This window comes from Pelodiscus sinensis, chromosome 1, assembly GCF_052426305.1.
Source record: "Pelodiscus sinensis isolate ZL-2025 chromosome 1, ASM5242630v1, whole genome shotgun sequence".
Classification (NCBI taxonomy): domain Eukaryota; kingdom Metazoa; phylum Chordata; order Testudines; family Trionychidae; genus Pelodiscus; species Pelodiscus sinensis.
Window position 1 is genome coordinate 228,633,004 of NC_143052.1, and position 72,089 is coordinate 228,705,092.

General features: G+C 44.2%; 1 protein-coding gene across 1 annotated transcript; it reads left to right on the forward strand.

Moving 5' to 3' along the window:
- Positions 1-5,873: 5,873 nt before the first annotated feature.
- Positions 5,874-40,694, forward strand: CRLF2 (cytokine receptor like factor 2). Its single transcript, XM_014579880.4, has 8 exons — positions 5,874-6,042; positions 14,373-14,484; positions 16,634-16,809; positions 18,163-18,302; positions 27,879-28,041; positions 32,526-32,640; positions 37,114-37,198; positions 39,108-40,694. The coding sequence occupies exons 1-8, from the start codon at positions 5,967-5,969 to the stop codon at positions 39,363-39,365; spliced, it is 1,125 nt and encodes a 374-aa protein (XP_014435366.3). The 5' UTR covers positions 5,874-5,966; the 3' UTR covers positions 39,366-40,694.
- The last annotated feature ends 31,395 nt before the right edge of the window (positions 40,695-72,089 follow it).

Sequence of the window (72,089 nt, forward strand, 5' to 3'; positions counted from 1 at the left end):
CCAGGTGTGAGAGGCATGCATGGAATGCAAGTACTTTCCCCTCACTCCCTTAGTGTCCAGGGAACAAGATGAAAAGCTAGCCGTGTCCCAGAGATAATGGCTGCTGCCCCTCCACCCTCCTGAAATTCCACTCTTTCTGTCTACCACAGAGTTCCTGTGTTATGTTGGGCAACAGGTTTGCCAAACCTCCAGGACTGTCCTGGAGTCTTTAGAAACTAAAGAGTAATTTACTATATATATAAGAAACTTTATGTGTCCATCTGTGAGTCTATTTGTTCAAGAACTCCTCTAAATGGTAAGAGCTAGGACCACCAAATTTGGTATGCAGCTTCCTCTTATCATAACCTAAACCAAGGTCAGGGCTTGGTTGTTACAGGAAATTGGGAGCTGGTGGTGTTGGTGGTGCAGGACTCAGGACAGGGACCTGAGAATGTGGGGGTGGCAGGGCAGAAGGCTGAAGGTGTGGGGGATGTAAGAGTGTTGGGGGTTGAGAAGGGGCTTAGGGTCAAGGGGCCCCATCCAGCAGGGCTCCCCCCCCCCCCCAACTGGGGCCTTTTCTGTCTTTCTGCAGCCTCCCAAGCCACCCGGGGACTTCCCCCTCCCCTCCACCACGCATCTGCCCTGCTGCCAAGGGCCTTTGTCTCCCTCCAGTCCTCCTGGCAGCCAGGGACCTTCTGTTTCTCCCCAGTACGATATCTCCCATTGGCGTAGTTTAACCACTTACACAAGAGATGGTAGTTATGTGAATGTGAGAAGCTCTCTCCCTTTGACACCAGAGGTTATTGGTATAATGGCATTGCTCAGGGGTGTGGACGTTTCACCCTCCCTCCCCCAGAGTGACATAGTTATACTGATATATATTTGTAGGGTAGACCTGGCCTTAGGTGCATTCATGGACTTTCAGCTGTTGATTGCTATGGATCATACTTGTCGACAAGGAGGCAAACTGAGTCAGAATTCTAGAGGTGGTGAGAAACACTTGACTACGAATGAAAGATCAAGACAGAAAGTTCTGTAATGTCATTCAGATTATAATGATATGATGCAAATGGCTGAGAGGCAACAGGAAACAAATGCATATGCTGTAATCACATGCAGAATCTACAACAGATTAAAGTGATGCTTAGCAGCAAGCTAAAAATCAAATAGATAAAATTATTGCACATACATCAAACACTAAAAATCCTTTGTTCAAGAATAAACCTTGTATAAAGAAAATCTGCTGGGATTTCTGAAGAGCATAAAATACAGAAAGGTACATAAGACCATAAGACTGGCCTTACTGCTTCAGACCTGTGGTCTGTCTAATTCAATATCTTGTCTTCAGACAATGGTCAATGCAAGATGTTTCAGAGTGAATGAACAAAAGAGGATAATGACAGAGAGCTCCATTCCCTGTCATACAGTCCCAGTCTCTGGCTGTCAGAGGCTTAGGGACATCCAGTACATGGGGTCGGCTAAAAGCCATTGATGGCCCTATCTTCCATGAACTTACCTAATTCTTTTTGAAACCTGTTATACCTGTTTTGCCTTTACAACAACTCCTGGCAATGAGTTCCACAGGTTGCTACTGGGTTATCCGTAGCCCTTGTGCTGTGTGAAGGGGTCAATAACACTTTTTTATTTACTTTCTCCACACTGTTTTTGATTTTATAGACATCTACCAGATCCCATCCCCTTTGCTGTCTTTCCCATGCTGAATAGTTGTTCATTCTCTGCCTATGTGCCTAATAATTTTTGTTGCCCCTCCCTGTACCTTTTCCAAGTCTAATATGTTTTTTTGAATGGTAAGCACTGTTTAAATAATAAGTGCTCAAAGCATGGTAATTTTGCAGATAACAAATCCTGCAACTATCATACTAGCAATAGTATCACAGCTCAGGCAATGCATCTCCAATACTTTGCCCCAAGGCATATCTGTTTCATGTCTGCCATCCACCACACACTGAAAATTTAGAGTGTTTGTATGCTATGTATCTACTCCCTACACAATCACATATTACCAGTATCCATGTCAACCAAGATAGGGTGACCAGAGATGCATGTGGTCATTGATTACACCAGTGGTAGGGCTCCAATGCAGGACTTAAGGGGTCAAATTCTATGGCTTGTGCTACTCAGGAGAACACACTAGCTGGTCATAAAGGTCCTTTCTAAACTTAAGAACCTGTGAAGGTGCACTAACTCATATTGTTATTTCCTCATTTTACCCTGCTTTATCTGCCTAACACTGACCAAACTCCTTAGTTACTCTCTATTGTAATGCACAGGTCTCATTCATTCACCAATGCAGGGGTGGGCAAAATACCGATCTATCCCATTTAACATTTCTGTCAAGTCCATGAACAGTGGGGTGCTCAGGCAAGCTGCCTGACTTCCATGGCTGCACATCACAGCTCCGCACTACTCCTGGAAACAGCAGACTGCTATGGAGATGTCTCTGTGCACCCCTTAGGGAAATGGGGCAGTGGGTCTCCGTGTACTGTGCTCATGCCTCCAACAGCATTCTCACAGCTCCCATTGGCCAGAAACTGGCCACTATGCCACAGACCAGGAACTGCGTGTGGTAAACACCTCTCATCCACAGCTCCCTCCTAGACCCCACATCCCCTCCATTAATATAGTAAAAACATATGGCCCATGGCAATTTACCAAATTCCATGGAATGCCCCTCCATGTTCATTATTGCCCACCCCTGCATCACTGATATAGCACACTTGTTTTTGCCTCCACCCACTGCATCTCACCCATGCTTGGATGGGCACAGTTTTTACATATCCCTCAATAAAATAAGAGTACAGAGCTACCACTGGTAGGGGCATTTTCCATAACAAAGTGGTGGGGAATACTGGACATTGGTGAGACACAGACCATATATCTGCACCAGGCACTTTACACTTTCCTAAGTGATAATTGGAAGCTCCAGTTTCAAACAAATTCTGTCTAGTAACCACGCAGCACAGCTCCATCATACTCATCCATGAACCCACCCCTGCAATCAGCCTCGTGCCAACTCTGTCCACAAATCTATTCAAGCGATTTCATCACTGAACCCAACCACATCAACCACCACATCAGGTGATCATTTAACTGCACATCCACCAATGTGATCTATGCCATCAAATGCCAGTAATGCCCCTCTGCCATGTATATTGGCCAAACTGGACAGTCTCTATGAGAAAGAATTAATGGATATAAATCAGATAGAAAAAAAGGCAACACACAGAAACATGTTGGGGAGCATTTTAACCTGCTCGGGCACTCATTAATGGATCTCAAAGTCATTGTGTTGTGTCAGGCCAATTCCACAAACAAATACACAGGGAAACCTGGAAACTTAACCTCCTTTACAGGTTTGGGACCCATCACAAAAGTATGAACAAAGACATTATCTGGCTAGCACACTACCTTCCACTTGCTAATGTCTTAAACCAAACAATGGATACTTAAGAACAATTTGCACCTTCTCCATCAGCTTCTTCTATCATGAACACTCTAGGGGTATGTCTACACTACCACCTAGTTCGAACTAGGGTGACTAATGTAGGCATCCAAAGTTGCAAATGAAGCCTGTGATTTAAATATCCCGGGTTTCATTTGCATCTTGCCAGGCACCGCCATTTTTAAAGCCCCGGTAGTTTGGACTCCGTGCCCGCGGCTACACGCGGCATGAACTAGGTAGTTCGGATTAGGCTCTCTATTCCGAACTACCGGTACACCTCGTTCCACGAGGAGTAACGGTAGTTCGGAATAGAGAGCCTAATCCGAACTACCCATTCTGTGCCGCGTGTAGCCGCGGGCACGGAGTCCGAACTACCGGGCTTTAAAAATGGCGGCGCCTGGCAAGATGCAAATGAAGCCCGGGATCTTTAAATCCCAGGCTTCATTTGCAACTTTGGATGCCTACATTAACCACCCTAGTTCGAACTAGGGTGGTAGTGTAGACATACCCTAGTTGACTATTTCTTTCCCCCTTCTTCCTTCTCCCCCTCATCCCCTATTTATTTTGGAACTGGCCCTTTATTAACTCCATTCAGTGCTTTTTTTGTTAAAAAAAAAGAAGGTGTGGGTACTCTTTAAAACCCAGCCACCTGTCAGCTAGTTTCATTACAGAGGTGCCGGTACACTCCATTCTTTCCAGATAAGCTCTGACTGGAGGTGCCATACCATCACAAAAAAGCACTGAAATCTGAAGAAGTGGGTTGTGCCCACAAAAGCTCATGATACCATCTACATGTCTTGTTAGTCTTTAAGGTGCTGCTAGACTACTTGTTGAAATTAAATCTTACTCTTTGGGTTATTCTTTAGCAGCTGTCACCAAGCAGCTTATGGCCTCGTTCAGTTCAGCTTCCTTCAGCACCCATGGCTATAAATAATGACCTTGCTCTGGTTATTTGCTTCCTTTGGGCCTGAAGGAGGCTGTGCCTGATCCAAATTAGTCTAGACTAATCCATCCCAACATAGGGATAGGCATTTGGCATGTTAGGCTGGAGAGGAAGGTCCAAACTAATTTGTCTGTGTCATACAGTAGGGGACAAAGGGGGCAAAGACGAGGATGGTGAGTGTGAGGTAATCATTTATATCTCCCCAAACAAAAACTGCCCTAAACCTAATCTACTCCTTGATTTGCAGGTGGCTACACTATCACTGTAGGACAGCTCTCAGGGTTTGCAGCTTATATCTTACTTTGTGAATTGAAAATCATTTATCTGTGAAAAATATTAATTACAGGTAATTACCAACTTATCTGAAATGGTGATTAACTCTTTCCCTGCTTGCTCCTGCACTATCTCTGTGGAGTCACTTTGACACAGCCAGATTGTCAGCCAGGCATGTTCAATGAGATGCCTTCCTGTGGCTTTGTCTGAGAACCCACTGAAATCAGTGGGAGTGTCTCTGTTGACTTTAAAGAGCTTTGGATACAACACCCAATGTCTTAACATACTGGCTGGTTTCAGAAGTACACGGAAGTCCCTGAAGTCATTTCCTAAAGCTTGGTATGCAGCAAAGTAGCTGTGACTTAAAATATACCCTTTCCAGAGTATTTCTTTAGTAATTATGGGCTAGTGAGGGCAGTGCTAAAGAATGTTTTCCTTGTGTCTTCCTCTCCCCTTCTATGCCCTCCTCCCGCCCCCCAGGCTTGGCATATCAGCAGCACCAGCCCTCTTTCCTGCTTCTGCAGTCCAACAGAGATTTAGCCTGTAGAAAAAAAAATCAAGAAAAATATCATCTTATGGACCTTAATGTACAGCAACTGGGGAGCAATGAGCTACAGAGAGGACAACATAGTGCATTCTGCTGGGCAGCTTTTCTTCCCCTCTGGTCTCCTTTGCTTACTCATAGAGCCTGTTCTCCTTCTGCCTGTGGAACTGGTTTGTGTCATCGTGATGAACTGGGTGCTAGAGCACAGGCAGGCCTAAACATACCCTTCCCCCGAAGCAGACGAGATGTGCACAGGCTTGATTAATCCTTATATTAGTCATTACTGTTATTCAATTACTATTATTACTAGAGTATGTTTTATTGAGAACAACTGGATAATTTAAGAAATATATTCCTAATAGCCCTCTCTCTCTCTCCACACACACACATATATATGTATGTACAAATGCATACATGTAACTTGAAAGGGCTGTGTGTGAAAAGTGATAGAAAGGGAAATTGTTGGCATGTCAAAATCTAACAAGTTTGCATCTCCAAATTTTTTCTTCTTCTTAACAGTGATATCACATCATATAAGTAACACAGGCAGACGTATGAAGCGTCGCTGACCTGTAGCAATATATTTCATTCATTTATTCATATCTACATGAAAATTAATGTTCTGTTTCCTGTTGTCATTTCCTCTAGTTCCTTCCAGCCTCTGATATAAAGTGGTGAACTCCAGGAGTTCAGATTACTCATGAAGAAATGCTGTCAGGGCTTTCCATGGTAATCTGATCATAGACTAATGAATATTTGCAAGTATGTGGCTAGTCCTTCAAGCCTATGCAGCAATCTTTATCTTGGGCAACCTGATGGCTTCTCAATCACTTGCACAAAGTAAGTTGAACTCTCCAGATATTAATTTTAGAATCTGATGTGCAGATTTTCATTGTTCATGTGCAGGCGGGGGGAGGAGGGGTGGGGTGGAGGGAGGGGCTAGGGAGCAACTCTGCTTCGGGGCCTGGCAATTCAAAAGGACCTAGGCTCTTTAAATAGCCACCAAAGCAAAATTTGGCTTACTCCAGCAGCGCTAAGAGCTGGGGATAGGTGTGCCACTGTCCAGGTGACACTGAGGACTGGCTGCCCTCAACCATGCCCCTTCTAACTGATGCTCCTCCCCTTCTGGGATGGCAGAGCCAGATCCTCCACCTTACTTAGGGGCCTGGCAAGGCTGTCAGTGCCTTTGTTCACATGGATGCTTTATTTGCTTCATGTTTTATCAGGCATAATATGGACTGCTTCATCACTGGTGTAATATCACAGAGACTTCAGTGTCATTATACCAGGCATAAATTTGAGCCCTTGTTACTTTACAAATGTATAAGGATATAACAGAAATGTTTACAATGGTTTCTTCCAGTTGACAATCAGCCAAAGGATAAAGGGAGGCACTCTCAGAACTCTGAGGAGTAGTACATACTGCCAAAATTATGAAATATGCTAGCAGGAATCATACACAAAAATAGAGCTGCAATATTCTGGCCAGACATTTATATTAAGAACCGGAGATTTAAGTAAGAGTTAAACAATTAATATTCTCTCATATTGATTGGGTATGGGTAAAATGATGCAGCCATCGTGGTGCACTGGGTGCTAGAGCTCAGGCAGGCCTAAAAATACCCATCCCCAAAGCAGACAAGAATTGCATAGGCCTGATTAAGCCTTATATTAGTAATTACTATTATTCAATTACTATTATTACTAGAGTATGTTTTATTGAGAACAGGATAATTTAAGAAATATATTCCTAATATATTCCTAATAATAGTCCTTGTGGATACTGAAAAGTTAATAATATATTTCCCAGAGGAAAAAAAATCTCATCCATTGTTAATTCACAGTAACAGATCGGATATTTGGTATCCTAGACATTAGAATATCTGTCTGAGACTTTTTATTGAACAGGGTCATTATTACTCATACTAAGATATCAACTCATGGACTCAAAAATCCATCAAAAACCCTCCCACAGTGCACATGGGGGTAATTTAATCTTCATTGTTGTTTAACACTAAGGGTACGTCTAGACTACCGCGTTTTGTCGACGGAAGTTTTGTTGACAGATACTGTCGACAAAACTTCCGTCGACAATATGCGTCCAGACACATGGAGTTCTGTCGACAAAGCAAGCCGCTTTGTCGACAGAACTCCGTAGTCTGGACGCAACGTTACAGGCAATAACACCTTCTGTCGACAGAACTCTGTCGACAGAAGGTGTTTTGCCTCGTAAAATGAGGTATACCAGCGTCGACAAAACCGCGGAGTTCTGTCGACGTTATGTCGACAGAAGTCCGCGGTAGTGTAGACGCTGGTATTGTTTTGTCGACAAAAGTCCACTTTTGTCGACAAAACTAGGTAGTCTAGACACACCCTAAGTTACGGTATATGATTTCTGAATTTAATGAGAAAAAATCATTCTTTAAGGCTGTGTCTAGACTGCATCCCTTTTCCGTAAAAGGGATGCAAATTAGACACATCGCAATTGAAAATGAAGCAGGGATTTAAACCCCCCTCACTTCATTTGCATAAACATGGCTGCCGCTTTTTTCTGGCTTTTTTCTAGACGGGGATCTTTCGGAAAATAAAGCCTTTTCCGAAAGATCCCTTATTCCTTTTTTTAAGAAGAATAAGGGATCTTTCGGAAAAGGCTTTATTTTCTGAAAGTTCCCCATCTAGACTGGCGCTTTTTTCCGGCAAAGCCCCGAGCTGGAAAAAAGCGGCAGCCATGTTTATGCAAATGAAGCAGGGGGGATTTAAATCCCCGCTTCATTTGCAATTGCGATGTGTCTAATTTGCATCCCTTTTACGGAAAAGGGATGCAGTCTAGACACAGCCTAAGAGTATCCCAAAGTTTATCATTTTCTATAAATCTGTTCTATATTATAGTGTATATATGGAACACATCACTTATGGCAACTCAGTGACACAAGGACTGATGCTCCATTGGTAATTACTTGGTATAGTTATTTAGAAAGTGGATGGAACACTCTACTACTTACATATGTTAAATCCAGTTTGTACAAGCATAACAGAATCAGCCTAGTAGTGTCTAGCTACTGCAGTGCCTGTTATCCAACCCATGGTATGCCACTTCTGCCAATATTGAAGCCCAGTAAATGTAGCCAAGAATACATCTCCCCCAGGTATATGCACTCTATTTTTCTCCCTCCTTCTCACTCATACTTTTAAGACAGGGATTTGTTTATCTTTTGTTCAGGCATGGGTGCTCATTTCATGTTTTTCAGTGCTTACCCTTAGTGGCACTATTTCCTATATGTGGTTCGATTGACTTAGATGAGATTGCTATCATGGATAAGCAATACTCCAGCGCACGTAGCAGCTGCAGGATCAGTTGCAGCTTGGGTTCAATACAGTGAGCTAGGAGCTACAAAATGTGGAAGTACTATGTGTGGTTGCTTATGAGCTTTAATCAGTGTTGGGAAATGAGACGTAGCGTTTTTTGTTCTGTTTTGTTGATTTGTTGAGGTTGCAAGGATTCCAGAACATTTGTGTTCCACTATGTTATTTTTGTAGACAGGTGGTTTTTGGTTGTTTCATTATATTTTGTCTTATTATGGTGTTCCTTTTGGTTCAACACTTAAGAGAAATAATTTGTGGTTCCCAATGTTACTACTTACATGTTTGTTCAGGGTTCTGCTTGTATAAATTATTCAAGGTGGTGGACTCAACTAGCAGTCATGTTTTCTGCTTATTTTTTCTATCAGACAACATACTGCATGGAGAGAACATATATTTCATGTGTTTATGCTTCTACTCTCTTCAGTGCATTCAGTGCTCAACTGTGCCAATTAGGTCGTCTTTGAGGGCCATGTGGGGGCATGCCATCAATTCTATTAGCATTCCAGCAAGAATTTTCCCTCCAAGAACAAAAGTAGAGCTCTTCCCAGAGCTGGAACGGTCCAACCAGCACACAAGATTGAATTCTTGGCGAAGTTCATTGGCTGACATGTGAGGGCCTGGATCCAGAACATCTCTTCAGGACAGGGATTGTCTCTTGGCTGCATGGTTGTGCAGAGTCTAGCATAACGAGGCCTTGACTTCCAGCCATGATAAAACAATAAGTAATGACAAGAGTAATTAATTAATAACCCTGCTTCTTCCCTATCACTTTGGAATGTCATGTGACCTCCTTGCCCTTATACGACTGTGGGGCAGTGGGCAAGATAGGGTCTACCATTAATATGAAACAAGGCACCAAATTGGCTGAGTGTGTGGAAAGTTCAATGATTGAGATCATCTCAGTTGTCCTCTTTGGAATCATAAAGCCTATGAAACAGGAGGGAAATAACCCCTGTTTTATTGGTCTAACCTGTTCCCTCCTCCCAAGTTAAACTTCTCTGACTTGATTCCCGTAAAAGCCACTTTCCACTGGCAGAAGATGGTTCTCCTTCCAAAAATGTAGTTCCTGCCCATAGAGGAGAATAAGCAGCCTTCAGAAAAAGGGGCAGGAAATATGGGGCATAAAAGGGGATTGTTAACATTCACATAAGCTGTGAAAAAGAATCTGAATGGATGCTGATCTCACTTGATGTTTAAAAAATATTACATAATACAATACATTTTTCATTCTTTATATTATTATTATCTGTAAAGATGCACACACAGCACTCTCCCAGTGCCTAAGTAGAGAACATGGATCCAGATCCTCAAAAATATTTTATTCTTATTAATTTCAGTGGAAGTCTGGGCATCTGGTCCATGGCCCCTTGTCTGGAACACTTAGGCTATGTCTAGACTACATCCCTTTTTCGTAAAAGGGATGTAAATTAGACGTTTCGCAATTGCTAATGAAGCGGGGATTTAAATCTCCCCCGCTTCATTAGCATAAAAATGTCTGCCATTTTTTTCGGCACGGAGCTTTGCCGGAAAAAAGTGCCAGTCTAGACACTGATCTTGCGGAAAATAAAGCCTTTTCTGAAAGATCCCTTATCCCTTATTTCATATTCTATATTCTATGAAATAAGGGATAAGGGATCTTTCGGAAAAGGCTTTATTTTCCGCAAGATCAGCGTCTAGACTGGCACTTTTTTCCAGCAAAGCTCCGTGCCGAAAAAAAGCGGCAGCCATTTTTATGCTAATGAAGCGGGGGAGATTTAAATCCCCGCTTCATTAGCAATTGCGAAACGTCTAATTTACATCCCTTTTACGAAAAAGTGTCTGTGAGTTAATGACATAGGGGTGATAATAGGGGAAGTTTCTGTGAGGAAGTTCACAGAAGTTTCTGTGAGGGAAGTTCACAGAAACTTCCCCTATTATCACCTCTATGTCATTACTTCACAGACACTAACCTTCCCCCCTCACCCACACTCTGTTCTAAAATTTGATTTGTCAATTTCACATGCATTCATTTTTTTTTGATTGTATCACTTTTGTATAAATGGTTGTGACAATTTTCTTCTACATATTGATCTGAGGAAGTGGGTCTGGCCCACGAAAGCTCATCACCTAATAAACCATCTTGTTAGTCTTTAAAGTGCTACATAGTTCTGTCTTTTGTTTCAGCTAGACCAGACTAACACGATTGCAGCTCTATCACTATTCTGTATTTGATGAGGACTGTGAACTAACTTTCTCTATATTTCAGAGATGTGTGAGAATCTGTGCATCTTCCGTCTGTCCGTGAGGATGTGTGTTCAAAAAATCCTCCTAAATAATAACAGCTAGGACTACTAAATTGGTCTGCAGCCTCCTCTTATCCTAACTAAAAGTAAGGTCAGGGATTGGTTGTGCCAGGAAAATGGGATGTGCCTGGAGTTTGATTGTTTTCCAAAACATAGAAAGGCTGTTTGGAGGGATGCATTACTGCACCATGAGTGTGGGGGACAGCTATAATGCAGGGTAACCACTGAGGGCAGCTGCACCACAAAGGGAGTGGCCGACTGAGAATGGGGCTTGCCATCTTGCTGGTCACTGGCCCAGGTAAGTGGCTTCTCTGCCCCCAAACCCTCCCTCTTGGCCCTCAGCCCCAGCGCCAGACAAGGTGGGGAAGGCCTGTCAGCCCCACCTCCACAACCTCTGCCCCGGAACACGATCAGGGCTGGAGAGTGCAGCCCCATCCCTCCTCCAGGAGCCACATCCTGCCCCCAGCACTGATAAGTCATGTAGCATAGCTGTGCCTGGCCAGCTTGCATGTCTCCCCTCCCTTTCCCCCATGTTGGGCTAGCATGGCCCCGATTCCAGCTCCAGGGCTGGGCCTGAGGAATGCTGCCGGGGCCAGCCTGTGCAGAGCCCACCCCGTTCCTGGTTTAGGCCCAGGGAGCACCAGTGGTAAGCCAGTGCATCCCCCATCCTGTCCCAGGCTGGACACGGGCAACGCCGGGTAATCTTCTGGTATGAAAAAAGCAAACTAAAAAAAATGCAGAGCCTGAAATTCATTTGCCCAACAGTACAGCATACTGTAATAATCAAATTATTTACAAATGCATTTACAATTATATAAATCCTGTACAATTGAATACAGTATTCTAAAACCTTCAAAAGGTTATGTCATCACTTACTGTTATGAAGCTCTTAGAAACTAGAGTATATCAGATGATTCCTACTGTTACCAGATCATTTATTACAACCTCCCACTTTCAATTATTCACTATATATTGGTAACACATTTACAAGGCATCAATAACCATGTTTTCTAGATGGCAAATGCAGGTGTTAAAATCCCAACATTCTACTCCATAATATGCAGCTGGCCTATAGCTAGGTGCAGAGTAAAGCCCTAATTCTGCTAAGATTCCTGCACATGGTTAGCTTTACAATGCCCATAGTCCCACTGAAGGCAAGTGGACTAAATGCAAAGCTAAACAAGCATATGTGACATTCTTTAAGGTCAAACAAAAAGCATATAAAGCCAAAACTTAAGGTCTTTATCCAGGGATAGATTGAGTCTTTAAGGGATACTATGGAACTGTCCTCCTACAGGAGAAAAACCAGGAGCCATTCTTTGTGTTTATGCAACTTACTCCCTATGTTGTAACCAATCACATCTTCTTTTCAGGGCAGATGAGAACCCATGGCCTCAATTCCTCACAGTCCATTCCCATTCCCTCTGAGAGGCCAGAAAGAAGCAGTTAAAGGGTATGTCTACACTACAAAGTTAATTTGAACTAACAGCCGTTAGTTTGAATTAACTTTAATAGTGGCTATACATGCAAACTGCTAGTTCAAATTAAATTCGAACTAGAGGAGCGCTTAATTCGAACTAGGTAAACCTCATTCTATGAGGACTAATGCCTAGTTCGAATTAAGTAGTTCGAATTAAGGGCTGTGTAGCCACTTAATTCGAATTAGTTGGAGGCTAGCCCTTCCCAGCTTGCCTTGGTGGCCACTCTGGGCCAAACCAGGGAAACTCTTCTGCCCCTCTCCCGGCCCTGGAGCCCTTCAAAGGGCATGGTCTGGCTACAGTGCTTGTGCCCGTTGCAAGCCTGCCAGCACCCAGCCAACAGACCCTGCACCTGGCACAGCACGAGCCAGCCACCTGCTGCCACCCAGCCCTCCGCCTCTTCCTAGGACCAGGCTGGCAGCTCCCAAAAGCCTGCCTGGGGCCGCAAGAGGCGGGCGCCCGCCTGGTCTAGTGAGGAGATCGTGGACCTCATCGAGGTTTGGGGGGAGGCCTCCAATGTCCACTATCTTTGCACTAGGCACAGGAATGCAGCCACCTACAGCCGCATGGCTGCCAGCCTGGCCACCAAAGGCCACATGCGAACCCAGGAGCAGGTGTGCATGAAAATCAAGTTGGTCCAGTGAGACTCCCGATCCTGAGCCCTGAGCTTAGAACATAAGAATATAAGAATGGCCATACCGGGTCAGACCAAAGGTCCATCTAGCCCAGTAGCCTGTCTGCCGACAGCGGCCAACACTAGGTACCCTGGAGGGGATGGACTGAAGACAATAACCAAGCCATTTGTCTCGTGCCATCCATCTCCAGCCTTCCACCAACTGAGGCCAGGGACACCATTTCTACCCCCTGGCTAATAGCACTCCATGGACCCAACCTCCATGACTTTACCTCACTTCTCTTTAAACTCTGTTGTAGTTCTAGCCTTCACAGCCTCCTGCAGCAAGGAGTTCCACAGGTTGACTATTTGCTTTGTGAAGAAGAACTTTCTGTTGTTAGTTTGAAGCCTGCTACCCATTCATTTCATTTGGTGTCCTCTAGTCCTTCTATTATGGGAACTAATGAAGAACTTTTCTTTATGAAACCTCTCCACACCACTCATGCTTTTATAGACCTCTATCATATCCCCCCTCAATCTCCTCTTTTCTAAGCTGAAAAGTCCCAGTCTCTTTAGCCTCTCTTCATATGGGACCTTTTCCAAACCCCTGATCATTTTAGTTGCCCTCCCCTCTCCCACCCTCTCTTTTCCCCTCTCCCACCTCCTTTTCCCAGTCTCCCCGAGTTTTGTTCAATAAAGAGAGTTTCTATTTTTGACCTCACGTGTCCTTTATTTTGTACATCAGGAAGGGGGGCTAGGGAGGGGTAAGTGGAAGGAGGTGAGGGAGGAATGGGGCACGAGCCCCCGATTGGGAGGACTGGGGTGGCTCTGCGGGCTCCTCGGGGTGGAAGCTCTCTTACAGGGCCTCCTGGATCCTGACAGCCCCCCGATCAAGCCTCCCGGATAGCAGCCTGTGGCAAGTGCAGCTGGGTTGATGGCCGAGTGCTGTGATCTGCTGAGTGTGGGCACTCAGGGGACTCCAAGCCAGGACTGCTTTGCTGTCCCTCATCGAGTTAGACAAGCAGGCGGGGAACCCTGAGAACTGTCTGTCCGGGGTAGGGGTCGGGTCCCTTTAAGCACAGCTCTCGGCTAGCCTGAGGCAGCAGCTCCACACTTTAAGTCCTAACCCTGATGCCCTGCCGGCACTGCTTCCGGCCAGCCTTAACCTCGGTTCAGGGTCCACTCAATGTGGACATGCTATTTCAAATTAGCAAATCTCAATGACATTTTATTATTTTCCACCCATATTTTTAACCTCTCTGGATCTTTTAGTCTAATTTACCTGCCTGACGAGGCTTCACATTGCCTCTTTTTTTTCTATCATCTGTGGACATGGAGTAATTCAGTTATAATTCCTGTTTCTTAACAAATGTATGGCCATGTTTTTGGATTGCTCAGGTTGAAATCGTTTTGTTTGTCATTTCAATGAGACAGGTTTGAAAGGAACCGTCAACATCACAATAGTCAATTTCAATGGTGAACTGATGCAGATCACATGGGCAGCTAAAGACTATTACCCTGACAGGAATGTGACTTTTTTTTACAGGTAAGCACTGGGAATGGCTATCTTGTTCCTCTTCGGTAGCAGCTTTGCCTAGTGATTCTGAGACTATGTCTATACTCCAGTTAAATACCCATGGTTGGCCCATGTCAGCTAACTCGGACAAATGGGGAGGGCCCTACCAGGCAATAAGCCCTTCCCCATGAAATCTGATGTCTCCAAGGAGTGCCCCAGGCAAAGAGAGGTCCTATCTCTAACTGGCCAAGGGAGGGACAGATGTTGTCTCTCTCCTATACTCTGCTCTGGTGCTGAGAACGGCGGGGACCAGACCAGAGCTACCTCCGGGTGCCTCCCTCCTTTGCAGGATGCTTTCTGAGACTGAGCATTCCTGAGGTTCCTGCCTGAGGTTCCTGCAGCTGTAGGAGGCAGTTGGATCCCTGTGCTGCTTGGAGCTCCCTGAGTGTGGCAAAGGTTCACATGACCTTTCTTTCAATGAAACAAGTTAATAATTGCATCTGGAAGGGGGCACACCTTGCACAGTGACCCTTCCCCATGCAGCTGCAGAGTGATGGGAGCCAGACACAAGTGTGGGGCAGGGCATGCAGAGCGTTCTGCAGCCAGGAGAGGTACCCAAGAGCAGCTGGGCAGAGGAAGAGTAAGTACTGTCCCGCCCAATCCGGCCAGGAATAGTATCTAGGAAGCCCTGGCTTGGGTGCTTTCAGCAGCATGGGAGTCCTACTCTGAAGGCAGCACAGAAACGAGGGTGATAGTCCCATGACCCCTCCACAAGAGGTTTACAGCCCCCACAATCTCCTTTTGGGTCTGGACTCATGGTTGCAACACCATGAAATTTCAGGTTTAAATAACTGCAAATGTGGACATTACTAATTTTCAAACCCTATGGTTATGGAATTGGCCATGGTAGGGGTGTACTCGTGGGGATCTGGCAGGCTGTCTTCACCACAGCTTAACAGCCCCCCGATATAAGCTCTCTGAGCCCGAGTGAGCTGACATGGGCCACCTATGGTGTTTTAATTGCAACCTAGATGTCCCATCAGATATCTCACCTAGTCCAAGTTGTGTGTGAGTTGTTCCTGCAATTGAAAGAGCAGATTATATTTGATTCATATCAGCATGCAGTCTTGTTTATCTTTACTCCTCCCTGCACTATCTTTTCCAAAGAAATCAGCAGATCTGCTGACTACTTAGCTTCTTACTCACAGTTTTCTCATTCTCCTGATTCCAGTCTATGTGCCATTTTTCACACACACTCACCGCTTTCACTGCTGTTTAATTAAGAGCTGTGCAGCAAGCAGTTGATGGTGCAAATGGAAATGTAACATTTATAATTCTGTTGGCTCAATGATAAGTTAGCCCGTATGAGGGTTACTCATTTTAGAGGGTATATGAGACCGCATTTTCCCTAGTATTGTGTAGAAATAGGATACCTTATCAAGTAATGAGTGTTTGACATAGCAAACCCTTCCCTTCTTAGAAAAGACAACATTAAAGAAACTGAACAATCTCAAATTGTAATGAACAGATAACTGGGAAGGCAATGGGAGTCAGGTATTGAAATCCTCTTCTCCACTTTGAAAATTCCATCGATAAATTCTCCATGAAAATATAATTTGAGAAGAAGTATTTTAATAATCTAAAGCAGGGCTACTCAACATGCGGTCCGCAAGTGGAATCCTTTAAACATGGCCTCCACGGGGAACACTCTCCACAACAGCGAGGCATCTCCTAGAGCATTGAAAGATGCAAGAGGACAGGCTGGTTGGAACAGATGGGTATAGAGTATCAGCATTTCTAGCCCCCAAGGAGGAGGTGCCAAGAGAGCCGGGGCATTGTGGGAAGTGCTGGCTGCTTAGCCTTGCGGGCAGAGCCTGAGAGGTGCTGACTGGCTCATACTGGCTATGTTTGGGTCCAGCACCATGGCTTAATGCTTAAACTTTGTATTCATGCCCATCAGTGTGAAAGAAGCTCTTTGCATATATTTGCATATATATTTGCAGGTATATGCAACCACACTTAAGTTGCAGCTCTCGGCATGTTCTGTGAGTCTCATTGTGGCCCCCACGGCTTCCAAAGTTGAGTAGCTCTGATCTAAACTCACAAAAAGCAACTAACTTATTTCAACAGATAGCATAATAACTGTGTTAACTAATTTTATTTTTCTTTTTACTTATAGTTTTGACACACATTCTCAAAACAGAGTTTGGAAGCTATGTGCCAACTATATACTTGATCAAGGCTACAATTCTGGCTGTTTCTTCAAGACGGAGGGAAAGACTCTTACCATGTCTATTAAGGATAAGAGTGGAAGTAAAGAGCTTTTCAACCGATCATTAAAAACTGATTTCTACAGTAAGTGATTGAGCAATGACATTACCAAATTCCTTGGTAATGGCAGTGCCTTCAATGATGTTCTTTTGTAATTAGTCTGAGACAAAGGGTACATCTACACTGTGCGGCTATTTCAGGTTACCTCCAGTATCCTACATCTTAACAAGCCTCCTGTTATTTCAAAATATTTTTCGAAATAATGTGCGCGCTATTTCAGCATCCCTGTAATTCTTATCCAATGAGAGTTAAGGGATGTCTCAAAATAGTGCATTATTTCAAAATTTGGTGCCGTGTAGACAAGCCAAATTACAAAATAAGCTATTTTGAAATAGAGTCAAAATAAGATACACAATTTGTGTAATGCAAATTGTGTATCATATTTTGAGTTTAGGGTGCTGTGTAGATGCACCGAAAGAGAGAGAACAGTTGCAAAGTATAAAATATTATCAAGGAAGATGATGAATTAGTCCAATGGACAAATATTATCAATAAAATAAAATATTGTTCTTTCTTTGGGTATAATAAGGCTGCTTCTTCAACACTTACGTCAGTGGTCACATTGTTTTCACTGGAGCTACTCACTTCAATAAATGCCCCAAAATTCAAATCCAGTTTTGGATTTTGAATACTCAAAAATGTAGGTATGTTTGGATTTTGAAATATTCGATGTAGGTGTCTACGCAGGACATGTAAACATACATGTAGTAACAACTAGTAGCCATGTTTCCATTTTCATAGTAGAGGGGTAAATACATTATACTAGCAGATTTACCTGGCATTGCTCTGGTTTGTAACTGAAGAATTTTTTTTTTTAAATAAATGAAAAATATACACGTTATTTCAATGATTGTATGTTTCAAAAAATGAAGGAAAATGAAGGCTGGAGTGAGTGTTCAGGGGTGAGGAAGGGCGGGAGATGGGTGGTTTAGGTCAAAGGGTTGGGAGGTGTGGGGGATCGGGGGAGGGGGAGGGGAGGCTGAAGTCAAGGCAGGTGGGAGGTGCAGGACTCAGGGTAGGGGATTCAGGAGAGGAGGCTGGGAGGTAGGGGAAGCACTGCTCCAGCAGTGACTTCTTCCAAGGGGTTGTGCTCTCCTGCCAGCCTCCCCCCCCAGTTGCCCTCCCTCATGTGCTGTAGGCTGTGGAGGGGGGACTAGGCTCTAGAGGCTGCCGCCCCCTACAGCACCTCCCCATGACCTGCAGGCTGTCTGGGGGGGAGGGCAACACTTCAAGGGCCGCACCCTCCTGCATGCCTCTCTCCCCCACCCCACACACTGCCTGCAGGGTATCTCGGGGGGATCCAGGCTGCTTGTTGAAGTGTGTTGTGATGGTTCATTCTAAGAGAACATTGTATATTTTATGTCTATTTTTCCTTAGTAAAACCTAACCCACCTGAAAATGTAACTTTCCACTGGCAAGGAGATACACTTACTGTTGGATGTAGTAAACCAAAGACAAAAACAAAGTGCCTGAAGCTTGAACTTCAGTATAAAAGCGAATATGACAAAGAATGGCAGGTGGGTAGAATTTGCAATTCTCACTTAACAGAGGAAAGAGATGGGAATGACCACTCCCTAGAACAGAAGGTGGGGTTTTCTTGGAGGTCCATCCTATCCCATTAACATACACTTGTTAGACTGGGAACAGAATAAGGACTAGTTTTCATAAAAAAAAAAGATGCATTTTTTTTCCTTTGGGATAACTAACACACATGCTATCCTGAGGTAAATACATGCTGAAACCCAGGCACTTTAACTGAAAGTGAGATTAAGTTGTCAAGCTAAATAGTTTTATACCACCTCCAGGGATTGGCCTTGACGAGTTTACCTCATGGTAAACTATGGGCCTGGTCTTCACGTGTTAGTTACCACTAGTAAAAACATATCTTTTTTAGTGGTGAAGGCTAGCCCTAGAGTTCTAGCTATCTCATATGTACTGAATGTCAGCATTCCAGTGAATGGGCCTGGTTAAGGAGTTACTCTTCATTGCATAGGCACATGACAAGAAGATGGTAGGGGAAAGGTAATACATGAAGAATATAAGCAGGGAGGAGAGTCATAAATGGGAAATGAAGATGAAAAAATTGGAGGAAAAGACAACAGAGAGCAGCTGATGGGGAAGACACAATATTCCAGGCATTTTATTTATCTAGAACGGAAATACCATCTTTCCATTTTATATCATGGAATTAATTCTTTCTGGGTTCATAACTAACTGGTGTATACTTTAGAGGGATAGCAGAGTTATTCTGTAACAGGAAAAACTTAAAAAACAATGAATAGTTTTGCAGTATCTTAAAGGCTAACAAAACATGTAGATGGTATCATGAGTTTTCGTGGGCACAACTCATTCATCTGAAGAAGTGGGTTGTGCCCACAAAAGCTCATGTTACCATCTACATGTTTTGGTAGTCTCGAAGATACTGCAAGACTATTTGTTTTTTGGTATATACTTTGTGAACCAAAGTTAATTCTGTTTGTTTCACAAATAATTTTTGTAGCATGAATGTGACATAGATAGCTGCAGCGGCACAAGAGCCAGCAAACAGAGCTATAAACAGGGGAGTTTGAGTTTGTAAAGGGAGTTTGGATTGTAGGGTTTGTTTTTGCTGTGGAGGGGGTGTTTTGGTTTGTTTTTGTGTTCACCAGACTAATAGGATTTTGGTGAGAAAGTAGATAAAACACAGAGGCAGTAGTGGCCGTGGCCCAAGTAGTAGAGAACACGAGGAGGATGATTGGATGTGGTAGCTGCGGTATGTACATGATTCTGGAGGGGGTACCTGAAAGGAGTTTTGTTTGTATGAAGTGCCGCCTGATAGAGCTGATGGAAGAAAAGATCTGAGGATTGGAGATGCAGGTGGAAACTCTGGTCAAGTTTAGAAGGGGGTTTGAGCAGATGATGGAGCAAAGGCATGATGTGGCTGAAGGGGAAAGTTTAGATATGCAGATGGAAGCAGGATCAAGGAGGGCCTCAGAGGGGGGACTGCTGGGCGAAGAAAATGGACAGTGGAAGCATGTGACTAAGAGAACCAGGCAGAGGAAAAGATGGGTCAGTGAAGGAAAAATAGAGCTCAAGAACAGGTATGTGGAGCTGGAGAATGAAGAAGGGGTACAGCAGGTAGATAATGAAGATGGAAGGGTAAGGAAGAAGAGAAGAGTGGCTAGTCCCATAGATAAAAGGGAAGAGTTTATGGAGACAACACCAATAATGAGCATTAGGAGGATACAGGATGGGTTAAAGAGGATTACAAGGGAAAACAGGAATGGCAAGGACTTGCAGCCAGAGGAAGCAAGAGATAGACCAGAGAATTGCATTGTCACTAGGAAAAGGCAGGTCTACGTGATTGGGTACGTGATTGAGAAGAATAGATAGGCCTGTAACCTGAGCTGATCCAGAGAATAGAAGGGTGTGCTGTCTGCCGGGTGCTAAGATACGGGATGTGGAACTGAGGTCGAAGAGGATTATTAAGGGAGCAGGAAGGAATCCATTGATCATCCTTCAGGTAGGAACAAATGATACGGCTAGATTCTCGCTGGAATGAATTAAGGGAGACTATGATAGGCTGGGGAGGATGCTCAAGGAAATTGAGGCTCAGGTGATCTTTAGTGGGATTCTGCCTGTTCCTAGAGAAGGGCAACTAAGATGTGACAGGATTATGATGATCAATAGATGGCTTAGGCAGTGGTGCTATAAGGAGGGCTTTGGGATGTATGGTCACTGGGAGGCATTTATGGACAGAGGACTGTTCTCTAGGGATGGACTTCACCTAAGTAGGGAGGGAAATAGACTTCTAGGATGGAGGCTGGCTCAACTGATGAAGAGAGCTTTAAACTAGGAATTTGGGGGAGACAGTTGGGAGATGTCCAGGTAATCTCTACGCTGGATTTTAACACTGAGAGGGAGGAAAATGAAGTAAGAAAGGATATAGCTGGGGGTAGGAGAATGTACATGAGGAAGGGTAGGGTGGATACTAGTCTATATTGGAGGGTGGATACTAGTCTATATTGGAGGTACAATATCCATGCCAAATTTGGTAAAGAATGTGAGTGTGGCCAAACAGCAAAAATTAAGATGTTTGTACACCAATGCGAGGAGCCTAGGTAACAAAATGGAGGAACTACAGCTATTGATCCAGGAAGTGAAACCAGATATTATAGGAATAACAGAAACATGGTGGAATACTAGGCATGACTGGAGTACAGGTATTGAAGGATATGTGCTGTTTAGGAAAGACAGAAATAAGGGTAAAGGTGGTGGAGTCTCATTGTATATCAAAGATGAGGTAGATTGTAAAGAAATAAAAAGTGATGGAATGGAGAAGACAGAGTCTGTTTGGGCAAAAATCACATTGGGAAAGAAAACTATCAGATCCTCCTCTGGGATAGTGCTTGGGGTGTGTTACAGACCACCATGATCCAATTTGGAAATGGATAGAGAGCTCTTTAATGTTTTTAATGAAGTAAATACTCATGGAAACTGCGTAATCATGGGAGATTTCAACTTTCCAGATATAGACTGGAGAACAAGTGCTAGTAATAATATTAGGGCTCAGATTTTCCTAGATGTGATAGCTGATGAATTCCTTCATCAAGTAGTTGCTGAACCAACAAGGGGGGATGCTATTTTAGATTTGGTTTTGGTGAGTAGCGAAGATCTCATAGATGAAATGGTTGTAGGAGACAACCTTGGCTCGAGTGATCATGAGCTAATTCAGTTTAAATTAAATGGAAGGATAAACAAAAATAAATCTGAGACTTGGGTTTTTGATTTCAAAAGAGCTAACTTTAGTAAATTAAGGAAATTAGTTAGGGAAGTTGATTGGACTAAAGAAATTATGGATCTTAAAGTGGAGGAGGCCTGGAATTATTTTAAGTTAAAGTTGCAGAAGCTGTCAGAAGCCTGTATCCCTAGAAAAGGGAAAAAAATTATAGGCAGGTGTGTTAGACCAAGCTGGATGAGCAAGCATCTCAGAGAGGTGATTAAGAAAAAGCAGAAAGCATATAAGGAATGGAAAATGGGAGGGATTAGTAAAGAAAGCTACCTTATTGAGGTTAGAGCATGTAGGGATAAAGTGAGAGAGGCTAAAAGTCAGGTAGAGTTGGACCTTGCAAAGGGAATTAAAACCAATAGTAAAAGGTTTTATAGCCATATAAATAGGAAAAAAACAAAAAAAGAAGTAGGACCACTAATTACTAAGGATGGAGTGGAGGTTATGGATAATCTAGGAATGGCCCAATATTTGAACAAATACTTTGCTTCAGTCTTTAATGAGGCTAATGAAGAGCTTAGGGATAATGATAACATAACAAATGGGACTAAGGATATGGAGGTAGATATTACCATATCCAAGGTAAAAGCCAAACTTGAACAGCTTAATGGGAGTAAATTGGGGGGCCCAGATAATCTTCATCCAAGAATATTAAAGGAACTGGCACATGAAATTGCAAGTCCATTAGCAAAATTTTTTAATACATCTCTAAACTCAGGGGTTGTACTATTTGACTGGAGAATTGCTAATATATTTCCTATTTTTAAGAAAGGGAAAAAAAGTGACCCAGGTAATTATAGGCCTGTTAGTTTGACATCTGTAGTATGCAAGATCTTGGAAAAATTTTTGAAGGAGAAATTAGTTGGAGACATTGCGGATAATGGTAATTGGGACAAATTACAACATGGTTTTACAAAAGGTAGATCGTGCCAAACCAACCTGATCTCCTTTTTTGAGAAAGTAACAGATTTTTTAGATAAAGGAAATGCAGTGGATCTAATCTACCTCAACTTTAGTAAGGCATTTGATAAAGTTCCACATGGAGAATTATTGGTTAAATTGGAAAAGATAGGGATTAATATGAAAGTTGAGAAGTGGATAAGCAACTGGTTAAAGGGGAGACTACAGCGGGTCATATTGAAAGGTGAATTGTCAGATTGGAGGAAGGTTACTAGTGGAGTTCCTCAGGGATCAGTTTTGGGACCAATTTTATTTAATCTTTTTATCGCTGACCTTGGCACCAAAAGTGGAAGTGTCCTGATAAAATTTGCGGATAACACAAAGTTCGGAGGTATTGCCAATTCAGAAAAGGATCGGGATATCATACAGGAAGATCTGGATGACCTTGTAAATTGGAGTGATAGCAATAGGATGAAATTTAATAGTGAGAAGTGTAAGGTTATGCATTTAGGGATTAATAACAAGAATTTTAGTTATAATCTGGGGACACATCAGTTGGAAGTAATGGAGGAGGAGAAGAACCTCAGAGTCCTGGTTGATTATAGAATGACTGTAAGCCGCCATTGTGACATGGCCGTGAAAAAGGCTAATACGGTCTTGGGATGTATTAGGCGAGATATTTCTAGTAGGGATAAGGAGGTGTTAGTGCCATTATACAAGGCATTTGTGAGACCCCATTTGGAATACTGTGTGCAGTTCTGGTCTCCCATGTTTAAGAAGGATAAATTCAAACTGGAACAGGTACAAAGAAGGGCCACTAGGATGATCCGAGGAATGGAAAACCTGTCTTATGAAAGGAGACTTGGGGAGCTTGGCTTGTTTACCTTAACCAAAAGAAGGCTGAGGGGGGATATGATTGCACTCTTTAAATATATTAGGGTACGTCTACAGTACAGCGCTAATTCGAACTAACTTAGTTCGAATTAGTTAATTCGAACTAAGCTAATTCGAACTAGCGCATCTAGAACTAAAAACTAGTTCAAATTAACGTTTTGCTAATTCGAACTAGCGCGTCCACACTGATTGGACGCAGGGGGGCATTTAAGGGCAGCTGAAACCGGTTCTGGCAGGGCATCAGGTCAGTAGTTGCTTTGTGTGGCTGCTGTCTGAGGCTATCTGAGGCTCGAGTTTAAAGGGACCCCCCTGGACAGCCGGTTCTCAGCTTTTCCTGCTTGCTTGCCAACCTCGCCGAGGGACAGCAAAGCGTTGGTCTCTGTGCCCGTCTGTGTCGGTGCTTCTCTTCGGGGGGGCCGCCGCAGGTGGCAACATGGAGCCACCGCTCGCCCTGCACCTTCTGGTGCACGTTCTGGACTTGCTGCTGCCAGCAATGGCTCGAGGCTGCCTGGCACCACCTGGTGAACGTCAGCCCCCTGCCTCTCCGCCTGGCCGCCCTGGGGGCCGTGGAGGAGCCGTGGCGGCGCCCCGGCACCGGCGTGCCCTGCCGCGTCTGGCGTCTGGACACCAGCACCGACTGGTGGGACCGCATCGTCCTGGAGCGCTGGGAGGACCGACAGTGGACCCAGAACTTCAGGATGAGGAGGGACACCTTCCTGGAGCTCTGCGAGTGGCTCGCCCCTGCCCTGCGCAGAAGGGACACTCGCATGAGACTCGCCATCCCCTCTGGAAGCTCTCCACGCCGGACAGCTACCGATCCGTCAGGAACCAGTTCGGCGTGGGGAGATCCACTGTTGGAGCAGTGCTCATGCAGGTATGGCACTCGTCGGCCACCGAGCCGGCGGGGAGAGGGGCTGCGAGGAGGGGATGGGCCACCCCAGGGACAAAGGGGGGGCGGGAGGAGGCGAAAGCGCCCCGCACCGGAGGGGTCGGGCTGTCCAGGCCGTACTACACGCTGCCAGGGGGGTTGCTTCCGGGAGTGGGGTGCGGAGCACTGCCAGGGCACGAACGCTCCCAGCCACCCGGGCGCCCCACTGATTGGCGCTTTGCTGTGTCTCTCTCCGCAGGTGGTCAAGGCCATCAACCGGGTGCTGCTCCGCAGGGTGGTCCGCCTCGCCGACCCGGACGCCGTCATCTGGGGATTCGGCGCCCTCGGCTTCCCCAACTGCGGGGGGGCCATCGACGGGACGCACATCCCCATCCGTGTCCTGGAACACCAGGCGTCCCGGTACGTCAACCGCAAGGGGTACTTCTCCGTGATCCTGCAGGCCGTGTGTGACCACCGGGGACAGTTCACAGACATTAATGTGGGCTGGTCCGGCAAAGCACACGACGCCCGGGTGTACCGCAACTCCTCCATGTGCCAGCGGCTGCAGGACAGGACCTTCTTCCCCGACCGCCACATCAGGGTCGGGGACGTGGACATGCCCGTGTGCCTGGTGGGGGATGCCGCCTACCCACTGCAGCCCTGGCTCATGAAGCCCTACACGGGGCACCTCAATCCCTCCCGCCATGCCTTCAATGCCAGGCTGACCAGGGCCCGCATCGTGGTGGAGGGGGCCTTTGGACGACTGAAAGCCCGCTTTCGATGCCTCCTCACCTGTCTGGACCTGGCCGAGCACAACATCCCTCCCGTGGTGGCAGCATGTTGTGTGCTCCACAATTTGTGTGAGCGGAAGGGGGAGGCTTTCCTGCCAGCCTGGATGGCTGAGGCTGACCGCATGGCTGGACACTACGGTCAGCCCCGCACCGCCGCCATCTGGGAAGCCCAGCGGGGGGCCATCCGGATCCGGGAAGCCCTGCGGGAGAGCTTCCTGGTGGAGGAGGAGGACTGACCTCTCCCTGCATGCCCCACTGGGGCCTTCTTCCACCCTACCCCCCTTCCCCTTTCCCCTCCCTACCTACTGTAAAATAAAGACACCTGTTTTTGAAACAAAAATGTCTGTTTATTTCACAGAACTGTGTGGTGGAAGGGAGGAATGAGGGTGGGAGAGAGGAGGGGGAAACCTGGGACGAGGGAGCTGGAAGGGGAGGGAAGGGAGGAAGGGAAAGGAAAGCTCAGGGGTGCGAGTCCGGCTGCCTCTCCCGTCTCGCCACACTGCAGGTCCGGGGGCGTCGGTGGGAAATGGTTGTGGAGGGGGGGGCAGGAGGGACAGAGGGTGTGGAGGAAGCAGGAGCGGAAGCAGGAGCGGGAGCAGGAGGGGGAGCAGGGGGAGCAGGGGGAGGAGGAAATGGGAAGCAGTCGAGCAGGCTCTGGAGGTGGCCTCGCAGGGCACGGCCCTGCTCCTCCAGGGCCTCCAGACTCCTCCGGTGCAGCCTCAGGTCCTCCTGGACCCAGTGGTCCTGGGTGCGGAGCTGGTGGTCCATGAACCGGAGGTGCCACCGCTGATACTCCTCCTCGTTCCTGGCTCTCCTGCTTGCCCGGGCGCGGGCGGCTGCTGCAGGCGGTGTGCTGCGCCCTGCAGGCCCAGGTGCTGCAGCTGTGGTGCAACAAGACCAGCGGTCAATTACCCCAGATGCCCAGGTGTGTGAAACCCAGCTCCCCTCTGCAAGGCCAGGGCCCCTGCAGGATCCCCAGCTGCTGCTCCGTGGTGGGCAAGGCCCAGGCGCACGGTCCCGGGGCTCCCTCTCGCCCCAGCCCCCCGTACACATAAGGGGAACACGATGGTACTCACAGGTGGATGCCTCCCCGGCCTCAGATGACGCAGGCGAGCGGCTCTGTGGGGTGCCTCGGGGGTCCCGGGTCCCGGGCAGGCTGGCAGCAGTCTCCTGGCTCTCAGAGCCCTCCTCCTCCTCCTTCTCCAGGAGCGAGCCCTCTGCCCCGGGGTCAATCACGTCCCGGGGTGCAGGGATGGTATGAGCCCCCAGGAGGCAGTCCAGGGCGTGGAAGTGGAGGCAGGCCTCTGGGTCGGCCCCTGGCTGGCAGGCCCGGGAGTAGGACTGCCGCAGGTCTTTGACCTTGCAGCGGACCTGCTCCCGGCTGCGCTGATGGCCCCTGGCGGCCAGGCTGGCAGCCATGCGGCCGTAGACGGCCGCGTTCCTGTGGCTAGTGCGGAGATCGTGGACATTGGAGGCTTCCCCCCTAACCTCGATGAGGTCCACGATCTCCGCACTTGACCAAGCGGGCGCCTGCCTTTTGCGCTCCCGGGCAGGCTCCTGGGAGCCGCCAGGCTGGTCCTGGGGAGCAGTGGAGGGCTGGGAGCCCTCGGGTGGCTGGCTCATCCTGTGGCAGGTGCAGGGTCTGCTGGCACGGGTGCTTGCAGCCTTGCAACTGGCACAAACTGTGTAGCCAGCCCGTGGCCCTTTAAGGGCTCCGGGGCCGGGAGGGGAGCAATAGAGTTTCCCTGGTGTTGGCCAGAGTGGCCACCAGGGAAACCTGGGAAGCCTTAGCCTCCCACTAGTTCGAATTAAGGGGCTACAGACCCCTTAATTCGAACTAGCTAGTTCGAACTAGGCTTAATCCTCGTAAAATGAGGTTTACCTAGTTCGAACTAAGCGCTCCTTTAGTTCGAATTAAGTTCGAACTAACGGAGCGCTAGTGTAGCGCCTAGGAAAGTTAGTTCGAACTAACGTCCGTTAGTTCGAACTAACTTTGTAGTGTAGACATACCCTGAGAGGGATATATACCAGGGAGGGGGAGGAATTATTTAAGCTTAATACCAATGTGGGCACACGAACAAATGGATATAAGCTGGCTAGTAGGAAGTTTAGACTTGAGATTAGACGAAGATTTCTAACCATTAGAGGAGTGAGGTTCTGGAACAGCCTTCCAAGGGAAGTAGTGGGGGCAAAAGCTCTATCTGGCTTCAAGATTAAACTAGATGGGTTTATGAAGGGGATGGTTTGATGAAATAACATGATCTTGGTAACTAATTGACCATTCATTATCAGTTGGAAATAGGTCAATGGAGGGATGATAGGAGTTGCTATAGGGAACTTTCTGGGTGTCTGGCTGGTGAGTCTTGCCCACATGCTCAGGGTTTAGCTGATCGCCATATTTGGGGCCGGGAAGGAATTTTCCTCCAGGGTAGATTGGCAGAGGCCCTGGAGGTTTTTCGCCTTCCTCTGTAGCATGGTGTATAGATCACAGCTGGAGGATTCTCTGCATCTTGGGGTCTTCGAAGTTTCAAAGGCTTCAGTATCTGAGATATAGGTGAGAGGATTATTCTAGGAATGGGTGGGTGAGATTCTGTGGCCTGCACTGTGCAGGGGTCAGACTAGATGATCATAATGGTCCCTTCTGACCTTAAAGTCTATAAGTCTATGTTCGTTTAACTGTAACATTATTTTAATACTAGAAATGGGTCTGAACCATGAAAATACTTCCTAGGTCCAAATCTTCTAAACATTTTGGGGGTATTCTCTTTATGTCAGTTCATCTTTTATATATGTTATTATAATGATCTATCTTAATACTCTGAGAATAATATGTTGAAAGCAATAATTAATGATCAAATATCTTTGTATCCAGTCTAGAAAATCTGTCTGTTGCGAAGTTAAAGAGCAAGGGTTTGATCCTGAAAAGTGCTATTCCTTCCGTGTCAGATTGGAAAGACATACACCAATTTGCAATGTCGTTCCTTATAGCAGCGAATGGGGAGAGGTAACAGTTTGGAGAAATGGCAGCTTAATAGGTAAATGCTGAGCTACTTTCATATTCTTATTGGAAAATATAGTCAGAGTAGGGAAGGGTGGGAGAAGGGCCTCCCCTATACCTTTTACCCAATGGTTATGTTACTCTTGTGAGAGACTCTGGGTTCAAGTCCCTGCTTCTACCTGCTATAGCAAAATCGTCTACAAATGGCTCTGCTAACTCTCAGAAGCACCCCAACCACTGAGCTGTACACTATTCTGATGTGCAGTTCTTGCAGTATCACCTACTGAAGCTGTTCCACTGTAATTCCTTCAAGAATCCTTGGAGCAGGGGCAGTGGAGCTTAGATCTCTCAGGGTATGTCTACACTAGCCCCCTAGTTCGAACTACAGAGGCTAATGTAGGCATTCAAACTTGCAAATGAAGCCCGGGATTTAAATATCCTGGGCTTCATTTGCATGTTCCTGGGTGGGCACCATTTTTAAATCCCCTTAGTTCGAACTGACTGCCCGCGGCTATACGCAGCAGTTTAAAGTTAATGTGAACTAAGTCCTTAGTTCGGATTAACTGTTACACCTCATTCCATGGGGAGTAACAGTTAATCCGAACTAAGGACTTAGTTTCCAGTATCCCGGAAAAGCTCTACCGTGTCCAAGGAACGTGTCCGCTTTTCAAAAAAAGAAAAAGTTGGAAAAACGGATGAATTTTTTCGGCAACCCTGTAAACCTTGTTTTATGAGGAAGAAGGGATGTTCTGAAAGAGGGTTTGTTTTTTTTCAAAATTTGGCCCCGTTTGGCCAAATTTTGGAAAAGCCTCTTTCAGAAATAAATTGGAAAAGATATGCAAATTGTGTACTGCAAATTGCATTTGTTTTTCTGATTTATCTTTGTAGTGTAGACATAGCCGAAGATTTTCCATCCATGAGCAGAGTGAGGTTTGTCTTGTGCACCAATATTGAGTCCATGTGTGCTTGTTTGTATGTGTGCCACTGTGGCACCTAAGTTATAAACCTCTCCCTTTTCCCCTCCATGTCTCCCATATACCCCACTCCTCCCCGTCCTCTGCTGCCCTGGCTCCTGCTTGTCTCACTGCCCTCTGCTCTCCTGGGTCTTGCCCCTCTCCCCATCCTCTCTGACCTCTGCACCTGCCCTTTCCCCTTGTTCCCACCCCTCCTCTAGCTCCCTTCCCAATCTCCTCGCTTAACACCTCCTTCTACCCATCTGCCCTGCCTCTGTCCTCTGCCCTCTGGTGCCAGTCCCTCCACTCCCCTTCCCTCCCTTCTCCTCCGCTCCCTGTGTCTATCCTTCCGCTTCACCCCACAATCGCCCTGGAACCTACACCTTCCCTTACCCCCTGCATCCTCCTGGTGCCTCCCCCTTCACTCATTGCCTCTGCCCTCCCAACACCTGCCCCCTTGCCCTCTTCCTCCCTGCTGCCTGCCCCCTCACCACTCTCTGCCCCAGTTCTCATGCCCCTCTGCACCCTCACATATGACTTGCTCCAACCCCTGCTTTCCTCATGCCCACCCCTCCTTTCAACCACTCTTCTCCCAACACCGCTCCTCCCCTCTCCTCTTCCTCTCTCTTGACCCCATTGCCCTTCCCCTCTCGTCTCCCAGAATCACTTTGTCACTCCCCTCTCCTATCCCCACTGACACCTTCCCATTCCCCCACTCTTCCTGCCCTTTCCCCTCACTGTCTCCTCTTGGCCCGCTGGCATTTGTCTCTCCTCCACCTTGGTGCCCCCCTTTCTTCTTCTGCCCTGACCCCTTCCTCTCCTCACCCCCACTTTCCCCTTAGTTATTCCCCTGCCCCTTCCCTTCTGCCATCCTGACACCTGCACCTGCCAGGTGGGGCTGCATGGTGGGTGGCTGTCTGTGCCAAGGCTGGAGAAAGGGCACAGTGCTATTTTTAGTACTGCAGCCCTGGCCCAAGAGCAGCTGCACCATGGCCTGGCTCTGTCCAGGCACACAGGGCAATATGCCCCATATGCCGGGACTCGAGCCGAGGCCGTGGTGCAATTTTTAGTACTGTGGTCCTGGCCCCAACAGCCACCACGTAGCCACGGCTCCAGCTGCTCCCAGGGACTGAGCCATGTGGCAGGTGGCTGCCCAGTGTGCCAAAACTGGAGCCAGGCCATAGTGCTGTTTTCAGTACCGTGGCCCAGCATCTAGCTCTGGTAGCTGCCACGCAGGCCGCATGGTAGCTGCCAAGCTGCTCCTGGGGTGGGCAGTCACCCGCCATGTGGCCCCACCCCCAGGAGCAGTTAGGGCCACAACTGCGTGGCTCTGCTGAGGGGGTGGGTGGGAATGAAATTCTTGGTGTGTGCCTGCGCAGGCATGAACCTTACAGGGAACCCTGCTCTCTTCCTTTCCTCCCTATGACTGGAGGGATGTTAACAGGTTACTTCACCTTGAATGATTTGTTGAAATATGTTAGCTACTTATACTAAACAACCTACTCCTTCTTGGATATAGGCATAACATTCTGAGTAAGCCTATGTCTATATCACAAAGTTAAGTCAACTTAAGTTATGTCAACATCCAGCCACACTGCAATTAAACTGCTACTGCATGTCCACACTATGCTCCCACTATTGGTGGAGTGCACCACAGTAGCAGCTCTTGCATTGACACAGAGAGCAGTACACTACGGGCAGCCACCTCACTGTGCAAATGGCCAGAGGGTGTTTTGAGAATGGTTTGCAGTTCCTTCTGGGGGGAGGTTGCAGGTGATGCAGGTTTCTCAATCCCATCATTCCATGGGCATCCTACTAGATTTCCAGTCACTTTTCAGCTGCCCTGGTAACCTGTGAGCCAGCCATCTGTGTCAGACTGCATGGCTCCTGCACTGCGGTTTGGAATTGTGCTGTGTGTTATGAACACAAGGCTGTAAGGGGAGCTTAACAGGGGGCTATTGCCCCCCACTCTGACCTCAGCCCCCTCCTGTAGAGGCTAGTATTTGCCTCCCTTGCTGCCTGCTAAGCCCGCTGTAGCTCTTTGATTTTTACACAGCACTGCTGCACGTTCCTGTCATAGCCTTTCTCCTCCTGAGCAAGTTCCTGGGTCTGAAGTAGAACTGTGACTGCACAGTCTCCTCTCCCCACAGACCCAGAAGATCCACCACCTCCCGTGCACTCCAGGCAGAAGCATGTTTTCCTTCATGGAGCTGGCATGGCCAGAGGGGCCGTTGCTATGTGGGTCTCCGCACTGAGCAAACAGGAAGAGCAAGTTCATAACTTTAACATGGGAAGTGTGTTCCCTATGTACCTGGCTGTAGGGCGTTGGAGTTCAAAACAGTGACCAGAGTGGTCAGGATAGGCATTGCAGGATACTTCCTGCAGGTCACTTAGGGCAACGTGAGCAGTGCAGTGTTTCTACTGACACAACGTGACTCTAACTACGTTGCCCTGAGCTCTACGCCTCTCCTCAAGGTAGTTTTATTATGTCAGCATAGCAGGCGTGTGGGAGGAGCATTGTAGTGTGCACACCTCCATAATTAGGTCAGTGTAAGTTGTCCTGTGTTGACAAAACGGTGTAGTGCAGTCACGGCCTTAGTTTCCTCGAGCTAGAGAAAAGCTCTGTGTAAATTCAAAAGCTTTGCCTCAGGTTTTGTTTACGCTCCAACTTTTGTCAGCAACTCTTTTGTCAGTCAGGGGTGTGAAAGAAGCATAGCCCTGACTGACATAAGTTTCATTAGCCAAAGTGCAGATGTGGACAGTGCAATGTGGGCAGGCGAGACTGTCCTGCTGACATGGCTAATGCCACTTGTTGCAGGTGGTTTAATTATGCTGGCAGGTGAACTCTCTCCCTTCAGCTTAGAGTGGCTACACAGGAGACCTTTTACTGGCAAAATAATAGGGTACAGCCCTGTCTCTGTAAGGTCTATAATGTAGAGATAGCCTCTCTCATCAAAAGAAGTTGGTCCAATAAAAGATATTACCTCTCCCACCTTGCATTTCTAGGACCACAAAATGGCCTTTCATGACAAGAGTAAAGGAACTGTGGCTTTCTAGACTTAAATTAGTTTGTCTTGTCTCTTCCTTTACATTATTTCTAAGGCTGTGTCCAGACTCAGGGTTTTTTTCAAAAAAAGTAGCCTTTTTTCGAAAAAACATCACCTGCGTCTAGACTGCAGCTGCGTTCTTTCGAAATTAAATCGAAAGAATGCGGCTTTTCTTTCAACGGCGGTAAACCTCATTTCACGAGGAAGAACGCCTTTTTTCGAAAGTGCTCTTTCGAAAAAAGGCATTCTTGAATGCCAACAGGGCTTTTTAGAAAGAGAGCATCCAGACTCACTCGCTGCTTTCTTTCGAAAAAGCGGCTTGCTTTTTCAAAAGTACTGCTTGCAGTCTAGACACTCTTTTTCGAAAAAGACTTTTTCGAAAGATACTTTTGAAAAAGCCTCTTTCGAAAGAGGCTTGCAGTCTAGACATAGCCTAAGAGAATATCTGTAATAGGCATGTTTATAAATTTACATTATAAAAACATGACATTTTAAAATATTATTTTTGTGATTATGCCTAGATTCATGTGCTGATGATATAAAGCCTCTGGCAAACCATGCGATCCTTTTAATTTCTGTGCTGGCAGTCCTTTTAGTAATAGTCTTCCTTCTGATTTTTGTGTGCAAATGGCAAAGGTAAGTGTTATTTACTGGACTCTACTGATATCTGTGTTATGGTAACACAACATATGTAAAAATATAACCCTCTCCCATCAACCCTTGTTGTTTGTCCACTTACATTGCAAATTCTTGAAGGCAGAGATTGTGTATTCCTTGTGGTTGTACCCTGAGCCTAGCACATTGTAAGTGCTACTGGAAAACAAAGAATAATTAAATACACTCCAGAATCTACTACTCTCCCTTGGTCTTTATGATGCTAAGGAATCATTGTTCAACCAAAGAATTTCTGGCATCTTCAGCCTACAGTCTTCAGATTGCAGACTCATTCACTCCTTAGTTTCCTGCTGCCATTCCTGTACTGAGCAAATCTCTTGAGTAATCAGCCTGTGAGGGCTCAATAGAAAATCCATTTTATGAGCATTCTTTCTTACCAACATTCTTTTGGGCTTGCAGTTCCAAAGAGAATTTAGACTGTTCCTGCTCTATTTTTTGAGTTACAGTACTAAATATTAAAAAGGTGCAAATTGCAAGAGTGACAACTATTATGAAGCTAGTATCATGTTTAAGAAGGTGCACCCGAGATTACTCATTATTGTTTGTTTATTTCTATAGTATATCCATAATGTATGGCAATTAACAATTTAAAGCACAATATAAGGGGAAAGATATAGGATAGGGATGAGTGAGATGCAGGTGGTGGTGGTAAAAACAAAAAGATCATGTGTTTGGATGAATAATGTATGCATCTTGAGGAATACAAAGAGTTCCATCCTTTAGCTTCAGTCAAATATATGTATATATATAGAGAGAGAGGGAGAGAGAGAGAGATGTATATATCTGACCATAGGCTATAATTCTCCTGGAAGAAGAGTGTTTTGTGAAATAACTCAGCCTATGTCTTCACTGCAATCGAAGGTGTGATTTGCAGCTCAGGTAGGCATACTCATGCTAACTATAGCAGAGTAGCCCTAGAGCAGGGTTTCCCAACCTATGGGTCGAGACCCAAATATGGATCACCATTACATTTCAAAAGGGTCGCCAAGTGTCTCCCCAGGTAGCTCTGTCCCTCCTCCTCCCCCCACCCCCCATTTTTGAATTGCTTTGAGTCACCAAGTCTTCCTGAATTGTCAAAATAGGTCCCCATCTGGAAAAGTTTGGAAACCGCTGCCCTAGCATCATGGGCTTCATTACAGGCTGACAAGCCTCCAGAATTCTGACTGTGTAGTTGCATTGCTAGCCCATGCCAGGGTCTATACTGCCATGCCTTTGCTGCTATTTGAGCTGTGTAGTTAGATTAAAACCAGCCTGGATATGCCTACCTCAGTTGCAGTCAGACCATTGCAGCAGAGATATACCTGATGGTCTTACCTACTTTAGAAAATTGCACTGATTTAACTAAACACATTTAGTTACACTGGGGCAAAGCCCAGTGTAGAAGTTTTTATTTTGGTCTGGCTCAAATCAGCTAGAAATCATAAGAACATAAGAACAACATACTGGGTGAGACCAAAGGTCCATCTAGCCCAGTATCCTGTCTCCAGTGGCCAATACCAGAAGCCCCAGAGGGAGGGATCACAACAGGTAATCCTCATGTGATCCCTCCCCTTTCACCCACCTCCAGAGAAATAGAGGCTAGGGATACCATTCCTACCCATTCTGGATAATAACCACTGATGGGCCAAACTTCCATGAATCTATCTAGCTCTTTCTTGAACCCGTTAAAGTTCTAGCCTTCACCACATCCTCTGGCAAAGAGTTCCACAGATTGACTGTGTGCTGCTTGGAAAAAACTTCCTTTTTGTGTCTTTAAACCTGCTGCCTATTAATTTCATTTGGTGACCCCTAGGTCTTATATTGTGGAAATAAGCAAATAACTTTTCCTTATTCACTTTTTTCCACACCGGTCATGGTTTTATAGACCTTTATCATATCCCCCCTTACTCTCCTCTTTTCTAAGCTGAAAAATCCAAGTCTTTTTAATCTCTCTTCATATGAGACCTGTTCCAAACGCCTAATCATTTTTGTTACCCTTTTCTGAACCTTTTCCAATGCCAATCTATCTTTTTTTGAGATGAGGCGATCCCATCTGTACACAGTAAGCAAGATGTGAGTGTACTATGGTTTTATATAGAGTCAATAAGATATTTTTTTTCTTATTCTAATCAGTTTACACTACACAAAATTCAGTCACCCTTAAACTGAAACAAACGTGCTTACATTGGTTTAAGCAAAGTAGTTTAAAAATGGATTATGTTAACCTACTACAACTCTGTTGTGTTGACAAAAGAGCAGAATAGGAAAGAGTGGAAATACAGGATGAACCTCTCTAATCTGATACTCTCTGGTCCAGCAGTATCCGGGTCCTGGCATGATTTTAGTTAGCCAGATGTCCACTTATCATGGGTGTGGCAAAGCTTCCTGCAATCCCATAAAGTTTTTTTACACCCACCAGTCCTCGCTCTCAGTGTTCTATGCTATTATTTAGCTCTAATTTATCCCTAAATATCTTCTAAAAGCCCCATAAGCTCTTATGTTGGTAATGCCACTAGACAATACTGACCTTCTGTGGTTCAGCGTTGGTCAGGTCCCGAGGAGGTGGACCAGGAAGATACAACCTGTAATAATAATAATACAACTAAAGGTTAAATTTTGAAAGGCTTTGACTTTTTAAGGGTCCCTTCTGCCCATTCAGTATAACAGTAACCATTTCTTTCCAAATACCAGTGTGACCTTAAAGTAAAAGACAACCTCTAACAGCTGAATTTCTGCCAGCCTTCCAGCAAGGTGTGAGTTATGAGAGGGTTGTAGCCCTGGAAAGTTAAGGCTCTACCCACACTAGCACTTTTGTTGGTAAATTTCTTGTCAGTCAGGAAGTAAAAAAAAACACACCCCAACTGCAATAAGTTTCAGTGACAGGCACGTGAGTGTGGATGATACTATGTTGGCTGGGCATGCTCTCTCAGGTTGTGTCTAGACTACACAGTTCTTCTGGGAAAAGATACACAAATTGTGAACCACAATTTGCGTAACTTTTTCCGCTTTTTTCGGAAGACGCTTTTCTGACATTTGGCCCATCTATGCTGGGCCAAATGTGGGGAAAAACCTCTTTTTCAGAACATCCCTTATTCCTTATATAATCAGGTTTACAGGGATGCTGAAAAAACATGTCTGCTCTTCCAAAACCTTTTTGGGAAGATCAGATGCGTTCCTTGGACACACTTCTCATATCCCAGAAAAACTCTGCCATCTAGACATACCCTCAGTCACCATAGTGACCGCCGCTTATTTGGAAGGTATAATTATGCTAAAAGGAGAGCTCTGACACATCAGTATAGTCAGCTTTAGTGGCTCCTGAGGAGTTGGAAGCCAACACTTTAGTTTAGGCTTCCAGGTATTCTGCCTCTTGGAACTTCTTTTCCTTGTACTTCTGCAGACTTTTCTTCCTTTCATTTTCAAGGACCAATAGATACAGCCCTGCAACTCTGTAGATATCTGCCTTATATCAGCGGATATCCACAGCCACAGATGTAGTTGCAAATATCTGGGGCTAATTTTTGTGGCTACAGATGTGGATACAAGTTTTGTATCAAGAGCCCTGTGAATCTATTGATATTTGTTTTCTATTCACAGGAATCTGCACCCACAAAGGTGGATGCAGTTATCTGCAGATCATTTTTGCAGATGTGGATGCAGATAACAAATATGTATCTGCACAGGGTTCTACAAAGAGGGTAATTATGATGGTGCAGAGGTGACTCTTCTAGTCCTATGAGACCAATGAAGGCCAGGACTAGAGTAGTTTTCTAGAGAAAATTAGAAGTTTTTCAGAGCAAAATGCTGTTTGTTCCACTTTATGTATTGCTTCAATTGGCCAAATTAAATCTTTAAAACTGACTGTTTTTCCGATTACTGATAAACTGACTTTCTCTCCCTTTCTCTTGTTTCTCTGTCAACTGCCTGCTTCAGTACTGGACAAGATCAAAGCACTAGTGATTTTGGCATCAGTCTCTGTTGCACCAATGAACAAAGACAGCACATGCAAGATGATGCTAAAGTTAAGATTTATGGTTTGCATGTCTGTACTCATCAGTTTAGATTTACACGCCACTTCTTACAGCCCTCTGAAAGCTGCCAGCTCCCAAAACCACAGAAGTAGTTTTTATTTCTCTGAAAAATCCCATGCTGCTGAACCACAGCTACATTATGGGAGATACATGTGACTGGAAAGCTCATTGAAGTTATAATTTCAGAATTTCTTCTCTGTTTTTGCCACTCTGAATAGCAGAAAAGCAGAAACAGGCCTCAATTCCACAGCAGGCATACAGCCAGGATGGCTAGCTTCTGCACCACCACTCCAGAAGGGAAGGGACGTGGCCAGATATGCTGGGCTTAGGTAAATCCCAGCAAATGGATAGTTCCTTTGGTCCTGTTACCAACTGGAAGAGTTTAGATGAGCTGAATGCTTACTTTGTTTTGTTCTATTTATAGATTTCAGAAGTCAATCATGCCTATTATACCAGACCCAAAGCATATATTTTCTGATCTCTTTAACGATCATAATGGAAACTTCCAGGTAAATATCCAAGCATTCTTGAACTTCTTGGTGGTATTGGATTAATTCCAACACAACAGTCCTACCCTACATATCATTTTAAAAACCTGAAAGCTACCTTTGTGGTCTCTGTTGAAGGTTAAAGTAAGCGCTCTCAGATCCTAAAAAAGTCTCTCGTGCTACTTCATGTGGTCTTAAAGAAGAACTATTATTACTACTTACTTGCTGGGACACTGATAAGGGGGTACAAAAGAGGCAGCAACCACGGGCCCAGAAATTTAAAAAGACCCAGGAGCTCTGCGCATCTTAGTCCAGGTGGTGCTGAGGGCTGGCTACTCCTCACCCGGCCTCTTCCTTCTGAGGCCCTGCCCCTTCTAGGGGCCCAGAGCTGAGCCCTCCTCCCCACATTGCCCAGGGACTGCAGAAGTCTGTCTGCAGCCCTCTTTATTTGTATTGTAGTAACACATAAGGATCTCAACCACTGAAGTGGATTGAATGTGCTAACACCCGTACAAAGACAATTTCTGCCCAGGGGGCTTGCAATGATGGCAGAAGGCAAGATACATGGACACATATTGACGGGCATGATAAGAATAAGGCCAGAAAGGCCATCCTGAAAAGTAGAGATGACAGCACACCAAATCTTTGTACTATTCTCTTTCCAGACCTCCTGTCACAAAAGGCCACCAACCTTTGTCCTTCACAAAACTATCCACAATGTCCCAACTTGCCTGATTTACCACTATACCTTCCAATCCTTTTAACATTCACCTTGCTGTAAAACAGCAGATCTTCAGACAGCCCGAGGGAGGAATGCCCTTTGTGTTTGCTTCCCGTTAAGCTGAAATGCATGCAGTTTACCTGAAAAGCATCTGTTATTTGAATATCTTGAATGTGGCTTGAACCTCACCATTTAGACCATGCCATAGCAGAAAGCAGACTGGCAAAATAATGATGAATATTCACTATCTGATGCATAATAAATACAAGTACTGTGCCACTATTACAACGGTGAGGAAAATGAAAAACAGTAATAGGGCTCATCTACATTGGCCCCTTTTCCGGAAGGGGCATGCTAATTTTTCAGATCGTAATAGGGAAATCCGCGGGGGATTTAAATATCCCCCGCGGCATTTAAATAAAAATGTCCGCCGCTTTTTTCCGGCTTTTAGAAAAGCCGGAAAAGAACGTCTACACTGGCCCCGATCCTCCGGAAAAAAGCCCTTTGAAGTAGGAATAAGAGATCCTCCGGAAAAGGGCTTTTTTCCGGAGGATCGGGGCCAGTGTAGACGTTCTTTTCCGGCTTTTCTAAAAGCCGGAAAAAGCAGCGGACATTTTTATTTTATTTTTATTTAAATGCCGCGGGGGATATTTAAATCCCCCGCGGATTTCCCTATTACGATCTGAAAAATTAGCATGCCCCTTCCGGAAAAGGGGCCAATGTAGACGTAGCCATAGTGTTTTACTCATGAATCAAAATGTACTTACCCGAGGTAAGTTTTAAAAGATACAAAATAATAACTATTAATAATTCAATGCAAAATAATAATAAAGGACCTGCTCCTAAAATTAATTAGATAAATCTCCCACCAAAATCAACTTAAGTTTTGATTGAGTCAGGACTTGTCTTAAAAGATTTGCAAAATCCTTACAAGTGGGGTAGGGGAGAGGCACTGTGTTCATTTAGTGTATTTTGAAGGTATCTATCACTGTAACTGCTAGATAATAATTAAATCCAATTCTGAATGTGTTAGCAGTAGTAATTTCCTTGAAGTTTTCTTTGTTCTTCATACACATCCATGTTTTTTGCTTTTGTCTTATTTCCTGCTTGCCTGCTATTTCTTAGGGTCATGGTGAAGGTCGGTGTAGCCTGTGCTTGTTTTCAAATGAAATTAGAGCCTGGGATGACATCTACTCTTCATTCTCTTAGGAATGGATTCATGAAACTGACAATGCAATGGCCCAAACAAAGATGGAGTGTATAGAACATGAGTGCATCATTGAGGAAAGAACTGAGCAGGAAGATGTGAAGGAAGCTAGCGAAAAGCTTTGTGAATTGTCAAACATGAACAAAAGAGATTTTCTGAATTCTGTTCATAACACTTGCCTGCAACCACCAGCCAGTGAGACGGTTTCTTTTGGGAGTTTAAATTTTTTTATGAATGAAGACATGTACGTCATCTTATGAAAATATGTGCTGCAGTAGGAACAGATGGTGTTGGGGTAAAGGTACAGAGGACCCTGATGAGTTTAAAGGAGCATCTGAATACAGTGAAAAGTTATGATGAGGCTTGCCTAGCATAACATAGAACACACTCCAATCTGGATTGCAATTTTCCCAGAATTTAGGGACAACCTATGCAAGCCCATTAGAGAAAAAAGAAGGCATGACAATTCAGGTGTCTTTAGATTTGGGGTTCTAATTTAGGCCCATCTCTAAGGCTAAACCAAGCCCCATCATGCGTAGTGTGGACATGAGATTCCAAAGAGCCCTTCTCATTCACTGCATACCTTCTAGGAGCTGAGCATAAACCCAGGCCTTGTTCTCAGGGAGTGCACTGACTGTGTTCAGTTAATGAAAACAATAGCACTTCCAAAGTAAAAAGTAAAAAGTAAAAAATTTGAGTTAGGTCAGCACTATCAATCTGCTTTCTCTTTTCTCTTCAGATAGTAGACACATTCTTGTGGACAAAGAGGATAACTCTCAAGGGTGGGTTGTTTTGACTGTGAAATATATATCTTTGCTCTCAATATTAAATCTTCTCTTGGCATATTTAGGAACTGTAGATTTTATAAATGGATTGCTCTTCATATTACTTAAATCAACCTTTTATTTTATGTGTGCCAACTTCACCTAAACTATGTCATATTTTTTGCTCTGTAGCCACATTTTTTTAGATAGCAGACTCAGGAAAACCCAATTGACTCATCCAAACTATATTTGGTACATCTTCCTCCATCATTTAATATGCATGCTTCTTGAGAATAAACATTGTAGTTAAACATCTAACTGAGATTCATCTCTCACATAAGTCCATTTAGGGTAATGTAGTTACCCCAAGGATTAATATATTGGTGGAAAATTAACATTATTATATGGAAATTAAGCTACTTCAATTTATGCTACTTGAAGATCTCACCCACTTATTGCTTCAGAAGTGAGAAGCAAGATCTTAGAATGTAAATACCTTATGTGGTTAGTGGAGCAGCACATAAATAAGGACATATGTAGAGAGGGTCAGAAAAATGACTTATGGTGTCATTTTCTGTGAAATAGTGAAGAGTCTTTGAAATAGAAATGCTTTAGGAACTAATTTTAATTCTTCCGAAAGTCATTGGGGAGTAAAAACAACAACAAAGGTCCCAACAATGTAAAAAGGCACGTTGATTTTTTCAGGAAAAAATGTCAAATTTTGAAATGACTTTTCATTTTGAATTTTAATGTTATATTATATTATATATTATAATATGAAATAAGAAGCCAATAAAAAACAAAATATTTTTCTCAATTGACACAATTTGTTGTTTTTGGACTTTTCCTTTGTGAATAAGTTACACATTTTGGAGTTTGTTCTGATTCAGAATGAAATAAAGTTCTAAAATCTGAAAATCCTTTGTAAAACAGTATTTCTGTCTCCACATGCATCTAGACGTAAATTTTCAAAGCTGTTAAAATATCGATTTCAGAAACAAAACAGATTTTTTTCTTCCAAGTATTCAAGTTGATTTTTATGGTTACATGTGACAAGGAATTAACCATTCTGTGTTATTTGAGGAACTAGCCCTAAATCTGTCAGACACAGTTTGGGAGAGGAAGCAAGAAAATGTACAATACCAATTAAGAGTTGTGACATTTTATAACTGAAATATAGATGGTTCTGTGATTTCAGAAAATCCCTTGACTAGACTACAGGTGTCCAGACTGAATGGATGCTCTCTCGCATGTAAGCTGTGATTGCTATGGACAGAAGGGCCACCAGGGCACCTGTGCTTTTTCCTCTTTCCTCTTCTTTCGAAAGAACTCCCTCTTCCCTGTCCACACGTGCCTTTTTTGAGAAAGAGCTCTTTCGCAAAAAGGCTTCTTCCTCATAGAATGAGGATTATCAATGCCGGAAAAAACCCTGTTCTTTCGATTTTCTTGAGGAAGAACACAATTGCAGCGTAGACTTTCCTCAAGCCATTTTTCTGACAAGACTCTGTAATGTAGACATACCCTGAGACACTGGGCTGATGTCATGTGGTTGGGTGCTCAGCAATCTCTGAGCATCCAGCTCTGCCAGATGCTTGATGGAGATAACTACAATCACTTGAAAATATAGGCATGAAAACCCAGAATTCACTTTTTATATTTTATTCTTCTCTTGTGTTGGGGACTTATGAGGACATTTTGTGGATACTTTCAGGGCTTTCCCCCTCCCCCCCCCCCCCCCCCCCCCCCCCCCCCCCCCCCCCCCCCCCCCCCCCCCCCCCCCCCCCCCCCCCCCCCCCCCCCCCCCCCCCCCCCCCCCCCCCCCCCCCCCCCCCCCCCCCCCCCCCCCCCCCCCCCCCCCCCCCCCCCCCCCCCCCCCCCCCCCCCCCCCCCCCCCCCCCCCCCCCCCCCCCCCCCCCCCCCCCCCCCCCCCCCCCCCCCCCCCCCCCCCCCCCCCCCCCCCCCGTTTTTTTGCAAACAAACAATCTTTTTTGTAGCACTACACATTTTAGTGCTTTATCATACTGCAATTCACACAGGTACAGCAGTCCACACAAGTACAGGATTATACACGGGGTTGGGGTCACCTCAGATTAACCCAGACAATTTTCTTATCCATGTACCTTCTCAGTACAAGTGGTTTGTCACCTCAGGGTATTTTATAGCCCCATTATAGCAAGTGTTTATTTGTTTGTTTGTTTTTATCTTAGCATTGGAAAAAGTTCAGAAAAGGGCAACAAAAATGATTAGGGATTTGGAAAGGCTGCCATATGAAGATAGACTAAAAAGACTGGGATTTTTCATTTTAGAAAAGGGAAGACTAAGGGGGGATATGCTGGAGATCTATACAATCATGACTTGTTTGGTGACAGTAAATAAGAAAAAGTTATTTACTTGTTCCCATAACACAAGAACTAGGGGGTCACCAAATGAAATTAATAGGTAGCAGGTTTAAAACAAACAAAAGGAAGTTTTTCTTCAGGCAGCACATAGTCAACCTATGGAACTTCTTGCCAGAGGATGTTGTGAAGACAGGACTTTAAGGATACATCTACACAATAGCATTATTTCAGAATACTGACATTTCAAAATAACATAATGCATGTCTACACACTAGTCCAAAATAATGTCGAGCTGGAGGACATCTTACTCTGACTCATGGTAACTCTCAGTTCATGAGGAGTAAGGAAAGTCCAAGAAAGAGTGTTCTTCCTTCGACTTCCTGCTGGGTAGACAGCGCCAAAAGCCAAATGTCGGCTATTTTTACTTTAAGTACACAATTGATGTAGCTGAAGTTGCCTAGCTTAATTCGACTTTAGCTCTGATATGTATACATGCCCTAACAGGGATTCAAAACAGAGCTAGATAAATTCATGGAGGATAGGTCCATCAATGGCTATCAGCCAGGATGGATAGGAATGGTGTCCCTAGCCTCTGTTTATAAGAGGATGGGAATGGGTGACAGGGGTAGAATCGATTGATGATTACTTGTTCTGTTCATTCCTCTGGCAGCACCTGGCAGTGGCCACTGTTGGAAGACAGGATACTGGGTTAGATGGACCTTTGGTCTGACCCAGTATGGCCGTTCTTAAGTTCTTATGTTTGTTTGTTTGGCATTACTGCTACCACTTTATCTAGTGCAATGATGTCCCTTCTTCTTGTCCATTAATCTGACACATTTGTTTCCCCTTGCCCTTGTTCTTTCCATGCAGAGCACACTTAGCTGAGCTCATCCATCATGGCAAAGTGCTACGATGCTGTGCTGCCCATAGCATTCCAGGCCCCATCTCTTGTCAAAGCAACTTGTGCAATGCGGTGAGGTGGCTAAAAAAAGAAATTGCATAATTCTCTACTGGAGTTGGGTAGATCCACAGTCCTGGCCAGTTTCCTGCCATCATCCCGCTCCTTCACTTGTCCCTTTGTCAATTTACACTCTTTCTCCAGTCCTGTTCATTTTTGTTTGAACTCCTGTTTGAGTGAAAAAAGTGGGTTCACTGCTCCTGCATGGGGTGACAAAAAGGAGAAAGACTGTGGTTCAGGGCAGAAAGAACTCCTGGAGCCCCACTCAGAGGAGGACGGACAGTGATGTCTTGAGGGGAGCACATGAACGCAAATGGCAGCCCTCCAAGAGTAAAGTTGTATTTCTGAGCCATTCAGATGTCCCGAAAGGCTTACACAAGTCTAAAAAGGATCCTCCCAAGCCTCTGATAGAACCATTGCACATTGGCTGTGTCTACATTGGCAAGATTTTGCGCAAAAGCAAGTGCTTTTGCATGAAAACTTGCCGACTGTCTACACTGGCTGTGAGTTCTTGCGCAAGAACACTGACGTTCTAATGTAAGAAATCAGTGCTTCTTGAGCAAGAACTATGACGCTCCCACTCAGGAATAAGCCCTCTTGTGCAAGTGTTCTTGTGCAAGGCTGTGTCCAGACTCAAGGGTTTTTTCAAAAAAAGTAGCCTTTTTTCTAAAAAAACTTCACTTGCATTTAGACTACAGCCGCATTCTTTCGAAATTAAATCAAAAGAACGCGGCTTTTCTTTTCCTAATTTCATGAGGAAGAACGCCTTTTTTCGAAAGTGCTCTTTCGAAAAATGGCGTTCTTGAATGCAAACAGGGTGTTTTTGAAAGAGAGCATCCAGACTGCCTGGGTGCTCTCTTTCGAAAAAGCGGCTTGCTTTTTTGAAAGTACTGGTTGCAGTCTAGACGCTCTTTTTCGAAAGAGGTTTGCAGTCTAGACGCAGCCCAAAAGGACAGTGTAGACAGGCAACATGAATTTCTAGTGCAAGAAAGCCCGATGGCTAAAATGGCCATCGGAGCTTTCTTGCGCAAGAGAGCATCTACACTGGCATAGATGCTTTTGCGCAAAAGCACATCTCTTGCACAAAAGCACATGCCAGTGTAGATGCTCTCTTGCGCAAATACTTTAACGCAAAAACTCTTGCGTTAGAAGTATTTGTGCAAAATCTTGACAATGTAGACGTAGCTCTAGTGTATTGGTCACAATTCCACTAAGTGGGGCATTCTTCAGATTATGAACCTGGAAATTGTGAAATGATGTGGTAGCCAATTAGTTTTGCTGCCCGGTGCCTATGCTGCAGCAGCATTCTGTGCTACACTGTGGCATAAATCAGGAGGCCTTGTGATATGCCATGCTGCACTGGTCTTGACTGCTGTGTTAGATATTTTATGAAGCAGAAACAGAGTCTGACTAGCAAGAGCTGAAGCCTCTCTAATACAACTTCATTTCCCCAGTGGGCCAATGCTTAGCATTTTGTTGTTGTTTTCCCTTTTGCTGACAGCATTGAAAGGATCAGTCACCTATTATGTTTGCTGAGCATTTGGTTGTTTAGCTAAATGGCCAGTCAGGTAAAGTATCAGAGTGGGTTTGGAAAGATTGCCACACCCCTAGTTGCCTGTGCACAAATTAAATAGCTAGTCAGAAAAAAGAAATATTTACTCCCCACAGTGAAAAGGAGAGAAAGATAGCAACTTTTATATCTCTCTTTTATTTATTCAAAAGTTGTCATGTTCTTCAAAGGGATAAGTCCCTCAGATGGTACCATCTTGTTCCTAATTATATCTCATAGAAAGGGGAGAACTGCACAACATCCAGATGAACTGAATTACATTTTCACAACAGAGAAACAGGCAAATGGTACATTTGTGCCTCATGAAATATATGCCTTAGATATACCTATAGTGAGCAAATTTGCATCTATATTGCATGCTTTGCTTTTGATGTATGATTTCCACTGAGAGGAAGGGTGGCAGGAAACCACACAAATCTTTTAAACAAACAACAGGATTTATTGGAGCCTGGTTTGCAGCTTTTATTTTCACTCATTAACTGTGTTTATATGTGGTTATGTTAGCGCTTTATATTTTCCTCAAAATTTATAGGTTTATTTGAATGGAGAGTATATAAGTTTGAGCCGAAATTATATGTTTAAGCAGAAATCACTTGCTTCTTTTGCACTAAAACAAACAAAAGCATTTTTAACAATGTATTGATGTGGTCCTTCTGCCAGATGTTGTCAGCGGCAAGAAGGACTGGGTTCAAATGTTTAGGGAGGAAGTTCCTCTATAATTAACAGATGCACTGACCCAAGCCCTGACTAGGAAACCTGGGTAATGAAAAACCTCCCTAGGCCGCCTTAACAGGCTTTTTTTTTTCCAGAATCTATGTCTGTGTGTACAAACAACTAAGATGGTATTAATGGGAAAAGGAACAGAACATTAAGGAAACACAACAACAATAAACAACCATATGTTTACACAACTATAAGTTAACATACTCAATGCCTTGGGCATCCAATCCTACAGTATCTTTGCCTCGGTTTCCCCATATGCTAGTGTGCTACATCTGATGAACAAATACTCATTTAATACCTCATGCTGACTTTTTAATACCTGACTTTTCTCCACTGGTGCAACCCATTCACTTAAGTGAAGTCCCAGAGCCCTATGAATGCACACAAGGAGGTCCATCTCCAACAACTAGGAGGAAGTATTGCCTGGCTTCCATGAAGAGACCTCTGAGTTGCCTCTCACCACACTGTCACCTTTAGCTGCCGTACTGTCATGTCTAAACAAGGAGAGCTCAGGTCTAAGGCATCAACCTCCCACCCCCATGCTCAGCATGAATACAGTTCTGTGAGTGGAAGGCAATGAGGGACCATCTCTGGAATTCTCAGACCGGTTGCTGCCCTCTGCAGTGGAGAGTTACTATAATCTCTGACCATGACACTACTTCCAAGTCTCTACCATGAAATCCAGAGCCAATAACATGTGTCACTCTGGATCAGGGTTCCTCCCCCAAGAAATTCATCTCATCCTTCAGGACAAAAGTCCTTCTCTTTACACTTGTCCATGCTCTACTGCCCAGTGTCAATGACAGGTTTTGTTTATAATGAATCCCTCAGCAGGACATACTGGCTGCGTCTAGACTGGCATGATTTTCCACAATTGTTCTTAACGGAAAAGTTTTTCTGTTAAAAGCATTTGCGGAAAACAGTGTCTAGATTGGCACGGACGTTTTTGTGCAAAAGCACTTTTTGTGGAAAAACATCTGTGCCAATCTAGACGTGGTTTTGCGCAAAAAAGCCCCGATCGCCATTTTCGCCATCGGGGCTTTTTTGAGCAAAACAGTTTTTACCTGTCTACACTGGCCCTCTTGCACAAAAGCATTTGCGCAAGAGGGCTTTTTCCCGAGCGGGAGCATCATAGTATTTGTGGAACACTGACAATCTTACATTAGATCGTCAGTGTTCTTGCGCAAATTCAAGTGGCCAGTATAGACAGCTGGCAAGTTTTTCCGCAAAAGCAATTGCTTTTGCAGAAAAACTTGCCAGTCTAGACACAGCTGTTATGTACAGTTCTGCTGCCTTTTAACATGTGTTATCCCTATATCCAAAACTTAAAAGAATGTTACCAAAACGACTAGCAAAAACGGGAGGTACCCAAGCAAGGGAAGTCTGCCTATTCTTTCCTTCTCTAGTTCAGCAGTAGATGGTGACAGTGCAGTCCTTCCCCTGGGAGCCTCAGATCATTGGGCAACACTAATAAAAGCTTCTAAAGCCAAATTTAAAAGCATTTATTGTTTGCAGCTTTCATTTCTACAGGAACTGTTTGTGCCCCTCCAAAACAAATCTCCTGATTCCAGTGCTGCTCTTCTTGAATCAGAAGTGAACTGTGGCAAGCGAGGATGGAAGTAGCAAAGAATGCTACATATGTGGCTAAAGTTACTCACCTGCATAAAGTATGGGTGAGTTTCACAGGGCAGATTGATGCACTTAGATGCTACTTTAAGCACTTAGATCCAATTTTTAAATCTTCAAAACTCAGCTGCTGCCTAACCCTCTAGGCATTCCCTCAGCAGTTGAACTTCCACTGCTAAAGCTCCTGAAAATCTTTCACTAGCATGCACACATGCCTGTCAGTTCTGATGCCAATGAGCAGCTTAGCACTTAATCATAGAATCATAGAATACTAGGACTGGAAGGGACCTTGAGAGATCATCAAGTCCAGTCCCCTGCCCTCATGGCAGGACCAAATACTGACTAGACCGTCCCTGATAGACATTTATCTAACCTACTCTTAAATATCTCCACAGATGGAGATTCCACAACCTCCCTGGGCAATTTATTCCAGTGTTTGACTACCCTGACAGTTAGGAACTTTTTCCTAATGTCCAACCTAAACCTCCCTTGCTGCAGTTTAAGCCCATTGCTTCTTGTTCTATCCCCAGAGGCCAAGATGAACAAATTTTCTCCCCCCTCCTTATGACACCCTTTTAGATACCTGAAAACTGCTATCATGTCCCGCCTCAATCTTCTCTTCTAATCTAAACAAAGTTTAGTTTAACTCAGGCCTAAATCCCTGTAGGATTTACAAACTGGGCATTCCCCCACCTTTCAGGCCCAATCTGGTAGACTTTCTTAACTGCCTCCTGAGAGCACATCTGTCAGGCTGAGTCCTGAATGAAACACATGGGAAGGAGGTAGGAGTGCATCCCACATTACGTCTAGTCCCACTGGAGCGGTTGGAGCCTTTACCCACAATGTAGGAGCCCAGAAGCAATTCCCTGCCTGACGTGGATCAGGGAGTTGAACCTGTATCTTCCAAGAAAGTGCCCTAACTACAGAGGAAGGCACTTCTCAATGTCTCCTGTTGGAGCTGCTGCCCTTGGTGTGACTTATTAAATATTCATTAGAAGAGAAATTTGAACTTAGGCCCCTCCACCCTTTCTCATGAATGCACTAGCCACTGGGCTATCGAGTTATTCTCACTCTGTTTTGTCTAGTGACTAGTACATATTACATACAAAGTGAAACAGTTCCAACAAGAGAGATTCTGAAGTCATTTTGCAGACATGTAATGGACAGCCAGGTTTATGGAGTTACTGCTGATGGTATATATCTTCCAGCTAGTACACTACAGAGCTTTTTAATGGAAGATGATAAGCTGTGACAATAAGTTGAAGCCATTATTTTTTCTCTTGAAAACCAGTAGCTAATAGATGGTTATTTCACAAAGTGGTGAATTAACAAGAATAATGGTCCGCACACACTGACTTTACAATGGATTTCTGATATTGTTTTGCTTATTTCTTAGTATGACTTAGTGACATGAAGCACAATAGCTAAGTATCAGACATTTCCTATTATTTAGGTTACCAGATACCCAACCAGCACTGCTCTGAATTAGTAGTGAGTGGTGAGGCTTTACCTTGACCTGGTATAAGGGATAACTTTCCTCACACTGCTCTTTTCTTCTCTTGTTTTTTTTTCTCATACAAGTACACCCAGTAATTAAAACCATTATTTGACAGTACTGGTTCCCTACTCTGTGCTGAACTATTAAGACCTCTAAGGAAAAGTACCCTTGAAATGAGGATACTATTAAAAGAACTATTCTTAGGCAGTATCCAAATCTTCCTGGAAAAAAAGCTATATTGCCAACTAAACGGAAGATGGAAAAAGAGATTAAAGGAAGCCTAGAATATGGAAATGGGTTTCAACTCAACCTTGCTGGGTCAGAAGCCTTTTCACTTAAAAAGCAGACAACTCAGCTACTGACCTACCTAATGGAAGGAGAGTACTTCAGGAAAATTGCCCCACTGTGACTTATCATGGTGAATCAGGCTAAATGTTATCACATAATAAACTTAAAAAACAACAAATGGTCTGGTAGCACTTTATAAACTAAACTAAAACACGTAGATGGCATCATGAACTTTTGTGGGCACAGCCCACTTCCAATGTTAAGCAAAACTACCCCATGGGATTCTTCACATGTCAGGTTAAAAATGTACTCCCTCTCTCCTCATGGTATCTGCCACTTGTCATATCCTCTGAGACAAAGGAAAACCCCATAAGCAGGAAAGTGAAAATAAGACTTTGTTGTGCACCCGCAGGAATAAATATCCACCCCATGCCCCATCAAGCGAAGTATAATAGGGGAAAATAAGCTAGTCCTATCTTCTTATATGGCATCTATCACCACACCATGGGTGTGTCTAAACTACATGGCTCCGTCGATGGAGCCATGTAGATTAGGCTGATCGGCAAAGGGAAATGAAGCCATGATTTAAATAATCGCGGCTTCATTTAAATTTAAATGGCTGCCACGCTGAGCCGACAAACAGCTGATCAGCTGTTTGTCGGCTCAGCGTGCTAGTCTGGACGCTCCCGCACTGACCTGAAAGCCCTTTATCGACCTCCCCATTATGCCTCGTAGGATGAGGTTTACCGGGAAGGTCGATAAAGGGCTTTCATGTCGGCAGGGGAGCGTCCAGACTAGCACGTTGAGCCAACAAACAGCTGATCGGCAGAGCGGGGCAGCCATTTAAATTTAAATGAAGCCGCGATTATTTAAATCACGGCTTCATTTCCCTTTGCCGAACAAACAAATCTACATGGCTCCGTCGACGGAGCCATGTAGTTTAGATGTACCCTATCTAAGAAACTCATAATATTAATTAATTAAACCTCACAACATCTTTTAACCATTGTTCTGGAGAACTAAAGCACAGAAGAATAAGCACAAGAGTCACAAAAGGGTTTAGGCACTTAATTGCTACTGTATGCACTGAAATCCAAAATTTACAGCCTCAAAATCCCTGCTCAGCTGCTGCCCAATCTTGGAGGAAATGTAAGGCCCGAAGCATTTAAGTCTCTGTCAATCAAGCCCTCATAGCACCTAAAAATTTACCAGTGAACATGTGCACAACAGCATCAGCCTTGGAATCCATCTCATTCCTAAACCCCTGCAGGAGCATCAAAGTAGGCTTGCCCTTGCTTATCTCAACTGTGGGACACAATCTGGTAGGTGCTTCCAGAAGCTGCTAACTGTATCAGGCTCCCCAAAACAATGCCAGACAAGGAAGATTCAGTGTCTTCTTTATAACTTTTAGCCCACTTGTCAGGGCACTCACTTGGGATGTGAACTCCTAGGTTCGATTCCTACCTTTGCCCAATGGGGAGAAAGTATTGGAACATTGGGTCTCTTACATCCCAGGTGAATGTCCCAAACACAGGGCTAAAGTTTATAAGGTGGAGGGGAATTTGCCTCATTCTCCTTGTTTGTGAGAAAGGACTTAGGGTATGTCTACACTACCCCGCTAGTTCAAACTAGCGGGGTAACGTAGGCATACCGCACTTGCAAATGAAGCCTGGGATTTGAATTTCCCGGGCTTCATTTGCATAAACTGGGCGCCGCCATTTTTAAATCCCTGCTCGTTCGAACCCCGTGCCGCGCGGCTACACGCGACACGAACTAGGTAGTTCGGATTAGGCTTCCTAGTCTGAACTACCATTACTCCTCATTCCACGAGGAGTAATGGTAGTTCGGACTAGGAAGTCTAGTCCGAACTACCTAGTTCGTGCCGCATGTAGCTGCGCGGCACGGGGTTCGAACGAGCAGGGATTTAAAAATGGCGGCGCCCAGTTTATGCAAATGAAGCCCAGGAAATTCAAATCCTGAGCTTCATTTACAAGTGCGGTATGCCTACGTTACCCTCCTAGTTTGAACTAGGAGGGTAGTGTAGACATACCCTTAGTAACCTAACTCTGGGAGGGTGTTCACAGTACAAATCCAAATAGAGGGAGGCACCTCCTTGTGTCCCAGACTGAGTCACCTAATTCTCTTTGGGGGGAAGGACTGAAGACTGAGCTCTCACTTCGTTGTTTCCTACCGACTAGCTTATGTTGCTCCTGGATCAGCATGTTTGCTTTTGCAGTTCCTCTTTAAAATGCCTAATTCTCTCCATTCATTATATAGGGAGCTTGGGTGTCTAACGTGGAGTGGTATATTGCAACAGGATTTAGGACCCCTACATTTAGATGCTGCAATCATAGAATCATAGAATACTAGGACTGGAAGGGACCTCGAGAGGTCATTGAGTCCAGTCCCCTGCCCTCATGGCAGGACCAAATATTGTCTTAGACCCTCCCTGATAGACATTTATCTAACCTACTCTTAAATATCTCTACAGATGGAGATTCCACAACCTGGGCAATTTATTCCAGTGTTTGACTACCCTGACAGTTAGGAACTTTTTGCAACAGCATCACACTGCTGACTCATATTTAACTTGTGGTCCACTATAACCCCTAGATCCCTTTCTGCCATACTCTTTCCCAGACCGTCGCTTCCAATTCTGTATGTGTGAAACTGATTGTTCCTCCCTAAGTGGAGCACTTTGCATTTGTCTTTATTTAACTTCATCCTATTTATCTCAGACCATTTCTCCAATTTGTCCAGGTCATTTTGAATTATGACCCTATCCTCCAGATTAGTCGCGATCCCTCCCAGCTTGGTATCATCTGCAAACTTAATATGTGTACTTTCTATACCAATATCTAAATTGTTGATGAAGATATTGAACAGAGCCGGTCCCAAAACAGACCCCTGCAGAACCCCACTTGTTATGCCTTTCCAGCAGGATTGTGAACCATTACTAACTACTCTCTGAGGGTATGTCTACACTACCCCGCTAGTTCGAACTAGCGGGGTAATGTATGCATACCGCACTTGCTAATGAAGCCCGGGATTTGAATTTCCCGGGCTTCATTAGCATAAGCGGGGAGCCGCCATTTTTAAATCCCCGCTGCTTCGAACCCCGTGTAGCGCGGCTACACGGGGCTCGAACTAGGTAGTTCGGACTAGGGTCCTATTCCGAACTACCGTTACTCCTCATGAAACGAGGTGTACCGGTAGTTCGGAATAGGCACCCTAGTCCGAACTACCTAGTTCGAGCCCCGTGTAGCCGCGCTACACGGGGTTCGAAGCAGCGGGGATTTAAAAATGGCGGCTCCCCGCTTATGCTAATGAAGCCCGGGAAATTCAAATCCCGGGCTTCATTAGCAAGTGCGGTATGCATACATTACCCCGCTAGTTCGAACTAGCGGGGTAGTGTAGACATACCCTGAGTACTGTTATCCAGCCAGTTATGCACCCACCTTATAGTAGCCCCATCAAAGTTATATTTCCCTAGTTTATTGATAAGAATATCATGCGAGACCATATCAAACACCTTACTAAAGTCTAGGTATACCACATCCACCACTTCTCCCTTATCCACAAGACTCGTTATCCTATTAAAGAAAGCTATCAGATTGGTTTGACATGATTTGTTCTTTACAAATCCATGCTGGCTGTTCCCTATCACCTTGCCACTTTCCAAGTGTTTGCAGATGATTTCCTTAATTACTTGCTCCATTATCTTCCCTGGCACAGAAGTTAAACTAACTGGTCTGTAGTTTCTGGGTTGTTCTTATTTCCCTTTTTATAGATGGGCACTATATTTGCCCTTTTCCAGTCCTTTGGAATCTCTCCTGTCTCCCATGATTTTCCAAAGATGATAGCTAGAGGGTCAGATACCTCCTCTATCAGCTCCTTGAGTATTCTAGGATGCATTTCATCAGGCCCTGGTGACTTGCAGGCATCTAACTTTTCTAGGTGATTTTTAACTTGTACTTTTTTATTTTACCTTCTAAAATCACCCCCTTTCCACTAGCATTCACTATGTTAGGCATTCCTACAGACTTCTCGGTAAAGACCAAAACAAAGAAGTCATTGAGCATCTCTGCCATTTCCAAGGTTCCTGTTACTGTTTCTCCCTCTTCACTGACCACTGGGCCTACCCTCTCCTTGGTCTTCCTCTTGCTTCTAATGTATTTATAAAATGTTTTCTTGTTTCCCTTTATTCCCGTAGCTAGTTTGAGCTCATTCTGTACCTTTGCCTTTCTAATCTTGCCCCTGCAATGCTGAGTCTAAGCCCCCTTTGTGGATTTAATCCTAAAAGCAGAGTTTTCAAAAGCACGCAAGTGATTTAGGAGCCTAAGCACCATTTGCAAAAGTGATTAAGGCACCAAATAGTGTATGTCTCATTAACTTCTGTGTTCTTTACATGGCTGAGCAGACTGTCAACTCTCAAAAAGTCCTGTTATTCATGGCACATTAATGCCACTTTTGCCACACTACTCTTATCTCCTATCTGAATACCCAGCTTAACCAAACCTGTTTACGTTATGCGAACTGACAGACAGAACAGCACAAGGCAACATAGCAGCAGATCAGAGTGCAACCTACCTTAAAAGAACAATAAAATCAAAAGCCACTGAAAACACACGCCTTTGTTCCTTATCATGTTTTGCTGATGCTGTTGTTAATAAAAAAAAGTTGATGCTCGTTTTTTGATGTTTTTTTCACGTCAGAATGCTTGAACTGCAGCACAAAGTACAGCGGTAAACATTAGCACAAAGAGTCTAGCTAGCAGATGTTCATGATTATCTCTCATGGCATCTATGTGCGTGCAACCATCTTGAAAGAAACTCTCTCGCATGCTACTTTGCAGGAGGTTTCAGATCACAATCAACAATGAAAATGATCTGAAAGCCCATCTGTTGATGGATATTTCCTCATCAGAAAGGTCTGTTAAAGATGAGCACACTGGCAGGCAGAAATGGGTAGCATGGGTAATATGTTGTCTATTAAAGATGAGAGGTAAAACAAGCAGCAGAAGATATCTTTGTGTTTTCCATTAATTTTAGCTAACTCCTTGACTGAAAGGTCATTCTCCAGTTTGGGCTGAAATCAGCAAAAGAGTTGTTTTGAAAGGGCACTATTGTGAAACACCTTGGGTTACAGTCTGTTTTTCTGCTCCTAATGAAATCAAGAGAACTTCTCTAATCATGAGTGCATTCAAGGGAGAGTTGAAAAAGTGAGCATCCCTAAGTATTATGGCACTTTTTATTTTACAATAGTAGCCAACTGAAATGCTTCAAAGAGCAGGATTTTATTTTGAAATAACATAAGCCAGTTTTCCCCTATACCAACCAATCTTATATGAAAGTATCCTTTTTTAAAAATGCAAGGTTCAAGGGACACCCGTCCATCCTACATTAACAGGCTCATTTGCATGTCAGAGAAGAATTTGCCTGCGCTTGCCAGCATTGCCTGGGCAACCTACAAAATTTGATAGCTGTTGAATGCTGAAGGAAACACTGGTTGGTGTTTGTTCTATTCTAGATATTTTGATGTGGCTCTTTGAAGCTCGGAAACCAAAGAAGTTGAAAGACAGAGAACTTACATAACCCTTTGGACAAATATTGTGCATACAATAATAGGAAAATTCATAGAAAAATGAAATACCTCTTTCAAGAAAAGTGTTCTGACTTGCAGGACACATTTTTTTCAGTGATGATTAAAAGCCCCACTTAACGCAGCCCCACTACCTGACTTAGCTGTGAACTTCACTACAGTTACCATTAACTGAGCCAAGCAATCTCAAAATTTAAAATCAATATTATACAGGCATGCTCCATTATCATTAGTCTAATGACTTAAATTGAAGACTGAGCATCCATTACTGTCTAGAGGAGATATTTACAGTGTCATTCAGAAAGAAAGAAAGAAAAAAAGAAAGAATACATAATATGATTACATGTTCCTTTTTGTTTTCCTTTCATAAAGAAAACTCAGCTTCTTTGGGTTTCAGAGACATGTGGCCTCATTTAGCTGGATGGGGGAACACGTTGCATGAAGACAAACACTATTTTGCAAAATCTCATTTGAAATGAATGTTAATTGTGTGTAATATGAGCTTGATGTTAACAGCCACCTTGCACTAGTATAAACGATAGAACAAGTTTCAGGGGAAAAAAATCAATATTATTAAAAAATAAGTATTATTACCATAATAGCCACCTTTTATATAAAGTGTAATAGTCAATTAATTATCTTCTTGAATCTTTGACTTTGGTCTCAAGTTTTTGCTATATGTATTGTGTGGTGAAAAGACAAAATAACAATTTTACTGATGCTATTCACAAAAATCTCATTTCAGCTTCCGTGCCATGTCAGCTTTTGCATAGGTTTATAATTTCATCTTTTAAAGAATGAAAATAAATCTAGGAAGAAGCCTTGCAAACAAAATCAGCCTGAAGAGTCAAATTATTTAGCAAATTTTGGGGAAAATAAATCCCTTTAGATATGTCTAGACCACACACAAACACAAAATAAATTTTAGTAGTATCAGATGTGTTTTTGTCTTCAGCTTACTTGAAGTCAAGTGCCTCTAGGTATTTTGTAAAAAACAAAAACAACCCCTTCCATATACATACATTACATTGTATATGCACATTTACTTTTTTAAATAAAAAAAATCTACTCAGGACTCTTAGATTCACAGAACACAGACATGTAAGTCAATGGAAAGAGGTGCTGAGCATTTGTGGAAATGAAAGAGCCCACTAGATTTGAAGGAGCCTAATGAACAGTCACAAATTAATTTTTCACAAAGTCCTGAAAGGTGAATGAAAAAGTTGGTTGTTTCTTTTAATTTATGAACTGTTTTAAATCCCAAATCAATAGCAGATTTATGAATTACATAGCATCAAGTAGAAAATCATTTCCTCCTTTGTTTACTTACAATGGCCAGGTTTTAGAGTTTTGTATTTCTCCTTTTAGCATTGAAGACATCAGAAGACTGACCCTTCTAAATTTCAGTCATACAAGTAATTTTTACTCATGTAAATAGTGCCATTGACTTTAATTACATCTTCTGTGCAAGAATTATGCCTGGTCAAAGTTTGGCAGGACTCGGGCATTATGCCAGAGCATTATCCTGCATTGGTGTTGTATCTGACATTGCAGTCCTTATTCACACTAAATTGTCATTGATATAAATGGGAGTTTTTTCCAAGAAAGATCTTCAGTCTTGAACCCGAATGAATTAAAGAAGCATATTACAAATGCTTCCCTAGAAGAATATTTTAAAATCTAAGCTTAAATTATTTTCTGTGTAGTTTATCCTCATGAAAGAGTCAAAGGTAGTGTCTACACTACAAAGAAAAGTCGGAGAAAGATACGCAAATTGCGGTTTTTCTGCTTTTCTTCTGAAAGAGGCTTTTCCTCCTTTTGGCCCATCTACATGGGGCCAAATGTCAGAAAAAAACCCTCTTTCAGAACATCCCTTCTTCCTTCAAGTATCTTTCAAAGCAGGCACTAACCCCCAGTCTATTTCATTAGTAAATATCCCCTAAGTAGAAAGAAGTGTTCCTTCTAAAGCAGCTAAAATATGACTTAAGGATCTAAAGATCAACTCTTTTTAAGTCTGTGGTAAAGGATGTGCTGTTGTGTGGATGGGCAGAAAAATAAGTACAGTAAGTACAGTGAAATAGACGTTTCCTCAGTTGGACGTAAGTAGAAAAGGATAAAGTAACAAAGAAGTCATTCTAGGATCTGTGCATTCTTATAACAAGCCAGAGAGATCACTACCAAATTTTGGCACATACTTGTGAGCACCCCCACAAGTAGCCCTACAGGGGGATATTGTATCAGTGGGACTACAGGTTGAACCTCTCTTAACCAGGACTCTCTGGTCCAGCAACATCCTTGGTCCTACAGAACCATGGATGTCCCAGGACCAGAGAGTTCTGGTGGAAGGCTGGTGGCTGGGAGCCCTGCAGCAGGACTAGAGCCCAGTAGCGGGGCTGCCTTGTGGCAGCAAAATGGGAGCCCAGCAGTAGGGCTGCGGGGCTGGAGCCCAACAGCACAACCAGGAGCCCGGCAGCCTAGATACTGCCAAGCAGTGCAGCTGCCTGGTGAGGTTAGAGGCAGTGTGGCTGCCCCGTGGGCCAGAAGCCTGAGCACAAGGCTGTCTGGGAGTGGGGCCAGGAACTAGGGTGTGGGGCTGCCTGGTGGTGCAGGAAAGAGCCCAGCAGGCCTGCTGACACCAGAGGAGCTGCCTGGTGAGGCTGAGAGGCAGCAGGGCTGCCGACTGTGGCTGACACTCGAGTGGGGCTGTTGCCCGGTGGTGCAGATGGACCCCAGAGGGAGCTGACTCACAGGGCCAAGAGCCCGGCGATGGGGCTGTGCATGCTGGTGGTGGGGCTGCCATGATGAGGTCAGGAGCCCTGTATGTGGAGGATCCAGGGGCAGGGGAAGCCAGCTGGGAGGCTGGTAGCAAGGACATGGTTGGGGGGCCAATGATAGAGGGAGAGCCCAGAAATTACTTTCCCCTGTCTGGCAAAATCCTTCATCTGGGAACGGTCAGGTTCTGAGGGTGCCAGACCAATGAGGCCCAACCTGTACTTGCATGTAGATAAGGGTTTAGGGTTGGTAAAATTTGTGACTTATAATTCCTTCCTTAAAAAGTTTAAGGGTTGAGGAGGTACAACTGGCTCAGATCATTCCCTGGCAGAGAGGGATTTTTCTTACCCACATCTATCACTAATCCCAGACTGGGGGAGTTGCAGTTCTAACTACTCCATCTCCAGACTTTGTGGAAAGCTAATAGGCAGAATCAAACCTAGTACCTCTGAACCTTAGTGCATGAGCCTCTACCGCATGAGCTAAAAGCCACCTGCCTCATAGCTAAGGTAGTAACGCAAACTCATTAGTCTTTCTCTCTCTGTAAGTGGTCTTGGTGCTACTAGATGGGACAATACATCACACACAGAAGGTGTGTACATTACATTTGCACCCTCCTCAACCTTGTTCCTCCCCCCACCTTCCTGCACCCCACTTCTCTACATCTGCCTCATGTTTCCCCTGCCACTTGTCACAGTATCTCTGAGCTCCCCACAGGCCTGGGGTCCTATCTAGCCCCCCCAAACCATAGAGTGGTAGCCATATTGCCTGGGAGCATGTCTTTAACCTCAGTGGAAACAGTGGAGCTGGCAGCCATCTTTATTAAATTGCAGCCTCGTTTCCACATACAGACAGACTGCAAAGAAATGGTGATCATTTTGTTGGCTTCAGTGCCACTGAGAGTAAGGGCAGTTGGGGAAACAAGTGAAAATTTTTGTGCTGGCTGATTTTCATCATATTTCATGTAACAGGTAAAAATAAACAAAAAAATGTCAGTAGAGTTGATATAAAAACTTGAGAGTTGGCAATAATGCAAGCATTGCCTATGAAGAGATTTCCTGGGCATCATTCCATGACTTACCTTTGCAGCTGCAGTTTGCTGTGTCTCACAGACTATTAGTCCTGAACTTGACTGGTGATTCTTATCTTTAGTGACAAGATGGAACAGCCAATCAATGCTGGTCTTACTTAATGGGGTGAAAGCAGGAGTATCAGAGATCCTGGTTCAAAGGCCATTGAAGTCGGTGGACACCTCATTGACTGCAAAGATTTTAAGCTCAGGATGACAGTGCACTGTTTAATCATTGGTAGGCATCTGATTAGTTCATTTACTAGGTGATTGTCATGAGATAGGGTAGAATTGTACAAGGGACGTTAACCTTTATTCTTAACATAAGCAGTGTCGCCAGTTCTCTCAAACAGATCAAAAGTCACAGGATGTTGGTGCCAGAAAGGGGAATTGTCCAATGACATGAGAAGCTCCTCTGTTCTCACAGTTTTCAGCACTGGACATAGGGGGCACTGCTCTGTGCAGGAGCTTTGGGGCTAAGGGCAGGAGACCAGACCAGCCATTAAGCCCTGCCTTCAAGTGTCTCCCTGTAGCACAGAAAGGCAGGGGAAGGAGTTGGATTAAAAACTGCCACTGACAGAGGAACAGCCTGGGGCAGCAGGAGGCAGGGGAGTGGAGGAAGTGATATTGCCTACACCCCAGTAGAGAAGTCCCCGGGTAGCAGAAGTTTGGCTGCTGTGTCAAGACAGTATAGGAAATGGCTAGAGGAACTGCAGTGTCTGGGATGAGAAGATGGTAAGGATAGCCTCCATTTGGGCAGCCATGGAACAGTGTGCATTTTTGTGCCGTTAAAGGCTAACTTTTCAATGTGAAATTATCAACATGCATTGACAGAGGAATTGTGGAGAGTTAAACATTCAAAATACAGTTAAAAGTATAGTTGGATTTTTTAAAAGCCTCATAATGTTTTAGGCCTTAGGGTTTTTGAGAGTCTAACTCATTATTTTTGAACTTTTGGGGTTGCCATCCTATATTGAATTATTTTGGACTGAAGTTATTAGCAGACTCACCAATAAATGCCTAGCTATAAAAGTGTCCAAGAATCCTTAGCTTTTTACAGAACAGGAATAACATGAAGGAACCAGATGGATACAATTGGCTTCCAAATAAACATTTTTTGCTAAACATACACAAACTTGAAAGGTCTGGCTATGTCCTGACTGGTTTTTGGTGGCTTCTAAACTACAAATTGCAGTGAGAACCACTAGAGGGCTCACACACCATTTAAAAAGCATACACTCTTATTCCCATACACCAGCAGTTCTCAGACTGTGGGTTTGGACCCCAGAGTGGGTTGCAACCCCCTTTTTATGTGGTCCCCAGGACTAGCTTAGAGTTACTGGGGCTTGAGGCTGAAGCCAAAGCCTGAGCCCAACCACCTGGGGCCAAAGCTGAAGTCTGAGGGCTTCAGTCCTGGGCGTTGGGAATCAGGTTACAGGCCTCCTGCCTGGACTGAAGCCTTTGGGCTTCAGCTTTGGTCCACCCTGCCCTGGATGGTGGGGCCTGGGCTTTGGCTTCCTAATTTGGAGGACGGAGCTCAGGCAGGCTCAGGCTTTGGTGCCCCATGGTGGAGTCATGTAGCAAATTTTGTTGCCAGAGAGGGATTGCAACAAAATGAAGTTTGAGAAACCCTGCTATACACAACAGCTACCCATGAACCCTCTTCCAAGCCTCTCAACCAGGAGGCGAAAGGCCCATATTACAAATGTTAGCCTATGAATATATCCCATTTCAGCAACCAAATAATAAGCGTCTGTCAGTAACCATTCACATGCTGTATGCATATTTCCCCTTTGCTTCATTCCCTCCTTCAAAATATCTCCTGGTGGTCCTTCTGAAGGTAGGATATCTTCTCTCACACATACATAAAAGCCAACCTCAAATCTTGGCAAACAACCTCCATGTGACTATAGGGTTTGCTCAAGGGAGATACTTGAGGAAATTTAATAACAAATGTTGATGTTCCAATAAGATAATTTCAGACCACATGGACAATTGCCCCATGAAAATATTAAATACAGACTCCTTTGATCTTACAAAATAAGATGACATTATAACCATTTAATAGAGGATTGCACCGATAACAGTAAATGGAAACATATCAAATATATTTAAAAAAAAAGTTGATTGAAACATTGCATGTTATGTTTTACTTGTATCACATGAGACGCATCTTTTTCTGGCCTAACAGGTGATATGTGTGGGGACTATAGGCATGGGTGGGGCTTGTTTATTCATTTAAAAATGTTTTTATCTGGGGCTTTTTTATTCATTTAAAAATGTTTTTAAATTTTCCTTTGAAAGCTTTTACATCTCAATCCAAATTTTTTAAACATGCACACCTAAAGTTAGAGTCAAGTCCATATTTAGGTATCTAAAACCAGAATTTGCACCAGAGACCTGGAACAGCTTGTATCTTTATTAAAAATGTGCAAAATAGAAAAGGAAAGAAAAAAATGCAGATAGATAGCACAAGTCTACTGGTTTCTTACAGAAACAAAGGCAGGTAATCTGTCATGCACTATATATAAATGAATTATTAGTATTAATTTAGTACATGGCTACACTGTAAGTAACTTGAAGCAAGTGCTAGGCATGAAAACTCGGTAAGGGTCTGATTAGCAAAAGCCGAATTATTCCATGGGATACCTGTAGCAAGGTCACAGAGTGCTGTGGGAGAATTTGCTGAGGAACCAGGATGTTGTTAGCAGTTGCTACACAATTTTTCAGTACAAATAAAAGTCAGCAGAAATTATTGTCTTTATATGTCAGGGAGGATCTAGTCTTCAGGGAATTGCAAATTTACTGAGACCTAATATATAATAAAACTTCTAATGAGATTGTCCTAACATACAAGATGCTTAACAAACTCTAAAAGCAAGATCCTTCCCCACTTGAGGAAGCAGGATATGAAGAGAGGCTATGTCCAGACTACAATGTTTTATTGAAAAAAGGTATGCAAAATTGCACTCTGCAATTTGTGTACTTTTTTCCAATAGTTTTGTTGGAAGAGACTTTTCTAAAACTTGGCTTGCCTACGCTGGGCAAAATTTTGGAAAAAAGTCCTCTTTCAGAAGAGCCCTTCTTCCTCTTAGAATGAGGAAGACGGCTTCTGAAAGAACACGTCTGCTCTTCCACGAAAAAAAGTGGAAGAGCAGACGCATTCCGCCGGCATCCCAGAAAAAACCCATAGTGTAAACATAGCCTTAGGAATAAAATATTCAAATTAGAAATGGGCTTAATTTTAGATATAGATTTTAATGTCTCTCAAGTACAGGTTCCAGGTAATGAGTCATCCCAAACATAGAGGTAGGGCAATTGAGAAATCTGGATTTTTATTTCAATGTGGCTACTAAACCCTTCACAAAATTGGATCCAGGGTTTTGGTTTGGGCCCATCTATTTATATCCCATTCATTTTGTTGCAGAGAATCCTGGAACACTCCTTCTTTGCATGTGAAATAGTATGCTCGGGGAGAGAGGGGGGAAGCAGGGAGCTCCCAAAGCTAGAGAAAGTCTACCATAGGAAGAAAATTTTTACTCACAACTTTAAATAAAGTTCAATACCGAGGAAATTGTTATAATTAACAGCAAAATACTGGCAAGGGACAGCACAGACCCCCAACCTGAAGAGGTTTCTGAGATGACTATTTTTACTGTCTGAGTACAGGCAGTCCCCGAGTTACGCGGATACGAGTTATGTCGGATCCGCAGTTACGAATGGGGCTTTTCTTGCCCCAGAGGACGGGAGCGGCGGGATGCCTAGATGAGCCGCAGTCCTGCCGCCCGTGTTCTCCGGGGCAAGAAAAGCTGCTCCCCGTCTCCTTGGTCTGCTGGTCAGACCAGGGAGATGTGGAGCAAAGCCGCGGAGGACGCCCGCAGCGGGACAGCTCGCCGTGGCTGTCCTGCTGCTGGCGTCCTCCGAGGCTTTGCTCCCCGTCTCCCTGGTCTGCCAGGTAGACGGGGAGCAAAGCCTCGGAGGACACCCGCAGCGGGACAGCTGCGGCGCGCCTGGGCTGTCCCGCTGCGGGCATCCTCCGAGGCTTTGCTCCCCGTCTCCCTGGTCTGACCAGCAGACCAGGGAGACGGGGAGCAAAGCCTCGGAGGCCGCCCGCAGCAGGACAGCCACGGCGAGCCTGGACTGTCCCGCTGCGGGCGTCCTCTGCGGCTTTGCTCCATGTCTCCCTGGTCTGCTGGGGGGAGGGGCACAGCTAGTGCTCCCTCCACCCCAGCAGACCAGGCTTTTCTGCCCACAATGCCTGGGGTAGAGCAGCTGGAGCACTGCTGGGTTGGTCCCGCAGCACCGCTCCTCGGCGCTACTGGACCAACCCGGCAGCACCCCAGCTGCTCTGCCCCAGGCGTCCTGATTCAGCTGCTGCTGGTCAGTTTCAGCAGCGGCTGAATCAGGACGCCTGGGGCAGAGCAGCTGGGGTGCTGCTGGGTTACTCCAGTAGAGCCGAGGAGCGGCACTACTGGAGCAACCCAGGAGCACCCCAGCTGCTCTGCCCCAGGCGTCCCCAAGTCAGCCGCTGCTGAAACTGACCAGCGGCTGACTACAGTAAGCCCGAGGCAGAGTTGCTCTGCCCCCGGCTTCCTGGAATCAGCCGCTGATCAGTTTCAGCAGCAGCTGACTTGGGGATGCCTGGGGTTCTTAAGTTGAATCTGTATGTAAGTCAGAACTGGCATCCAGATTCAGCTGCTGTTGAAACTGATCAGTTTCATCAGCGGCTGAATCTGGACGCCAGTTCCGACTTACATACAGATTCAACTTAAGAACAAACCTACAGTCCCTATCTTGTACGTAACCCTGGGACTGCCTGTAATGTGAAACTGAAATCAGAGTTCTGAGTAAAAATCAAAACTGAAATTAAAAATTTTCGAAGTGGGAACGAATAGCAGACAGCAGACAGACATCAGCGTCTGCTTGCCAGAAGCGGGACTGCATGAACAGAGATGGGTTATTTGATAGCTGCTCTGCTGTGTTCATTCCCTCTGAGGGTATGTCTAGACTACAGGGTTTTGTCGACAGAAGTTTTGTCGACAGATACTGTCGACAAAGCTTCTGTCGATAAAGAGCGTCTAGACTACATTCAGTTCTGTCGACAAAGCAAGCTGCTTTGTTGACAAAACCCTGTAGTCTAGACACAACCCTACATGCAATAACACCTTCTGTCGACAGAACTCTGTCGACAGAAGGCGTTATGCCTCGTAAAATGAGGTTTACCAGTGTCGACAAAACTGCTGAGTTCTGTCGACGTTATGTCGACAGAACTCAGCGGTAGTGTAGACGCAGGTATAGTTTTGTCGACAAAAGTCCACTTTTGTCGACAAAACTCTGTAATCTAGACACACCTTGACACATGTAGCACCAGTTAGATAGACAGAATGATAGGGTGCTGAGCTACGTGGACCATATTGGTTTGACCTAGGTATGGCCACTCTTACATTCTTATGGGAAAGGCATATGAGTACTTTATAATATTCAAAATATATGGCTCCCAAGTATGTCATTTCTCAGCCATGCTGTGGAATGAACTAAAAGATAAAAGACAAGATCAAATGTTCTTTCTCCTTCTTCTGTGCCCAGTGGAGCTCTGGCTGTGCATACAAAATAGTGCAAATAGCTTTATAACCTTTGAGTTACATTATTATAGACAGTTCAGGTAGCAACACTGCTAGTTAAGGTTTCCTGTCACTTTCCATTATAAGATCCTGTTTATAGTTGCTTATAACTTTGCTAAACTGAAACTGGTCTGGAATTTTCTATGCTGGGTACCTTCTTTAGGCTTTTTTTGTTGTTGTTGTTTAAAGTTTCAGCTAAAATGGCTCAGAGATTTTTAAGAATAAGGTTAGGGGAAAATATAAATTTGCCCATGATAAAAAAATGCTTACAATTCTTAAAATTCTTTAAAAAATTTGCTTTACGATGATCTACCACTTCCATGCTTTGGTATAAGGCCTCCAAATTTAGCAACAGGAATTTGTCTTTTTTCTGTCCCTGTGAAACTATGTCAAAATTTGGCCTGGTTATAAGCACTGAAAATTATCTCAGTTCACCTATGGTGACTTGTTAGCATGGCAACTAAATTCTCCAAAGATTCTGTGTGCATTGACCATGTGCCATCCTCTCACAGCACCTACATCCTAACCAGACGGCACATCCCATCCCTGGGAATGAGCAAAACTTAAATTGCTATTGCTCTTCCTGACTGCTGCAGGCAGGGGCAGATGACCATTTTGCGGGGCCCTGGGCAGCATAATTCCGTGGGGCCCCCCCTTTGCCACGGTGCATGCGCGGGGCTTTCTGAAGTGCGGGGCCCGGGGCGGCCGCCCCGTTTGCCCTGCCCTATATCCGCCCCTGGCTGCAGGCCAACGTGGTGCAAAGCAGCAGAACAGACAGCAGGGGAGCCTGTCTCTCCTGTGCTCTCAGTAACATCCTCCTGAGACTCAGGAAACATGGTAGAAAGAGGAGACAGCCTGACTCACCTGCAGAAGAGGTAGTTTGGAGAGGCAGTGAGGATAGGAATATGCAAGGGAGGTAGCTAGAAGCTGGGGCAAGAATGGCGGACAAGAACAGAGATGACCAAAAGATGGAGAGGAAGATTAGGAAGGAGGCCGAGGCAGTGGGGCATGAGCCATGGAAGGTGGGGAGAATAGGCACAAATGTGGGGAGCAGAGATGAGGGGAGCAGAAGGGCAGGATCTGTGGAGGAATGATAGAAAGAACAGGGAAACAGGGCTTCGAACTGGAGAATAGTTGGAGAGAGGGAGACAGAGGCCTAAAGGTCTGTAACCACCAGAGAACACTCCTCTCCAGAACCTGGAACAGATCCCATTATTCCAAGGTCTTAGCCTTCCTTTGCTGTCTAGCAAATAGATGTAAAACTCCTTGCCAAATTTTGTGCTGCCATCTCCCTCTAGTGGCAGGTCCGAACAAATACAAGTTTTCTTCTGCTACCATTTACTCCTTATATCAAGTGCTAGAGTATTATGCTATGGTTCTAATGTCATCAAGATGGGGTGGGAAGGGGGACAGGGACAAGGAGGATTCATCTTTTCTGTTTTTTATTTAAAAAAATGTCAGAAATTATAAAACATGCGTGAAAAGAATGTTAAAGTCGCAAAGGCAAGCACTCACAATTAGGCAATGCCAGAACTAAAGGTGCCTGTGCAAGCTTAATCCTGATGCCATCTGTGTATGCATGATGCTATAGTCTTTCATTACACAATCACATATGTGTTTCTCCCCATAGGACTCCTGCTTCATTCAATGCACAGAATAGATGATTCTCAGGGAATTAATTAGGCTTGTGCAGTGAAAGAAGCTGTATGTAGTCTCTTGTATCCCAGCCTCATTCTCACAGAAGTCTGAAGGTGCATAATGAATGAGATGGGAAACTTCAGGATAAAAAAGATTGGCCAGGTAGCGAAGGGAGTTGCTGCCATGAAGAGCTCTGCCACAGAGTTTCTTTGTGATTCTGAGCAAGTCACATAAAGCAGTTCTTTTGGGTGGCCACTGTCCATTTCTCTTTTTCTGGGTACCAAACATGGAACACTTGTGGTCTGGTTTGACGAAATGCTGAGTACTTGAGTCACAGGTACAACTGCAGTCAGGTGGAGCTGTGCTTTGAACCTATAAAGTACGATATGATGCTAAATATGCTGAAAAAATCAAGCTCTAGGTTTCTCAACTTGGGTGCCCAAAATTAGTTGACAGTATTGTCATTAATCTCTTTGCCTCAGTTCCTCATGTGTACAATCAGATACAGGGCTCGACAAACTATGTAATCTACTCGCCCGGGGCGAGTAGATTACAACCCGGAAGAGCTGGGTTCAGGCGATCTGCGCATGCGCATGTGCAGATCGCTGGACAGCGCAGCTGGCGAGCGGGGCTCATCGCGGTTCTGCGAGCCCTGATCATATATATAGTAGCCCAACGTCTGTGACTCTGTAACGCTGTAGCGTTACATCTTGCCTCTGGGGGGCACTGTTGCCTCCCGCCATGGCGCTTGGCTGACTTCTGAGTGGCGCAAAGTCAGCCGATCACCATGGTGGGAGGCGAAGGGGGCAGAGTGATGACGTACACGCCCAGGAGGTGGGGCCTGGAAGAGCGTGCATCCCCGACAGAGACAGAGGAGAGCGGAGAGAGCGTGAGAGGCAGGAGGGGGAGAAGAGAAAGAGAGAGACAGAATGGAGAGAGAGTGAGAGGCAGAAGGAGGAGGAGAGAAATAGAGAAAGTCGGAGAGACTGGAGGCTCAGGACGTGGAGGAGAGACCTGAAAATCCCGTGTTATGATGGGGTAATTGACTAGTAGTATAAATAATAGCCCCCACTTTACGGGGGTAGGGAGGCTTGTGGGAAGATAAGTTCATTAATGTCTATAATGCACTAAGACAGTTCAATGAACGCACCAGAGGTAAGTGCATGAGAAAATTAATAATTCTATATTCAGCACAAGTTTTGGGTGACATGCAGTTCATAAGGCCTGGGGCCTCAAATTGAATTATGATGATCAAAAGAACAGGCCACTTTCATTCTGACATTTCCTATCTTTTCAGTGTTTGGCTCTGTAAGCTTAGCATCATGCTTTTAACAGAGGTTTTGGGAATATAATGATATGTATTATGAAAAATGCTATGAACAATGTTAGAACAATATTAAGGATGCAAAGTCCAGAGCTCAGAAGACAGGAAATTACAAATGAACCTTTCAACTTTATGATAGCCTTGCCTGGCATCATCTAGAAGGTCTATGGTAGAGTCAGTAGAAAGCCCTCATTGGTCTAATTTAGCATTTTGAGCACAAGTAAACATTATTCTTTTCTTGTGCTCTCCTGTCTCCTTCATTGTCTATCTTGTGCATTGATTGAAGCAAGGGTCCTGTAGCATGAAGAGTATTTAGAGACACTAGCTTTACATTTCCTTTAGGGTTAGAAGCTTAGCAAATTCAGTTTCCATGCAGGAAACTCTGTAATGCTTGATCATGCCCAGTGTCGTGAGTTTGCAGAGAGCTCTCCAGTGCTGGAGCAAGCACACAACGCACATGGATTGTTCAGAGATTTAAGCAGCAGGCTTCTGAAAAGTTCTACTGAGCATATTCAAATTTCAATTTACAAAGACTTATAATTTGGCCAGATTGGAGTGAATTTTCTCCGGGAAAATAATAGACCCTTCTATAGGCTGAGTAATATACCCTGACTATATTTCACGTTCCTGTGCCGAAATATGGAGGTGCTTCAACTCTTCAAAGAAACAGTTGTAATTTTTGTTGAAGATTGGCAAAACACCCCATTTTCCGCTAACCTTGTGGCCAGAAATGACTGAACCATTTTCTAAAACTTCCCCAAAATTCCTTCTGTTGAGGGTGAGCACTTAATATCCAGCATAGCTACAAGCCCAACAGGGACTTATAATGGAAAGAATTAGGCAATCTTCATTGCAGGCATCACTTCCTGCTCAAGCTATAATGTGACAGTTATGTAAGCTATACAGATACTTTGAGATCTATTATATATTAATCATCCCAATAGCTTTTGCGAATAATAATGCACTATTTTGTCAGTGACTTATTTTGTCAGTGGTTGATTTTCTGCCAATCACCATGACAGAATTCCTCCAACCCAGGATGACTGCTCAGCAGGAGCTCCCTGAAATTGTCAAAGGACATAATCCAAAGCTCTTTGTAACCAACAGGGAAAAAACGGCTGTAATATCAATGGACTTTGGATCAGGCTCACAACTGTCAAGCTTCCAAGTAGAAATTAATGTATTCATAGATACTAATGACTAAAACATCGCTGATTATGATCATCTGCATCTGATCTCCTCTACAACTCCATCCAAGGATCCTCATCCAATCATGTCTTCATCATGCCAATAACTTCTGGAATTGGCATCATGCCAGTAACTTCTGTCTGCATTATAATGTGTCTTTTACTTTAAAAAATCTGGGAGGCATGAGTAGGAGGCATGAGTAAAGGTGGGAGGAATATGAGCTATAAGTCAGTGTAGTGGCAAAAACTTATTCTGAATAATGTATTCATCCTGCAACCATTCTTTTGTGTTCCTATGCATAACTTTCTCATTGATACTCAAAGGGACTTTTGCTCCCAAGTGCTAGATTTTCAAAGTATTTAGACACCTAAAGATACAGAGAGGGGGCTAGAAAGATTTTCAAAAGTATCTGTGTGAGTTGACCTGCTTAGACACTATTGAAAATCCCTCCATGTGCCTCTCTTTAGGCACTAAAATGCATTTTGGGATTTAGACTCCCTACATCATTTAGTTATTTTGGAAATGTTTACCCCCTATTCTCTTGTAACCTAGATTTGTATACTGCTGAGATATGTAATTATTTTTCTGGCAAGCTAATGTAGCTCATTCTAGAAAAGAAAAACCCTTTGCGTGATTTAAATCACTGTCTGGGTGGAAATGGATATACTCTTGACTAAAGAAAATACATACAATTTCATTTCACCCTGTAACTTACTCGCTTAATCATCAAACTTAATAATCCTTACCTGGCCCTTGCTGGAAAACAATACCATTATTTTGTGTATTAGTATTCAAATACTGAGAGCTCTCAGCACTTTGGCTAACACTGGCCTTTGTCAACATAGATTCAAGACTATATAAGCATGACAAAGGCCAGACTGGTCTAAAACGCTGATAGCTTGCAAAATGGGATGCCACTATGCAAACTAAATATGTTGCTTATGCTGCGTGAAATGAGTATTTTTATTGAGTTTCCTGATTAAGCAAGTCAGCCCAGATTAAATTTCACTTTAGTGTGCACAGTGGCATACGTCCCCCCGCCTCAGAATATGAGGAGTTCTGTTTTACATGATGTTTCACTCTATAAGGCATAAACAAATCAATTGAACAATTCTTTACTGAGCGGCATGTATGTTCTGAATAAAGCCATTTTCTAATTTGCTCTGAGGAAGGTGATTATTTTTTCCTTTGTCAAGAGGTTACACAATGTCCGTCAATGAATTTCATTTGAAAAATGTTCATTTGGCAATGGGTAAATAAGACAAAATTTCTGTTGTGTGCATACAGCCATGTAATTAGTTGAGTCCCTGAAAATGAATCACAACAGAAGGCTAAAACCTAACATTTGTGATGGATGATGTGACAAAAAATCAAGCTAAATAACAGGACCGTTGAGAATAAATTAGGCTCCAAGGTTACTTTTATTAGGTGTACATCAGTGTCTCTGGTCCCAATAGAAGACCCCTGTTACTTCAGGCAGAATTAGTTTCTGCTACTTTAGGGAAGGTTGGACCAGAAGTGTTAATCATAATAGACATCATCAAGGAACCCAGGTCCGATGAGGGTAAGAGTTTAGAGAAGTGGCATAGAACTTGGCATGCTTACAAATGCAATATGATATAGATAGAAAAAAAATGCTAACAGCTTTTGGGATAATCTCCCTAGAAGAACTGATTAGAGAAATGCTAAAATCTGATCAATTAGACATGTGACCTTCAGAAAGGGAAAATCCAAGGGTAAGATCCTGGAACAAGTGATCACATGTAGATATAATTTATGAAGCAGACATAGCAATTCAGTCTCTTATTACTGTTTCTATAAAGCACCATGATGTATAATTTGCTATTTCACTGACTTTATCATTTGTTTGGGGAAGCTGGTTTAGTTCTGCTATGGTTTTCTTCTCAATACTATGGCCATGTTCTTACTCTTGTTTGAAGGGCCCTTCCCTTAAGTTGTTTGCTTTCCCAGGGAACTGCCTTCTGAATCTGTTTAGGACTCTAGTGCTGTGGACTGGAGCTTTTATTTGCTCCTCAAATTGACACAATTGCTGCCAAGAAAACAGTATGCAAAATGGGCTTGAAGGCTCAATTCATCTCTCCAAGGTGACCAACATTTCCTTCATCTTTCTGCTGTTCTGCTTTATTTGATCTGCAAGAGCAAAGGACTTTCTCTCTCCTGGTCCTTCACCTCAGAAATAGGTGGCACCAGCTGTCATCTTCTTGCTAAACATCTATAGGCCCTTTGGGCTGGGAGGCCAGATGTTGGGATACATAGCACCTTGCATGGAATACAGAGGGATAAAACAGAATATGCTCTCCCATGAACACACAGGAAAAGGGAGAGAACTTGGCTGGTTGGTGGCAGCTTACGTGTTTTTGGGCAGGAAATCAGAGCTTGGAAAGCTCTTAGCTTCAGTCTGCTGCCATCACACACTGCTGACAGCAGCAGGCATGGATGGGCACTGATTATCAAATGTACCACAGGAACTAAATACAATTCGGCTACGTCTACACTAGCATGATTTTCCGAAAATGCTTTTAACGGAAAAGTTTTCCGTTAAAAGCATTTTCGGAAAAGCACGTCTAGATTGGCAGGATGCTTTTCCACAAAAGCACTTTTTGCGGAAAAGCGTCCGTGGCCAATCTAGACGCGATTTTCCGCAAAAAAGCCCCAATCGCCATTTTCGCAATTGGGGCTTTTTTGCGGAAAACAGTACTGTGCTATTTACACTGGACCTTTTGCGCAAAAGTCTTTCCGAAAAAGACTTTTGCCCAAACGGGAGCAGCATAGTATTTCTGGAAAAGCACTGATGATCTTACATGAGATCGTCAGTGCTTTTCCGGAAATTCAAGCAGCCAGTGTAGACAGCTGGCAAGTTTTTCCACAAAATCAGATGATTTTGCGGAAAAATTTGCCAGTCTAGACACAGCCTTCATGATTTCAAAAAGTCTGAGTGCCCCTAGCTCTCACTGTGTTTGGCAGGATTCGGGTGTACTCTGTACTTCTGGGTTATAAGGTTTTGTTTCGGTGTCTCAGGTTTAAAAATATTGGCCTAAAACTTCCACTTCTCTCTTCCTTTTGAGAAGGGATTTCAATCATATCTCATTACATTGTCTCCACTATCAATAGCTTGATATATGCAGTCATAAAGCGTTACAATTTCACCTCTCCTGCAAATTGCCAGCTTATGTAAATCAACATAGTCCTCTGACTAGGAATTTGACCCATTCTTCCTGTAAAAAAGAAAAGGAAAGTTCAATTACTCAGCCATTCATTTCTTTCATTCTCTCCACTAGGTCTTTTATTGTTCCAGGATCATAACAGTAACTATACAATATATGTATATAGTCCACTGCCAGAAGGGACCAATATGTGATCATCTAGGCTGACCTCTGGCATAAACAAGCCACAGAATTTCATCCAGTAATTCTTGAGTAGAACCCAATAACTTTTGACCCCATAAGAATGGATTCATTTTCCTTCCTCGCCCACAAAAGGGCAAATTCTGGAATAACCTTAATTTTATGTACCAATATTTTACTAGCTGTGCTCAATACATAGTCTCTTATATAACTGGCTTTAGGGCATTCCCATAACATTTATTAGGAATTTCCTTTCATTCCAAAATCAGCGCCATCACCGTGCATTGCCTAATGCCTTCTGTCCCCTTTCATAAAATGACTCTATGCCTTGTGAGTTGCTTCATATTTCCAAGTTTAGAAAAAAAATCCTTTCAGGGCTTAAGAGTTATTCTCCTGCATTATTTTTATGAGTATTTCAGTATATGGTTGAACTGATTTTGTGTTGTCTGTTGACTGCAGTGCTAAATTTGGCATTAGATTTTAATAACTGTGCAGTGCTTTGAGACCATGCTGAAAGGTATTTTATCAATTTAAAATACTGTGCTGTTATTACACTACCCCAAGATTGTAGAAAAGCCCCACTCATTTTTAGTGGAGTCATCACTTTTCCCTCTTTGTTCATTCCTCCACCTTTTCCCCT

What these genes read in the sequence shown, in the direction of transcription:
- CRLF2 (XM_014579880.4), top strand. Translation starts at nt 5,967, where the DNA reads ATGTGGCTAGTCCTTCAAGCCTATGCAGCAATCTTTATCTTGGGCAAC. An exon ending in AATGTGACTTTTTTTTACAG is followed by an intron (nt 14,485 to 16,633) that starts GTAAGCACTGGG and finishes TTTTACTTATAG; the next exon opens with TTTTGACACACATTCTCAAA. An exon ending in TTTGTGTGCAAATGGCAAAG is followed by an intron (nt 32,641 to 37,113) that starts GTAAGTGTTATT and finishes TTCTATTTATAG; the next exon opens with ATTTCAGAAGTCAATCATGC.